Here is a 72,089-nt window from a genome sequence, read left to right as displayed (position 1 = left end):
GACACAGTTGAATCACTTCTTTGCCTCATTAACTTTTCTTTGACAAAGTTTTCTTGACATACCCTGCTCTTTATTGTGCTTTGGATCTCTTGTAAACTTTTATTCCTGACTTGTCAAGGGTTTTATGAGGGAGGGACATTAAAGCAAACACATTTACAGTTGCAGTCGCCTATTCAGAGGCTGCTAGCTTTTGTTTTTACATCTCCCCATGTAATTTCCTTTGCCATATGACATATGACTGGATAATAACTTCTAACAAAGCCATCCTTTTATGAAAAGGGTGAGAGGAAATGATTTAATGGCTTATTCTCACCTTAAAATATATGAAATGATGAGCATCTGTGCACCCACAGAACACTCTTGTTTTGGTTTATGTATCATCACTGTGCCCTATTAATACATAAATAATAGAATGTGAACAACAGCATTTATAACTTTTTTTCCTAGTGAATTCACAGAACTATCTGGTCACTGGCAAAATACAATAGATTCTCCTCAAGGCTGTATGCCAGGATCTACATGGTGAAGACTAACACTTTTCCCCTGCATGCCATATCTATGTAATCCTGAGTTCCATCAGCTATGACAGAATGGTATTGTGAATCACAATTAATTTCCTTTACAATAGTGTGGATAACTTCATGGCTCATTAGACTGATGATTTCATTCTGAATTGTTGGACTTGTGTAATCTTGTTTTCTCTTCAGCTAGCTTCCCAGGGTCTCATTGTCATTTCTGTGAAGCTTCAGTAATTCAATAAAATTCCCTTCATCAATCTGATGGCCATGAATTGCCAAGCCTTGTCTACTCCAATAAGGTACAGAGAGTTTTATTTTAAACAGCGTGCAAAACTGGTCTCTTCTAACATTTAATCTTTGTCCAGTGATGCTGCAAGATGTGTGATTCTGATATTACAATCAAAGTGAGCACTTCAGTAATATTTAAAACTAGCTGGTACCCTGGAGGCAGCCCTGGTGGATGGAACTGAGCCATCAGAAGTTCCTGTCCCTTTTCTCTCCTCACTCCTTGCTGCTGTAGGAGTAGCTCAGTGTTGGGTGACAGAACTGTGACATCAGACATTGTGCAGCATCAAGTGATGGGTAAAGGCCAGATGAGGACAATCATGTTTTGTATGAATATACAGTAGTAACAATTACTGCTAGAATTCCATGGCTTGGCTTAATTACCAGGCCACCACCGATATAATTTATTGAATTACACATAGAATGTGGTGCTTTCATGAATGACATTGTAGGAACATGTAGTCAGACTTCCTTATCATGGAACAATCTAAATGAAAACAAAAAGGCAAAACAGCGAGGGAGAATGGGCATTCACTGCACCTTGCAGGTTTTCAGGAGGGGCTGAAGGCAGCAAGTGAAGAATCTTTATATACAGGAAGAAGACAATTGAAAGTTCTTTTTTAATCGCTGTTATGCAGATATGTAAACAAGGAGATGTGATTGTGTGGTTGTTCTTACCTCGTTTCATTAGCGATATTCACCTATACTCAGGATCTGGGGCACATCATTATACAGCCCTTTGTTTGTACCATCAGGTCCATTATTACATGTAGTCTTTGGAATTAGAAGTTGAGAGGAAAGGCAAAGGCTGCTCCAGTGATTAGTGGTTTTGGGAGTCCCAGGTACAATTCCTTACCCTGTACTACCCTGTGTAGCATAGAGAAATTTAGGTAACCTCTAAGTACCTCATCTCCCCACCTGTAAAATGGGGAGAACAGCATTTTCTTATCTCCTAGGGGATGATGCATCAAAGAATATGAGGTGCTTAGATGCTGTGCTAATGGGAGGTCATATAAATGCCTATGGAGACCTATTTTAAATGCCCAAGGCCCTGATGATACTTGTCAAATAAAATATTCTATGATCATATGCTTCCTTAGATTACATTTCAACCAAATATGATATTTCTTCTATTCACAATAAAAGGGCAGCTTGTTTAGAAACACCACAGACATTATGCAGGTGCTATTTGTTGGTTACTCATCAAATTAGTAAGCTGATTCATTTGCATGTAAAGAACAGTTATCAGGATCAATTTTAATGCTGAATTGCGTTAAACATGATGGAGTTAATTAAATGAAACCATGTGAAGTTCTGATTTTTAAAATATCACTAATATGAAGCTAATATAACAAGCTCTGTCAATAAATGAGAAGTTTTTTTGTGTTAATGGTAATGTACAATACTAAGCACCATAATGATGGTAAAGAAAAAGGGTGAATTATCACGTGTGTAATTTCACATGGCTTTTGGAACCATGTGCTGTGTTTGAAATGTGCTTTCAAAGCCTTTCAGTATTTTCCTCCTCCTCGGGGTATGTGGATTCTGCTGCTGTGACCATTGCACAAGTGACGCATAGACAACTTTTATACACTGCAGTTATTGGCTAGACAGTCTTTCATCACCATCATACTTAAAGGGCCTCTATTGTGTTTTCTTGAATAACTGGCACCTCAGTTTCACAGTCTGAGCATTTAGTGAGAGCATCATGAGGCTTAATCAGTTCATTAACAGTGAGCAGGCTTATGTATTCTTTTATCACTGACTTTATCAAATTATAGTCAAATTACTTCTGCTCTCAAGTACTGGTATATTGCCAGGATGGTTATATTGTCAATATAGATGTACTTGCTATAGAATTAATATAGATTTAAGAGTACAACTTCACTACATATATCAAAAGAAATTCCATCTTTAAAGTAAGCCTCACCAAAAAGTAATTACTCTCAGCCTAGACAAGCAAGAAACACCCTTCTCTTTACATTATTTGAGTAGAATTCCACTGTTCATTTCTGGTTTTCAACTTTATTTAAAGTGAATTATGCATATTATTTTAGCTTGCTTCATTTGGTCATTCCGTGAATTCATATTGTGACATCAAATTTCCTATCATGGTAATAAATGATGATGCCATAGCTAAACACTGCAGAGCAATATAATGACATGAACTAGAAAAACAAACAGTCTAATTAGAAAAGAAAGTTTTTTTGATTATACAGAATTATTTTAGTATCAAGCAACAATGATAAGGAAACATTGTGCTTTGTAACAACTGTAATCATGCTGTAGTTACATTGCTTTTACAGTGTAATTACACTAACTATGGGTAATTCATAGGACTTGAAAATTTACTATGTGACTAGATTACTGATAATGAGCCCTTTCCTTTCATATTTAATTCATGTATTTTTAAAAATCTGACTATATTAATTGTATTTTATTTACATTATAAACCTCCTAGTTCTGAGGATTATTGGATGTTAAATCACATGCTTTAGAAAGCATAATCATAGAATAATTACATTGTCCTACAGTGTAGCTGGAGTACAATTACTGCATTATAAAGTGTAATTGAAATACTTTTTCTGTATATGAGAGCTGAACTGACTTTGATTAAATGTAGTTTTGAATGGAGGCCAGTCTGTGTGCACTGGTCCTTTGGTATGTGGTATTACAAGATGCAAGTGACAGTCCTGAGCCCCAGTATAAATAAAGGAGATTTCTCCTTTGCATGAGGATAAATCATAAAGCTTCTACATGAAGTCTTTCATCACATTTTTCCTTGAACCCAACATAAGGGGCATGATAGGCACTTAAGTAAGCATGGTTGGACTGTGCTATGACAGTAATACTCAGTTGGCACACAGCACTTTGGAGGCTGAAACAGTAAAATTATAGATGGAAGCAGCTTTGGAGTGGCTCTAAACTTCCCGGAATGTAGAGTTGTAAGACGTATAGGTAATATTTGGCCCAACAGCTGTAAGCAGACTGCTTTTCAACTTGATATCAAAGTTTAAAAAGATATCTTCAGTTTTTAGGGAACCTCTCTAGTTAATGATTTGCATATGCTCAATAATTTTCTAAATGCATTTGTTGAGGCCCACTGGAAAATCTGCTCAAGTTAAGTTTACCTTTATTCATTTATTTCATAAAGTGATGTAATATATAAATATGTGGTATATAAATCTGAGAACTCTGAGACAAGAAGACATTTTATTTTATTCCCACAATGTGGGTTTTCTGTATCTTTTAAAGGATTACTATTTTCTACTTCTTACCATTTTGATTCTTGGGAAAAGTAAGAGATGCAGGATTTTATTCCTTTGGGACCTCTTCAGTGGTTTCTTGACTATCCATCATAGTATTAGTAAGTCTAGACAGTTTAACACAAGTTGTATACTGTTTTCTTGTGATCTTAATATCTCAAATTACACTCCCCATGGAGTACAGTCTTTTAATACTATAGCTAAATTGTTATCCACATCAGTAAAAGGGGCCTGCTTTCCCTGTTTGATCTAGGTGAAAGACTGGCCATGGATTGCATTTTGACATTTGGAAATACTGGGGACAATTACCCAGCTGTGCACCAAAAACGGTATGTTTTTCTCCAGTAAATTGCAGGTATTTTACACATAGTTCTCAAAGAAACTCCTAACTGTATGCATTAATTCTGTGACAAATCTATCATAGGCTTTTTTTACAGAGCAGGGAAGAGACTTAGGCTTACTGAGGATTTATAAAGAAAAGCAAGTCTCTGTGCCAAGCTGTCTGTTTCCATTTGGAACTAGCCCTTTTTATAATTACATAGGTTAGGTCTTATGGACATCTCCCTCCAAATAGTACAATGCCTTTACCCCTTGAGATACAAGACTTCACAAGAGTGATATGGTTCACTTGCATTTTTCTCTGTAGTAAGCTGTGTCAAAACCCTCAGTTTGGCATAGCCCTTTCAAGGCAACAACTCCAGATAGATTTCTGGGTAAATTTTAAAGATGATGATTTTGATGTATGACACTCTGAGTGGTTAGTGACATGGTTTTCTCAGAAGTTGCCTTTAGACCCTCATAGTATTACTTATTTCTCCTTGTATATGCTTTCTTATTAAAACCACCACATCCTGAGAGCTACAAATGCTCCCACTGCATGGGCAGCAAAGAGAAGTGATTTCCTGCTCTGCACTCTAGTTCACTTTTTTTTATGAACACCTAAAGTTTCAATCTCCGTAGCCCTCCAGCAACAAACTGAGATTGACCTAAGACTTTTCTGCCAAACTCTTTTTGGACTTTGTCCATTCTGTGCCATTGTTACTACAGCCACGAACAATCCTTTATCTGGTCCCATCCACACACTTAACTCTAGCTGAGATCAATGGCTACTCAGACCCTGTGAAGAGCCAGGCTCTTGGACTCTGCTCTTCTACCCTGTAAGTCATGGAGAATTTTGCTATCAGTTTCAGTGGGTGCTTAATGGCCGTAAGCGACAAGAATGTAAATTGTAGAGAAACTTAAAAAAAAGAAAAGGAAAATGAATTCTGAAAAACTACTTATTAGTCTATAAAACACACACGCTAGGGTTTGGGCCAGGGTGCAAATTAAAGTAACCTCTTAGGAATTTTAAAATACGGTATTTTGTTGGTATTTTTGTGTCAGAAAGATAAGATAGGTAGACATCTCACATAAGAATGAATTGTTTTTAAACTAATTAACCAACATGCAAGTAGGCATCAAGCGTGTATGCATCCTAGTTCTACCTAAGTTAGTCTGAAATATATTTTGTGGGCCATGCCAGGAAATTCTTGAGAAAATGTTAGTTTGGATTGGTGGGGGATAGGGGGTGCACATGCACCCCCTGAAATCGGCTATGCACCCCCTGGAAGCTCCAGCCATGAAGCTGGAAGTACCACTGGGAATGCACTTCAGGTTTTACTGCTGGCTTGGTGATTGGCTGCTGGGGAACCCCCTGCCTGGTCAGCGGTCAGGCACTGGGGGACTCCCCAATCAGCAATCTGTTGCCCACCCAGATTCAGGAGGTACCAGTCACCCATGATTCAGTTTCTCTACAGACTTGAATTTGAAAACGCATTTGTGACCCTTGCAATTTTGTATTTTATTGTTTTCCATATTCATTGTATTTTGACTTTCATAAAGAATCTTGAAACACCCTTTTTTTACTCTTTGTAGTTTGTTCTTGTCTTGTCCTGTTCTTCCAAATGGCATAGACTGAATTTAACCATTTAACATTCTTTTTTTCAGTTCAATATTTTTGGCTGATGTTATTTGATCTTCAAACATTGCCTTAAAAAAAGTGCTATTTAATTAGTAGTGTAAGAGTGATATAGATTTGATGATCCAGAAATTATGCAAGGGGCAAGGATTTCTTAGGGTGATATCTTTTATTGTACCAAGCGTTTAGTAGATCTAGACAAGCTTTTGAACACAAAACATTCTTCCTTAGGTCTGACTAGAAGACTCAGGCACAACATAGTAGAAAACTAGCAGTGGGAGTCAGTGTGAGAAATTCCCAGGGGTAGCAGACAAAATTAGCAGAAGAAAAGAAGCTGATGGCTGGGCAATCAAAATCTATTAAAAGGGAGGAGGGTCATTTTCACCTTTCATGTGTGGAAAGAATTCAAGAGTCAAGTCAAATATAATGTGCCATAAAACTGGCATCAGTGTTTAGACCTTGGTTCTTAGTATCTAGCTAACTTATGAATTTTTCTTCCTAAATTCACCTTTTAAATGGGTTAAGTAGATTTCTCTTGAGCACGGGGATAGTGATGTCAGAGAGAGCATAGTTGCTCCATGAGAAATGCCCTCCTAATGGCATGTGTGTCTGCTCTTTATATTTTTTCTTTGAGTGTAGCAGATATCCAGCCAGACTCAAGGGAAAACAGCAAGCCCATTCTTCCAGAGCAGGCTCTGCTGCATTGCCGGACAGGCAGCCAGCATGTGATAAGCATTCCCTAAGCTCCATGCCTGGGTTGGGACAGGAGGCAGAATCTCATCCCCACATAGGCTCAGACTGCAGCCCAGAGCAGGCAGCTGGTGCATGGAGCACTACTTGGGGCCAGCTGGTGCATGGAGCACTACCTGGGGCCCAGAGGCAACAGCTGCATGGGATACTGAGCCCCTCAGGGGCTCCTAACACCTGTTGGCAGCAGCCAGGCATGTGGAGGTAAGCAAGAGGCCAGACATGCTGGCCTGGAAACCTCTATATAATGATGTACCAATCCCAGGACAAGGGAAACGCATTGACAGATGACAGGGCTTTCACTGTGTTTCCCCATGGATGCAGGGAACAAGGAGCCCAGGACCTGGAGCATCTGAGCTCTCTGAATGGATGTTGGATCACCATGCTGCCAGGAGAAGCCAAGTTCCCTTAGGGCCTGAGCCAGGTTATTTGGTTTTCTATGTGGGTTATGTCCAGCTGACTTTGAACTTTCAGTAAAACCCAGTGACCTACTGACTCTGGACAACCTGGCTGCTCCTTTCTCCACCTGAGCTGCAAGGCAGTCACTCAGGATGGCCAGATGTGACTGTCCAGCACCAACTAGAGCCCCGAGTGGGAAAGGGTGGGGTGAAGGGGAGGAGGAGCCCCATAGAAAGCCCCGATGCTGATCAACGCTAACCTCAGCCAACTCTCTACGAGTAGGTACTACCTCCTTATATCTCTTTTCAACTACAGTAAGTCATGGTGGGTGAGATTTGAAAGCAAGAGAGTGTGACACCCACTTTGCGTGCAGCACATAGGATCCATCTTGATGTAGCTGCTTGGCCTGGGTCCTGCTACAATCAGAGTTCATTCCTTTGTGTAGTTGCTGTTTAGTTTAATCCAAATAGTTGCAACAAGAGTGCATTAAATTATGCCAAATTTTCAAAAGTGCTCATAATCCTAGGTGCAAAGGAATATTCAGGAGAGTTCAGCTTTTATTTAGAGTGGCCCAAATTCTGAAAGAACTAAAACTGTATTTAAAGACTTTTGAAGACCTGGGCACTTTATTTGGGCACCTGAAGGACACCTGAGCTGTTCAAAAAACCTAGAACTATTATTATTTTAAAGCAACAGACTGTTCTACCTTTAGCAGATAGATCCCTTTATGCTTTTTTGTGTGCTTTCCACAAATCTCTCTCTCTCTCACACACACACCATTAGAGATGTAGTAGATATTCCTGTCTGGCACTGAAATGGTTTTAAAGTAAATCAAATATATATTTCTAATGATTTGTCTAACTGTAGCACCTATCCTCCCATTATCATGGACAAAGACTCCACTGTGCTAGATGCTGAAAAAACATAGTGTTCCAACACTTAAGCCCCAGAAACTGGCACAAGAAGGAAGGTGGAGTTCCCACTTTTATACAGAAAATCATAGAAGTTAAGATCACAAGTCAGTGGACCAAAGGGAGGGAACAGGTAAAAGGTAAAGAACATCAACACTGTGGTAACATAGACTCAACACCTTAATTTCCCACCCGGCTACACACACACCTCTAGAGGTGTCCCCAAACAAGCCTTTAGTTTCTAGAGCATGCAAACTGCAGCCTGAAGTTCTCAAACTGAAGCAAGTCTGAGTCTACCCCCTTCAGTTCACAGTCCTGGATAATTGAGCCAATGAAATCTCCAGCTCTAATGTGCACTCCTCTGTGCAGGGCTGACCAGGTTCCATGTGCATGTTACTCTCTCTTTCCTTTACTCCAATCAAAAGCTTTGTTTTCCTTGGGATTTTTTGGGAGTTGCAGTCCAAATTAACAGACATCATAGCTCTGCAGATTGCCTCCTGGCTCCACCTGCTGTTACACATGTTATAGTTACATTAAATAGAAAAAAGGAGTCTGTACCCTAGAAAAGCTTACCATCGAAATATAAGATGTGAGGCATAGGCAGTGGAGGGCTGAGGGTAGTGGGGCTTAGCCCTCACAAATGCAGACAGCCTGGACACTGAAGCAGAGCAGAGGGATGGGTGTGCACAGACAGAGGTGAGCAGCTGGAGCCTGCAGGTGGCCAGGAACTCAGCCCGGCCCAGCCATGTGTGGAACAGTATTCATCAGGTAAATGTGTGGATGGGAAGGGGCATGGGGGAGGGAAGGAGTGTGGGGAGGGCAGAGTGAGGCCCCTGTGGGGGAGGGGAGTAAATAAGGCCCTGGGGTGAGTCATGGGATGCTTGGAGCCCAGGCAGCTTGTCTAGGGGCACGGGGAGATCCTGCCACTGCAGGCTGGGCTCTGCATCCTGCTGCCAGTGCTCAGCCCCCACCTCCCAACCATATTTTTTTCCTTCACCTATGATGAGAGGGAATAGATGGATGCAGACAGAAAGGGCAGTGGCAGGAAACAATGAGGCAATATTGATCAGAATGGTGGTTAGTGAATTCAGCACAATATAATCACTCAACTGTTGTCAAGCTTTTGTTAACATCATAGAAAAGGAAATTTTTAAAGCAAGATTTAAAGAAAGCAGCTTGGTAATGTTTCTGAGGAGTCCCCCTCCCCCAAACGTAAAGGTGCAGCATGGGAGAAAGTATGGAGGTGCTTGTTTGGAAATGTAACATGTGCAAGAGTCGACCTCTTGTTACTAAATGAGACGAGGGTGTATGGTAGAGTTCATGCACAGTGTAAGCTGTCCTGTGGGGGGTTAACACCACCAAAATGTGTGCAAAGCAGCAATTTAAAAGCCAAAAATCTGGCATCAAAAAAGGAGACAAGAGGAACCCTGTGACTATATTGTTGCCTCCTATCACAGCAGCAGCTTCTCCTAGAAGCAAAGAAATTGCCAGTGTAAACATCACAACTGTTGCTCTGCCCTTGCTGCTGGAGCCACTGCTGAGAATGTGCAGCGTGCTGGAGCGGAGGAAGAAACACCCTTGGTCTCCATTGCCCAGAGCTCATGCCCTGGTCACCCACCCATACTTACACTGGGTGTGGTGGGAAAAGGTCAGAAAGGCCTATGAATGTGAAGACAGGAGCTTCTGTATGTTCTGATGCAAAAGGAGCCAGGGAGAGGTGCAGCAAAGGGGATGAAATGGTCAAAGTTACAGACCAGGAAAATGCTCTTTGCAGCAAATTTCTAGACAGATATGGAGTGGAGCGGTGGAGGAGGGTGTCGCTGTAATGTGATACTGTGACTTGGATGAGAGATTGCAGCCTTTGTCAAGAAGAGTTGACAAGAATTGGATGAAAGGCCCATTTCAGGTTGGGCTCAGAGGGGAACTTAAGTGTAATTTAGGTGCAGGTCTTTGCGGCAGACTACAATCTCCAAGGGGGTAGGTGGCTATCATAGGACAGATACCACTCTGCTCTTTCTTCCCACCCTGGATCTCATTTTACACAAAGTTCATGTCCTTTCTAGTACCCACCATGTGATATAAACCCTATTAGGTGTTAATTAAGAAGGGAGGCTTCCTACAGGTCACATGGATGTTCGTGTGGTGCTCCATAGTCTCTCAATTTTGGTTTTCTTGCCCCTGGTTCAGATAACTGGTCTTAAGCCTTTCTGCTCCACTGCCTCCTGCACTCTTGTTTCTCTCAGCAGGACCTTGGCATGTCCTGCACTTCTCTGGGCTCACTCTGGCTCTGTGCTCACTGAGCCCCTTCTCATTGTTGGCATTGGATTTATGACCCAGATACCTTGTTTCAGGTGGACCCAAGCCCTCAGACCGACCATGACTTCTCCATTTGATAATGGGGAAATTTTATTGATACACAGTGATAGTAGATGAGAATAATGCAGGTAAGGCAAACAAAATAACCCTCCCCCCTGCCAATTCTATATCTACCAGTCCTAGGGCTGTAACAGAGGGAAGATATGTCTGGTTGGTACGCGAGCTTCATCCTGTGGTTCTTTCTTGAAGGTCAGATGTTAGCAGCCCGGAGGTCAAGTGCCAAGGCCCACCCCACCATTGGGGTGGGTGAGAGAGACTGGTGGTGTGCCCTCTGTCCTTTGTGGCCTTGGGTTCCCCCCATGGGGACCCCTTGCTGCTCTGAAATCCCTCCTTTTGTATTCTTTCTCTCCTCTGATGACTCTTCATTTCCTGGGTATCCTTGATTGGTCTCCCTGTGGTCATCATGCTGTCCACTTCGGTTCTGTCAGCATATTCCTTTGTTCCAACAAACCCATCACATGTGCATATCTTAATTTGATCATTTACCAACATCTTAATTTGGGCCATCCACCAAAATTGGAAATCATAGGGGCTCTGCAGCTAGTAACTGTGACCTGGCCAACGTGGCAGAGTCACTAATATCTGTTTTGGGGTTTTCAGGGAACACTGTGGCAGGGCTGGCCCATCCTATGCTGCAAAACCTACAGCTGCAGGGGACCCCACAGCTAAGGGGCCTCCTTTATCCAGCCACTTACCACCCCCACCTGTCCTGCTGCCTCTGTCAGCTTCTTTGGGGCAGGGGGCCATAAAACTATTTCTTGCAGGGGGCCCAAAAAAATTGTGGAGCTGCCCTGCACTATGGGACATATCTTCAATTTCCCAGCCTGCATGTCTGCTGGCTTCAGACACAGTGGGTCTTAAAGGAAACTTTGTCAAAAACAGGCTTTTAGAAACCAATTAACCCTTGTCATTGCTCTGGACCATTGTCCTAATGCAAGCGGGAGAAGTACATCCCACTGGCCGACAGCCTGAGGGGCTGCGGCTATGACGTGATGTTCGATGCGCTCATTGTGGGGACGCTTGGAGTCTGGGACCCCAGCAATGAGAGCGTCCTCTGCACCTGCTGCATCTCCCGCCGCTATGCCAAGCTGATGCGCTGCCTCATGGTGTCCGACACCATCCGTTGGTCCCATGACATCTATGTGGAGCACATCATGGGCCACCGCCAGTACACCGACCCCACCAGACTAGCTGCAGCCGGACCGGACCCGGAGGGCACCGCCTGAACCACACCCCCCGATTTGTTTCACTTCGAGAGGATTCTTCCACCATGGATGACCCCGTTCCACCCAAAGACGACCCCCGTGATTGGACTTTATGGACTGAGACACTTCCTCCGAGCCACTTCCTCCACCATTGCGGACCCTTGTAACGGGTTTGTGTGTATCTATCTCCTTTCTCTCTCAGCGTCGCAAACCCCCTCCCTCCCTTTCCCCCTTCCCACATCCTCCCACCCCCTGGCTTAGTTGGCTAACATTGTATCGCCTGTAACCTAGTTGCGTTCCCCTCCTCTCCCCCATCCCTCCATTGTTAGTCCCTCGCCCAGGCGCTTTGTATTTCCACATCAGCTGTTTCATCTTTTTTCTGGATTCCCAATCCTAAACATCTTCTACTTGATCTACAAGCCAGTTCCCAAAAGCAAACCTCTAAATATCATTTTCTATCCATCAGTCTTCTATACTCCTCCATATTCTATTGCTTTTGTTCTTTGTATCTGAGCCTGCTCTGGCTCTTGCAGGGGCCTCGTTTTTACCTCTTTTCTAGTCCCTCCTGGTCCTTCAGGCTAACTAAATCAAATTAGGCTGCCTCAGCTCTCACAACAAATGAAAATATATTCCCCTTCCCCATGGTAACTATGATGCCCTGTCTCTAAGCCCTGTGCTTGGGCTTTACTGTCTGTCTCTTTAAGGCTACAAGTCTTCCTGCTGTTTCACCAGTCCACTGGCTTTGGGACAATGCCTTATACCTCTTCCTGCTCCCCCACCACAGGAGAGACACTCCTCTGATAGTAGTTGTCTCCATTCTGAAGCTTTTCCCTCTCCCCTTCTGGTTCCTGCATCTGCCTTTATGGGACAAGCTGCTCATTACTCTGCCCAGGTGTCCCTCATTATCACTGCTGGCTTCTTGGGCGCCTCCTCCCTTCAGCTGGTTAGTTCCCATAGCAACCTGACCCATAGGCTGACTTTTGGGGCTAAGTTTCAGGGTTCTATCCCTCATTCCCTGCCCCCTGCTACAGTGGTGTTATCATTGGGCTTTAGAGAGATGCTCTCAGGAACCTTTCTGAATTTTACCTGAGGCAATCATTGGTTAAAAAATACAGGAAATAACCCAGCTGTAGGGACCATAACCCAACTGAGACTCATCTCACGGGAGAGGACCATAACTTCTGTATTACAGAGTCAAGCTCCCTAATGATTCTTGGACACTTGACTGCCCAGAGGCTCAACTTCAACAGGAAGACTGGAGAGGTTCTTCACCCAGCCCATTTAAAAGTGTGATGATGATTATGGTTCTCTCTAAGTGGGAGATGTGTATTCAAATCCCTTCAGGCTGGATAAGGCCTAGAATCCAGGTTTCCCTCATCCTGGGTGATTGCTCTCAGTACTAAATTAAAGATGGGCATCAACCTCAGAGGTGTAACTAGGCATAGTAGATTGTTTGTAAATAGATGTAACTAATGTGAACTCTGAAGGTGCAGACATGAATTACATTTGTCATGTAATTTGGAAGTGGCTGCCCGAAGCCATCTCCAAACAGAAGAGCACAGCTGCAGAGCACTCAGATAGCACAACAAATTAACCCTCATTTTATGAGGCTTCAAATGAAGGTGCTTCAAAGTGGAGGGCCTTCATTAACTTGTCTGCTCTGTTGGCTGGACTGAAGCTGTCCACCTGCCCTGCAACTCCAGTGCAAGTGGGCAAACCCTAGGATGGATCTCCCCACCCTGTGTTTTCCCCCTCCTATCCTGAGACAGCACCAGAGATGGTGTGGGAGCAGGGTCAGGGGAAGAAGTTGCACACAGGCAGCCTCTCTCACTGGATCAGCTCCAAATTGGAGCTTGATTCCCCACCCTCCTGATCCAACAGCTAACATCTGTTTTGCGCTGTAGTGCTTCTTACTGGTCACCCCTAAGGCAACTTCGGGCATTCTGAACTTCTCTTGGATGCACCTGCTTATAGCCATTCTCTGTATAGAACACCTGCATAGTCATACCTAAACCTGGTCAAAGCCTGGTCAAATTTTTTAGAGGCACTTAAATCTTCCCATTGACTGAAAAGCAATTGTAGGTGCCTAAATCTGGTAAACTGGATTGCTTTTCCAGGCCACAATGCCTTGATTTTAGGCAATGGAACACCTAAATGTAGGTGCCTCTGGGCAATATTGGATCTGGTCCATAATTTAGATGAATGAGGCCCAAGTCAAAAGTGGTATCCAGGTTTCAGGCTTGAGTTACAGGCAGGATGCTGATGTGACCAAGAAGGTGGTAATGAGGGAAATCAGGTGGGGATATAAAGAGTTTTGTTCATTTTCAGCTTTAGCAAATGGCTTGACATCCACAAGATGTTAGAAAAGCCAAGATTTTAATTAAGATAGAAGGTGGCAGCTGTAGAATTGCACCTTACAATAATTCTAGGCTTTTATTTCTGGGTAATTCACACATTAAGTGCACAATATACCATTGCTGAAGATATTTTAACTCAATTCACTAGACACATTGATGAGGAATGGAAAAGTACTGAAAGGAGTGTGTACTTTCAGGACAAGATGGGGGGATGTGGCTGAAGGCCGAATGAGAACAGAGGTAGGGGGTTTTGAATGTAGGCAGTGTCTCTATGCCGCCACAAAAAGAAGTGGCAGCTATGGGTCCTCTTCCTGTGCCACCATAGACAAGTAGTTGTGGTGACTGGGTCCTAGCACCCACCCAGATACCTGCTTCTGACTCAGGGTGGCTTATTCTGGCCCACATCTAGAAAAGATTACTCACCTCTGCACAATTTCATTTGCTAGTGAACAAATGTCCGCCATGCTATAAACTATATTTGCTGTCAGTATAGGTAGATGATGCAAACTGAACCACCTCTAGGGCTAAATACAAACATTCAAAAAGCCTGAACCTGAATTGATTCAATTTTTGCAGGCTAGTCTAATCTGCATAGATTGCACCAATCTGCTAATGAATAGACATTCACTTTTGATTCCAGAAATGCAGCCACATGCCTGCAGTGGCTCAGGCTAGAAGCTGGGGAGTACTAGAACAAGCCATCCCTTCCCTTTGGCAGCAACCACAAGGCTGGAGGGAAGCTGACCTCCTTAGCAGGCCACAGAGTATAAATGGGGAGTGGTTTAAACCCCTGCCCTGGACTGCAGTGACCCCAGCTGGGGTGTACCTGGAGGGGGAAGGTGGCAGCAGCCCTTCACAGGTCTGTCCCCAAGGGGGGAGCATGGCCAGACACTGGCAAGGGCAATGACTTAGGCAAAGGGGGAGTAGGAAGAGTGATTAAACTCCCTTGTCTCCCCTTTCTTCCATAGGCACAGGAACCCCATCTGGGGTCTTTCCATTCCACTGGCTGCTTGCATGCTGGGGGTGTGACCAGAGCCAGCTAGGGCAGCAGCCTCAGGCAAAGGGTGAGGCAGGGAGGGGGATTAAACTCCCTGTCTCCCCTCTCAGGCATGGGCACAGGGACCCCAGCTGGGGTCTGCCTGGCTTTCCCCCGCTGGCTGCTTGCACAGCAGGGGCATAACCAGAACTGGCTGGTATGGCCCCATCCTCCTCCCACCTCATCTGGGGCTGAGGCTGGGGCTGAGGCGGGGTGGGGCTGAGCCGGGCCAGTCCAAGGGCACTGCTGAGGGTGGGTGCAGGGGAGGTGTCCCAGCCAGCTACGGGAGTTGTGCATACAGATTGCTCCTGGCCCCTCTGCACCTACCTTCAGCAGCACCCACAGCCAGCCTCGCTCAGCCCAGGGTGAGGTAGATGGATAGGAGGGCTAGACTGGGTCAGGCCACAGGGGCAGGGCCCTTCTCAGCCAGCTGTGGTTCTGTGACAGCCCAGCTCAGCATGCATGGATGGCAGCTGGCCAGGCAGTGGAGGCAACATTACTGCAGCTGCAGGAGGGCACCTTGGCAGCTGGACTGGCCATGTGGGACAAGTCCTTTGTGCCTGCTGCTGCCTGGGCTGGTTTGGAGGTGCCAGCAGGCCCAAAGCCCAGCAGCCACCTGCTACAGAGGCTCATGTGCCTGCAGCTACCACCACTGCTGCCACGCCCCCTGCACAGTGCTTGCTTGTCTGTCTCTAGCGGCCGTGTGAGATGGACAAGCAGGCATTGCGCAGGGGGTGCAGTGGTGGTGGCGGCAGCTGGGTTTTGGCACCTCCAAGCCTGCCCAGATAGCCATGGGCATGAAGGAATCATCTGCCAAGACCCCATCCCTGCCACTGGAGCAGCAAGGGGAGATGGGAGGAACCCTAACAGTGGCTGTTCTGCCCCAGCAAGCCAGACTCTGGTTTTAGTTCCCCAGGGGCAGAGAGGAGGGAAAGGGTTTCTCTTCGCTGCCCCTTTGCATTAGGGGGCCATGCAGGCCAGCATCTGGCCACACCCCTCTCCTTGCTCTGGCTTGAGAGTAGAGGGATGGGGCCAGCCTTGCTCTCAGGAGCAGACGGTAAAGCTCAAAAGCATTCTGGGATGCTGGGGGACTCTAATTTAAGTTAAAATCAGGAAGGGGTCTGGGACAGAAGTTCCATAAATTGGTTTGAGCCAAATCATTTAAGTCTGATACTACATTCAACCAGGTTTATATTAAACCAGTTTCAGACATTTTGAAGCTGGTTTATATGCACTGAACTTCTTAGAGAAACTTAGGGTTGGAAGGGACCTCAGGAAGTCATCTAGTCCAAGCCCCTGCTCAAAGCAGGACCATCCCTAACTAGATCATCCTGGCCAAAACTTTGTCTAGCCATGCTTTGAAAACCCCCAAGGTTTTGAAAACCTCCTCTGTTCTGTTACAGGTTTAAACCACTTTCTGATCACTTAAACCAATTTATGTATAATTTCTGTCCCTAGCCTAGTGGTTAAGGTGTTCCTTACAGTTGGCTGAGCCATACAGGCAGTCCTCACACTTACAGCAGGGTTATGTTCCTGGAAAAGGCGCTGCAAGTTGAAACGATGTAAGTCGAATCTGATTTTCCCATAGAAACAATGTTATAATAGGAGGTTATGTTGCTGACCAAGGGCCTGATGTCCAACTTTTTTTTAGGAATGACCATAAACACCATATTTAAATCAACTATTTAATCAACTATAAAGATATACACTGTATAGTACAAAGCTTTCTAAAGTGTACTGTATATAAATTGATTAAACAGGGCAATACAATAACTAATCACATACAATTTTATTTAATCAGAAGGTGAAGGAACACCTTCATCAGGGTCATAGAATTCAGAAGGCCTTCTTTGGGGAGATTCTGGAGAGACTTAGGGACACTTGATGGCTTATTGAGAAACTGATCCAGGGATGTTTGTTTTGCTGCCCTCTTTTTCTCATTGTAAATTTCCCGGTAGTGTTGTAAGTGTGAGGATCCAGCACTGTAAGTAATAACATGGGGGTAAATGGCAGAGCGCCTCAAGTGCAACTCACCAGAAGTCGAAATGCATAAGTCAAGGACCGCCTGTACTTGTTCTGGACTTGATAAAGCACAACTGGTTGCTGCCATCTAAAAGTTTGCTCAAGTAAAGACTCCAGGAGTGGCTTTTGATGGATTCCTATGTATGACCTTTAATGTAACTTAGTAAATTTTATTGAACTAACCAAATAAAATGTAATTCAGTGGAGGAATTAGAGGGGACCCTGAAATTGCAGGGAGTCTAGTTCATGGTCTATAGTAGCTGCAACATAATAGCGCCCCTATTCTTGCTTTAGGGTCTATTCAAACCACCACAATGTATTCAACCAGAAGAAGTCAGTCTGAGTTGCAAAGCGAACTGCAAAGCCTTTTGAGTGGTTTAGAATCACTTACAGTTTTACATTAATAGACTCTATATGCAAATCAAACCTACATGCTTATTTGAAATTGGATCCAGTGTATGAAACCAGATTCCCCCATTTTAGCCTCCAGGTAGTTACACATTAAAACACCATTAAATCCAGTTTGATATGCCTCCAACAAGTTTACAACTGGCTCAGGTTTACAACTACTTATAATAAAACAAAGCTACAAGAGCAACGTCCTTAGTACATTAGTTTAGCAGTTCTAGAACAAAGCTCGCCCCTTCAGAATGAATGAAAAAGTGGGCTCTGTGACCAGCCCTTAAAGTTAGCATCCAGTGGATGTCCATTTTTGGCCTATATGACTATGCAAATATATTTCCCTTGCCATATATGAATATACTATTTCAGTAACCCACTGGTGAGTGTTTTTTATGGGTCCCTCTGTGTCAAACCCAGAAAGTTGTTAGTTGTTACAGCATGTGAGTTCTTACAGCTGCTGTCAACAGTCTTAGCTCTAGCTTAAGCTGCAAGCAGCTTCTGCCTGTGGTTCTCAGCAAAAGAGCAATATTGTGATACCAATGTGATGTTTCCAGCACTGGCAGGATCATCGTCACTTTAATTATACTTGTATACATTTAAGGTGGCACAACTTTTGTGTGTGAGCACAGTCTTGAAGTCTGCTGGACTATATTGGGATACAATTCCAGAGTTGAGGATTGCATGGAAAATGTTCTTCTCTCAACACTAGAGAAGTACTAGCCCTTACTGTCTCATTGGATATTAAATGTTGTGGCAAAACATGGGGAAAGAACTGATCTCTAAGGGCTCCTATACACATGCAGTGAAGCTGCTCCAATGCACTGTAATTCCAGCATATCAGAGCAGGCTTGATTAATTGAGTCTGCTGGAGCATGGAAATTAACTCACTCCAGCAGCCTCTGGCATCACATGTATCAGTATCCCTGTGCTGAAAAAGGCAGCTGGGTGCTTTAAACTGAAACTTGTTCAACAAGCTTTAGTTCAAAGCTCCCCACAACCATTTTTCAGCACTGGGACACTGACACATGTGACACTCTGGGCGCTTTTAATTGGTGCAGCTCTCTGAGCTGGGCTAATTAAAGTGCTCTTCCTCCCCTTCCTCCCCCCCCCCCAATGCCTCCCAGAGGTCATGTATAAATGCCCTAAGGTGCAAGTGAAAGCAAAACTAATGTTAAATTGCACTCTGAAGTGAAACAGAAATGCATGTTATTCCTGGAACACTTAAGTAACATTGTTCTTATGGCCCGTTCTACTAAGCAACTGGGCTACTGCATCCTGCACCAGCTGGAGCTTCCAAGCAACTCTCAAGAGCAGTGTGTTGAGATTGTGGCATAGTAATACAGTCAGCCAAGAAAAAAAGACATGACTGTGTGGGGGAAAAATGAACCCAAGGTCAGTTAAAATGTCGCTGCTGAACTCTCGTTTGTTCCTTTATTTCCATGTGACACAAATGGTTTAAAGTGAAAACCCTATTGCTGACAACGGGAACATTGTGGTAATGTATAACAATTTATCCTGCTTGTGATTTGTACATATGTACAAATACGAGTTGCCAGAACCATAGAAAAAAACATTCATTCCAATTTTTAGATTTTTTTTTTTTGCAAAACATGTTTCCATGCCAGAGAAGCAGCTCCTTATATGCATCTCCTGGTATATTGTTCACCTTGGAAGTCAATATACTGAAATGGAATTTTGCACATTTTAAAACTTGTAATTGCTTTTGCTATTTGTACATCCTAAATAACAATCAAACAGCCCAAGCAGAACACTGATCCTTTATTTTGTGGAATGGCAACCAAATTACACAGTATTCCAGCTTTGCTGGACAGTTTAATTGGTTTTGATATAGGAACTTCTGATGACTATTATGTAGTAACACAACTATTAAGTAGTATGACACTATAGGGCATGTTTGCACAAGATGCTATGTTGCCAGCAATGAGCTACTGCACTATAGCTCATTGCTATGGCAACACAGCGTTGATAGGCACGAATTGTGATGCTGACACTACTGCACAGTAGCTCATTGCTACTGTACAGTAGCAGCTAAAAATAACAATGTGTTGCAATGGGACTGTGCAGTCATGCTGGTTACTGTGCAGTCATTTAGTACTTGCAAGTACTAAATGACTGCACAATAATAACTGTGCAGTCCACCATACATGTAGACACACCCTGTAACATGTAGTTTGAAATGTATATATATATTTTACGGCCTGATCCTGCAGCAATTATTTGGGCAACAGTGAAGTCAATGGGTGAAGTCAACAGTGAAATTTAGTTTAAATAAATGAGAATAAGTTCAGGCCTTTAGAGTCTCTTCTTTCCTTTAACCTTTAGGGTCTAACAAAAGAATAGAGCAGGCCTAATCTAGAGCCTTCTTCACGCAAGAAGACCAACTGTCTTCTGTGTCTTCCCTTGTCCTTTCTTTGAATAAACAAAGTTTATTTGCTGCATTTGCCTATTTTTAATATGGTCTGTATTATTCTGTGGTCATTTACAACAAATCAATGGTATCTCCTTTAATCGTGTTGGACTTCTAAATACTCCACTGTAAGCTTGAATAACCACCTTGAAATTAATAGGGTTACACTGTTATAACACGGTGGAACTGGTCTTTTGGCAGCAGCTGAGATTTCACAGTTCCTGGTACTGTACTGCAAACTTCTAAGTTATACTACAGATGCTCAGTAGAATTTAGGAATTGTCATAGCTATGAACCAGACCCATTGTCCAACAAGTTTAGTTTTGTTTCTGACAACAGCCAGTATCAGCAACTAAAGAGAAAGGTATAAGAAAGTTCTTGAAGGCAGTTGTAGAATAACCTGCCCACAAAGACTGGAATATAGGGTATAGCTAGGGAAAAGGTACATATGAAAGCAAGGAGGACTTTGTAAGACAGGCTTGAAAAGAGATTCTCACTCTTTTTTCTAAAGATATGTGTAAATGAGTTCCACAGTATTTAAAGCACCCAAGAGTCATCCCTTTTTTTAAATATTTAGAGTAAATTCTATTTAAAAAATGCTGGATACTTCTTTTGCATCCAATGAATATTCATTGGGAAGCTCATTGGTAAGTGCCTATTCAAAACTGAAAGATCAAAAGGGAACTGTGTCAATTTTGTCCTTTTCTGGGTTGACTGCTATTTTTTGATGTAATAAATTGCCAATTTTGGAGGGGTAAAGAACAGAAATGGAAACGAGTATGCCTTTCAGCAGACTTTTGACTGTGCCATTATGAATAGTCTCCAAACAAACAGCTTGTAGCAGGCCATTCAAATAGTAGATAGACATCCAATTGTTAACCATGCAAATAGCCATATCCAATGGTCAGACAGCTGTTAGCTGGCTTTTAGAATGATTGGTAACCAGATTTCAGTAGAACTTACGCATGCCTACAGGGTAAATTCTACTGGGTCTCATCTTTTCCTGGAAATCTTATTAATACATTTACCATGTTTTTTGCAATCACAAATGTTGAGAAAAACTCATAAGAGTTTATTAGTAGGCATGACATATGCTTCTTTAAGAAAAGGAATGAAAACCATATTTATATGTTATCTTGATCATCAGCATTTATTCCCTGCAGGAATTTTATATATAAAATTAAACATACTTTGTATGACTATTGTACAGCCTTTGTACTTCTGAGTGTATGTATGTGTTATATATACATACACACACAATGTTTATATGCTTATATATACACAGTTCTTAGGGACATAAGCACAGAGCTACACCCTGAAAATGCACACAAGTGGAGCATATAGTAGTCTTGAAAATTTAGCTATTGATGGGCCCAACCACATTGTCTATGAGAGTCTTTTATGTGCATTTCTTTAGAGCACTGGAGTTGGGCACTCACATCATTAAACTGAAAGTTCTGTGTAGTCTTCTCATCACTGTGAGAATCATTTCCATGTTGCAATGATGTATTTTATCTGTTGCAGTACATTGCAAAAAGAATTTGTCTTATGTCACCACAAATAGAAACAGTTGTTTTTTTATATCTAAATTTAAATATATAAATGGAAAAAAATCAAGTGCAATTTGATCATTTCATGTAATCACAACAAACATCTGGACTCAGATTTGGCAATCAGATAAGCAAACCATCCAACAGACATATGTGCAATTAAATAAAAGAACACCAGCAGAGGTAATGAAAACTGATTGGGACTCTGCAACTTTATGTGCATAGAAGGATCATGTAAAGGCAAAATATATTTTTACATAGCATGCACTGTAAATTTAATTTTTAGTATAGCTACAGGTCAAAGAGCATTCCCTATAAATAATTTTTGTGTGTCACAAAAGGGATGGTGGTCTAGGCATTCAGATACTAGCCTGTAATTTGGAAGAGCAGGCTTCCAATCTTTGTTCTACCAAAGACTTCTTATGTGAACTGTACCTAGCCACTTAGGAGTAAATCATTGGCTGACTTGACCACCAGAGTCTAAAACTAATTCTTTAGCTGCTACCTTTTTTAAAGCAGCATACCCTACACATTCATTTCTGGACATGCTGAGGATTGCCTGTCTTGAGCAGCTAGGCACCTGCTGGGATCCAGCAACTGTCTCAGAGGTGGACAATTATTTTGGCTGGAGAGCAGCTTTTGGTGAGCTGTGGAGGGCAAGGGTAGCCCTGCCCCTTGACAGGTGCCCCGCCCCCGGTCACTGGAAGTCTCACTCCCTAACCCCCAAACCTTTCCCACTGTAAGTCCCTCCCCTTATCCCTGGAAATACTCCTCTGGGGAGTGGGGGTTGCCATCTTGGAAGTGTGCTTGTGTAGTGTATATAGAGGAGATTGCATTATAATACAAAATAAAGTCTTATATTGTGTGTAGGGGGTATGTGGGATGTGTGTGGGGTATGGTTGGGGTGTGGGGTGAGGTGTAGGGTGTGTGTGGGGAGGAGGTGTGTGTGTGGGTATGGAATCTGTGAGTTTGTGTGAGGTTTGTGGGGGTTGTGGGTGTGTTGGGGGGTAGGGGTGCAGGGGAATATGTGTGGGGGCCCTCCCCACATGCTCCTCCCATGGCGCACATCCCTATTACCAGGAGTAGCAGCAGGCAGGCCGTCAGGGTGTGCATGACTGAAACAGGCAGAGTCCCCTGGCAGTGTGTGGCACATGGCTCTGGCCAAGTCCTGGGAGCTGCATTTGGTGGCAGGGAGTGGGGCCAGGCTGGCCTGGCTTCATCTCATCGGGCTCCCTGTGGCTCATGTGCAGCTCCCAGGAGTTGGCTAGAGCCATGGGCCACCTGAGGGGAGCCCCACATGATGGAGCCAGCAACCTGGCCCTGCTCCATGCTGCCACGTGCAGCTTCTAGGACTTGGTCAGGGCAGCAAGAAGAGAGGCTAAGCCAGCCTGGCTCCATTGCATGGGGCTCCCTGTCACTCGCAGCAGAATCTCTGGAGTTGTATGTGGTGACAGGAAGTGGGGAAGGCCATCGGCTCTACTGTGTGGGTCTTCCCCTGGCATCCGGCTTCTGCTGAGTCCTGGGAGCTGCATGTGAGCTGTGGGGAGCACTGCATGATGAAAATGAGCTTGCCCTACACTCGTGCCAGCCTGGGCCCCATGCTCCCACTGACCTGGGCTCCATACTCCCACTGCCCTGCCTGGCATAGGCCCCACACTCCATGCTCCTGGTGGCTCCAGCCCTGCACTCTGGGCTCCTGCCAGCCCTGGCCTGGTGGTCCAGGCTCTCACCCAGCTACAGTTTCCCCACATCTACCACCACTTCCCTACCTTCAACCCAGAGTGCTGCAGCAGGGACAGGAAGACAAGCCACTGCAGACTGGGGGAGCAAAGCAGATCCCTGGGTGGCTGCAGCAGTGGCAGCAGGAGCCTCACCCAGAAACTGTGAGCACTGACTGGAGCCAGGGCCCTCCTGCAGGTGAGGATGGGAGCATAGCACACTGCTCTGTTAGGAGTGGGCAGGGCTCAGCCCCATGTGGAGTACAGCAGGGGCAGCTGTGCGCCAGGATATAATTAATTGGTGGGTGCCCTCTCACACGTTGGATGAAATTGCCTAGCAGGCTGGATTCATCCTGCAGGCTGTATTTTGTCTGCCCCTAAACTATTGGCTCACTGTGCTTGGGTTGATCAGACTTGAACAGATCACACTAACTAGAATAGGTCCTGCATAGAAAACCATGTGGGAGACCCAGGTTCAATTCTTGTCTTACGACTTCCATCACCCAGGTGAATGCTCTAATCACCAGGCTGTGGGTTGTTCTGGAACACGGGCATTTTCTCAGTCCTGCCTTCTGAAGTTTACATTTTGCATCTAATAATGAAATGAAATATTTGTTGTGTTAAAGAGAGACTGAACATAATTCTACAGCCTCCTTGTTAGTGCAATTGTTTTGGACAGGGGACACCAGGATTTTAGGATTTACACCAATGAATACCAATGTATTTTACTTTCTTATTTATTCCAGCAGGGTCTGGAACCTAGATCTCTCCTCCCAGTGAACGGCTTAACTGGTAACTAAAGGGTTAATAGGCTGCAGTATCTCTTTTTCTAGACTAATGATTTTAACTATGCCATGGAAAGTGGAATAGTTTCCACAGGACACAAAGACCCTCACAATACCATATAGGCTAGTGGTTAAAGTGTTAAAAAGGTGGGATATGCAGATTCTCATAAAGGAGGGATTCAACCCAGATGGCTCATATTCTAGGTGAATATTCTATCCCCCGAGGTGATTAATAAAAAAGAGGCAATGGTACATGCATAATTAGCAGCCCTGTTTTGTGAGAAGGGCTGGAGTAGGCATCCAACATCAGTGTATGGGAGACAAATCTAGGGTAAATCCACATAGCTCTATGAAATTCAGTAGACTTACCCTGATTTATAGCAGCTGAAGATCTGTCTGACTATGCCTGGTTTGCCTCTTGCTTTGCTAGGATATGGCATATTTAATTTAATATATATTTGATTCCTCATAATAATTTTGTGGGCTTGATCTGGGTCACATTAACTGAAATATCAAAGTTACACTTAGTGACTAACTTAACTGCTTTCAAATGAGAGAATATATGAGCTAATGCTATACTTCTCCAAATATAATAAGTTGCAAAAGACCCTGGCAGCACACACTGGTCATCTGTTTAACTCCACTTTTTATCAATAGGTTCTTCATATTCACCTAGACCATATATCTGTAAAATATGTTGTAGTGCCCCCAGATTATGGCTTTGCTCTTTTCATTTCAATCAGAATGCAGTAGCTAATAACTGACAACTCCCTTAGAAGAGCTAGTTAAAAATGGAAATGCTGGTTGATCCTTAGCAACAGTGGTGCTAAGAGGCGCTGCTTTGATAGTCCAGAAGTTGAAAATTGCAATCCAACCTCCAGCAAACTTCCTGAGACTTCTAAACACAATATGACACAGTCAAATTGGGAAGGGAAAGTAAGCTATTTATCTGCTTTATTTTAAATAGACCTCTCTTTTTTAAGTAGAACCATTAGTTTTTATTGATGGGACTAATGCTTTGCATTTTGCCCAAATTACAATAGGAAAGGAGATGCTTAAGGGTAACTGGGTGATGAAAGGACTACATTAGTGTACAAGTCCAAAGGCTGCTGTTTCCTATTTGTAATGCTGAATCCACATGCAAGTCATATTTAAGCTATAAATGGTGGCGCCTAGGGAGTATACACTTAGATTGCCTTGAGAAACGACATACTTTTATCAAATCACCAGATGGCCCAGTATTGAAAAACCATTTTCCTGAACAACATAGTTTTTAATATACCCATGTTTAGTTAAATACATGGGCATTTCAGTGGCTCAGATGCCTTAGTTAGCATACTTCTCCTTACCTTTCATATTATTTTATTTAGGCCTTTGATAGTTAATTATATTTAGTCTGCACAGATATAATACACTTAAAATAGTCAGTGATCTTACGTAGTTCAAATAGCATCAGATTTTTCACCACAAAACAACTTTGATAAGACTCATTTCCCCATATCTCAGAAAAAATATTTTTTCAGGGGAGTGATTTTAGTCAGCTGATACTATAAGGTTTTGGCTTAATAAAGAAGCTTAGAATATTACTTGGGTGACATGGGGCAAGGTAGCAGAATAAGGAGAAGGATGTAAGCTATAAAAAAGCAATGTCCTAGATTGTAATTTTAATTATGCTACTGTAGACTGGAAGACTTGGCTTCATTATATTTGAATGGCTTCTGCAATCATACGATCACAGGAAAGCAGGGTTGGAAGGGAACTCACAAGTCCAACACCCTGCATAAGGCAGGATCATCCCTGAATAAACCAACCTGCCAAGCATCTGTCTGAACTGCTCTTGACAATTTCTGAGCATAGAGAACTCACACCTTCTCTAGGGAACCTATCCCAATGCCTGACCACTCTCAAATTAGCCTCTTTTGATGGTCTTTACTTTAAGCAACAGTATTAACCTCCAACTTCCAAAACCTGAAATTTTATTAATTATGGTTTAAATTAGTAGGAAAATAGTGGGCAAGGAAAGGTTTTGTTAAGTCAACTTACTTCAAGGTAAAGTGTCAGAAAGGGTTGTTCTGACACAAAATAATGAAGGAGAATAAGAAAAGCATATATTTTTTATATGTGTATATGTACATCTTGCAAACCAAGCAAAGCCAACTAAAGAATAGCTTAAATCTCAGGATTTTTAAGTGGAATGTCAGTATAGCTATCTGGAAGAGATCCTAAAGTTAGACGATCACTCTGTATCATAAGCATGCATGTACAATGCTAGCAGCTTGAGTGGGTGGTAGGGTTACAAAACACTCTGGTGTTCAGAGGTGTTGAGCTCCATGTGCTACCATAAACACAGGGGTAGCTGCAGAAGCTCAGGACTGTTTAAGGTTGGGCAGCTCTTCTTCCTATATAGCTACTGAGATATTTTTAATGCATCAGTCACTGTAGTAGCTTGGGCGCCCAAGTTGTCTGATATATGTGACACCATTGTTAAATAGCTAGGTAGCAGCTGGATGTCAAACCTGCATTAAGGTGCAGGCATATGGTCTGAGCCACCATAGGTACTGTGTGTCTATGATTCCTATGAAAATAAAAAATGAAAGGAATAAGGAGTAATTGGGTCTTTTTGTTAAGAATACAGAAGAAGAAATTGATAGCAACCAAACAAGGATAACTAAGGTCAATTAAAGTTTGTAGGGATGTAGAAAATCATGGTGAATTTTCTGCTTGTCAGCAGGGAGTAAATAAGGTGTTTAAAATATGTGAACACTAAAAAAAAGAAGGGTTGTCATAAATGAGAAGCAGGATGGAAACTAGCAATATTTTTTTTAGTGGCTGAGATAGTGTCTTTAAATCTGACTTTAATAAGAAAAATACTGAGAATGAATGTCATGTAAACCTAAATCAATTCCTAGTAAAATAGCAAAGCAAACGTGTAAAGAAATTTTACCAAATCACTTGGCTGTCTATTGTGGATTTTCTAAAGCGCTCCATGACAGCCTAACTTTGGTCCCATTCAGACCAATGGTAAATGGTAAAGCTCCCACTGACTACAATGGGAGTAGAATTAGACCAGCCCTGAGTGCCTTTGAAAACCCTGCCCTTAAAGGCTAACTGAACCATCAACAATAAAGCTCTGTAATGAGTAAACCTTGCCAGGCAGCTTGTTTATTTGTTTTTTCTTTTCTTTTATGGGAAAGTATTACAATGTTGTTAGATGATGAAAATAGTCTGGGAAGATATTTGAATTCTAGTAAAAGCTTGATATTGTTTCTCATGAAATCTTATACCTTAAAGTTCATTTAGTTTGGCTTTCTTGTAGAAAGCAATACTGTTGTATGGACTGAAAATTAGTTGAATGGCTGTGGATAAAGGAGAAAATAAAGGTTGAGTGGGACAGAGGTGTCTAAAGGAATGGCAAAGGCAATAGTTTGAAGTCTTAGTTAACATTTTTATTAAGTGCCTGTAGGAAGAAATTTACTGAAATCGAAATGGGTAAATTCTTCAGGACAAGATTTTTCCTCTTGACAATATTTTATACAGCACCAAACATACCACCAGCAGTTACCCCCCAACCCTCCCCACCAGAGGAAAAAAATATGACACTGGGCGCATCTACGTGAAATGCTATGTCACCGTAGTGATGAGCTACAGTGATGTAGGTCATTATTATGGCAACATAGTGCCAGCGGGCACTAACTGTGATGCCACTGCTACTGCACAGCAGTTTGTTGCTACTGAACAACAGGGCTGAAAATGACCCGTGTGCTGCCGGGACTGCGCAGTCAGAGGCACATGCAGACATGCCCACTGCGATCTTGAGGCTAGAAACACAGGGAAAATATGATGTTAGACTTCAGTGGGGAAGAATCCAAGATCATCATGGTGGAAAAAATAATTCATAGTACTGATCTTCGTTGGGAGTGATTCACTTCTAATAACTAACAGTTACTTTGAAAGGAGTAGTGCCAGCAAAGGAAGAGACAAGCTGTGGGTTGGGGACAATGCTCAATAAATTAGATATAACATGCAAGCTTGTAATGCAATATGTCAGCAAAAAATCAGTTTCCACAGAGGTGTCACTGGGCAGGAAAATAATGGAATATATATTAAGGAACAGAATAACAAAAATCTGTAGGGCTCTGGCAGGACTGCCTTGAACATATATTACAGTCTATAAACTACACTGCCAGAAAGATGTACAGTTTGGGCAAAGCCCATATAAGAACAGCAAGGATGAGAATCCAAATAATAGTTACCTAGACTGGCTTTTGCTGAGTATTAAATTAAATGCGTTAGGCAGACCACTTCTATTAAGCCGACTTTTGTCTATATATATTTAATCTCATTTTACTACAACTCACCATGATGTGAAAATCTTATACAGACCACCCTGAAGAAATGAAATATCTTCAGCCTCTAAGCCTGTGCTTCACTTTTTGAAGAACTCTTTTAATATAACAATGCATCTTTTTTTGCAATAAAGAAGTTGTACTGAAGATAGGGTTTCCAGAAAGCACCACACTCAAGGTCCTGGTTAAAAAGGAAGGACTAAAGAACAGGAATTATGTTAAGGAAAAACAGCTCTCCTAGTGAAGTTAGAGAGGGAATGCCCTTTCATTTGTCTTTCTTGTGCTTGAGGGAGTGCGTGTCTGCTAGGGCAGCAGTTGGCAGCCAACAGCCCATGGGCTAGATCCAGCCCACCAAGCAATTTTTATCTGATCTGCATATGTTGGCAACAGTTTGATGGCAGGGAGCTTCTGCAGCGAAGATATTTGCACACGTTGTAGCTGGGTAGTGGAGCAAAACTGTGGTGGCTGGGTCAGAAGCACCACACATACCACACTAGCACTTCATGTCTAAGTACAGACAGTTAAAAAGTGCAAGGCTGAAATTGATTCAGTTTTTGCAGGTTAGTTTAAGCTGCAGATATTAAACTGAGAAACAACTGGAGAGACATTCACTTTTGATTCAGGAAATGCATCCACCTACCTGTAGTGCTCAGGCCAGAAGCTGCAGGGTGCTAAAGCACAACTCTCTAGCACGTAGCCAGCATAGGCTGCATTCACTTCCTCTTCCTGCTGCCCCTAAGGTCTCTGGGATTTGCATTCCAGAATCACAGAAGTAGGACTCTGCAGGGTTGCTCATCATTACCTCTTCCAACTTCTAGGTGCCTCTGGGATTTGTAGTCCAGAGTCACAGCCAGCAGTAAGTTTTTACCAGGGTAGCTCTGTACTCAGGGAAAGAGGAGTTTAACCCCCCTTCCCTGGGAATTAATTTAACTCCCCCAGCTGGGCATTGCCTGGGGAGCAGTCCCTGCCCACCTCCCACCCCCCACAACCCTTCTCTGCTGGACAGGCAGCCTAGCCCAGCTCAGCTCAGCTGGCCCAGGACTGGAAAGCATGCTGGGATGCTGGGGGACTCTGATTTAAGTTGAACTGGAAAGGGGTCTGGGACAGAAGTTTCATAAACTGCTTTGACCAAAATCAGTTAAGTCTGACACTACATTCAGCCAGGTTTATCTTAAACCAGTTTTAGCCATTTTGAAACTGGTTTATGTGCACTGAACTTCTGTTCTGTTTCAGGTTTAAACCAGTTTCTGATCAATTAAATTGGTTTATGTGTACCTTCTGTCCCTACCCCATGTGCTTTCAGACCAGAAGTAGTTAAGTTGCCTTAGTGAGGTTGTGTGTGTGCTAGTAGGCTCTGCCTCTCAGCCTCCTATTGGCACATGCACTGTGCCTCATTAAGGTGATTGCACTACTTAAGGTTTGAGACCTAGAATGTGGAGCCTGCACAGTGTGCCTCAGTACAGCATTCAGAAATGCTGCAATAGGGTGCTGTAGAGATACTCTTTGGATGAATGTATCAGTGGCAGGGGTGTGGGAGGGAGGTGGCAGGGGTAGGGAATCATGCAGGAGGACCCATTGTGAGAACAGCATTAAGCACTGTGTAACTAGAAATGTACTGCATGTCAAGTCTTTCTCAGTTATAGGTAGAGCATAGACCTTGACAAAACTAGCCAGTTAGAAGCACTGGGCCAATCATCTCAAAGAAATCTGTGCTCTGGTGTCAATGCAACAGCCAGCTAGAGATGAGGAGTCAATACCTCGTGCGACTGGTATCTTGAGAACATGAGTGCTTATGGCACGTTGCTAATACGATACAAAATGCAGCCAGAATAACAGTTTTCTTTTATCAATTCACCAGTATGCTTCATCTAAGAAAGGATGCATCTGGCAAAAGCAAGAAGGCTGTTCATTCACACCCAGTCCCATCACCAACCATGAATTAAAAGTGTGATATGTTTTTGTGATCTTTTTTTCATGATCATGATATTTGGTACTTCTCTTCAAAGTCCCAGCTTCTGGAGTAATTATGTGGCAATCTCCAATTTCATTTACAAAAGTTTCTAGGCCTTATGGCTATAGAAAAAGAGTTTTGAAAAGGTGACATATGAAGGCTAAAATACAAGATGACAAATACAGGCATAGAAGGTATGTTTAAAAATCTCATCATCTCAAAGTGATCTCATGATATTTGAAGGCTAGATCATGATTCTTTTCTCTCTTTTTAACATGTAGGGCTGGTACTATTAAATTGGTACCAAGTATCATTTTTTTTTAAATAAATAGGTTGTATTAAATATAAAATAAGTTTTGGTACCCACCAACCAATGTCTGACTTGAATCAAAGGCATCTATCTCATTTATTTTACCTTTCTACATGATCTGTCCCTCCCTCTTCCTGAAAGTATTTTTAAACATCAAGAGTTAAAATCCTTTTGTTTCTTGTTACCAGTCTTTAGAGCCATTCAATCCCATTAGTATTATTTTCCATGTAAAGAAAAGGACATTTTTGACACAGAAGGGCTGTGGTAGGAGAACGGTTTGAAATATTTTATGGTGAGAAATATTTGGAACTTTCCTTGTTGGCCAGAGATGTATAATGTCTAAGCCAAGTGTCCATCTAGGATTATGCAGTAAAACTTTCACTGGTGTAAGAAAAATGAAGACTTTCATTTTGTTTTATATGGCCTGTCATGCTGCTTTCCAAACTGATTGTCTTTCTGTATGGTTACACAATTACTTTTCGTGAATCACCTTTTTAATGAGAGCAGAAGGGAAACAGAAAAGCAAACATTTCTCTACAATGTTTTCAGAAAGGCCCACTGGAATTTTAAATGGGTCTTATTTGGTGTACTTTGCATAATTTGTTACACTAAATATGAAACAGATTTCAACTGCAGCTGTAGCGCATGTGTTATTCAGCACAGCTCGAGTCTTACTGAATGCAATGTCTAGCTAATTTGCAGTCTGTTAAAATGATAATCTTTGGACAGAGTGACACTGTCTAGAAATGCCGTCCAGCACCAAAACAAAACAAGCTGTTGGGGGCAGGAGAGATCCAGCTGAGGAATGACACAACATTTGTTGCTTGTCACCTTTTTGGTAAACTTCATTATTACTTCATGTTATATAGGCTGAAGGAAAGAGCAGCAAGTCTCCCAGCACTCTGTCTGTCAGTGGTGTTATCCCCACTAGGGAACACAAGCAACAATAGGCCTGTCTGTGCTGGGAGTTTTCCAAAGTGCATCCATCAAGAGCTAGCCACCAGCATAGTTACACTATTGCAAGCCCTAGGTGTAGGTAGTCAAAACTGGATGAACTGTAATTTGTACCAGTCCAGCAGTTTGAAGGAAGGACAAGGTGTTCTGGATTAGAACTGGAGCAGACAGAACAGACTGGGTGAAACTCCTAGGAGAGAGGCTGTTCAAAAGTGGTTATGGGGACAAGTTAGGCAAGAAGATAGCAATACAAGTCCTATGGACAGGGCCAATCATGTAATTAAACACCCTGTTACAATTCACATGCACAAAAAGTCTGAATTAAGGCTTCTCAGACATCTTTGTATCTGGCATTTCCTAACTCTGATTCTTTAACTTTGTATGCTTTTATGTTCCTTTAAAGCAGTTTTTGTGCAGTCTATGTGCTCTATGGCTTCCATACACATGTCCATTCCTAACATCCAGCTTTGTGCATAAAATGTAAGCCCATTCAAAACTCATAGACCTCAAAGGTAGGAGACTCAAAATGACTGACTTCAGCATTTAGAAGTGATTTGGTAAATGTTTCTGCCATAACTGCAATATTTCTTAGTTAAAATATAGTAAAATCCCTCTCCTGAAAAGGAGAGGCTTACTCTGCACTAAATACATTCCTTTATGAAGCCTATAAACAGTGAAGGTTGGACTGTCAGCAGAATTTGAACATGTGACCTTCAGCATGAAAATTGAGGCTCATCTGTTGGAGCTAAAGGGCTACATTCTTTAGCTAACAGCTATAATATACTCATTAACTTCCAATATGGCTCAGCCAATAGGAAAGGACAGAGACTTACATTCTTTCAGACAATCTTCCACTTAAAGATCATCTGCTGACAACAGACTTGGCAATGTTGTAAGGCTTTAATTGTAAGCTGTTGAGAAAACCTTACTGAATCTTCCAGGGGAGAGTTCGGGGGCTGCCTAGACCCCCTAAAAATCAGAAAAGCATTTGCAAAGGGCCTGCTCTTGCTTCAATAGAAATCAGCACCACAATTCCTGACTTCATGGAGATCAAAATCACACTCTTCATTTTCAAAGAGGGCATTTTCCCCAGCTTTGTTTTTACCCCTTCTCCTTGCTGCAGAAGCTCCTTTTCTTCTCCTTCCTTTGTGTCAAATCAATTATGAAGAGTTTTGGTTGACAGGACAGAACTGTTTTAAAGTGTCGTTTATTCACATTTGGTGTTAAGTAGACATTGCGGTAAGTAGAAATGATCCAGATAATACAAATACAAATCCTGATGCTTTAAAGATAAACTAAGCTTGACTCAGTCTACAGCCTTCTGCCAGGAACCGGTGACACACTAACCAGTTATCCTGGCCTTCAGGTATGGGAAATATCAAAGGAAGGAATTTTAAATGCTAGGTGTGCAAAAAGGAGACAGCAAATATTTCCAGACTGGGACAAAGGACAAGAAGATGATGATGCTAGAAGGCAAAAGAGGCAGCAGCTACTGTTTAAAGAACAGAGACTCTCTTTCACCCCGATGACACACTTTGCTAAGTATGGGAGAGTGTTTCAAATATATGTTAGGTATTCATTTCCCCTTAAGTCAACAGGAGTCAGATGACTCTTGTTGCTTGCATCTTTCCAATTCTTCCAGTGTTGCTTCGGTGCTGACTGATATAACCTCATTCAGGATATCTGATTGGGGAATGGATGCCTCAAAGATGGTGCTAGACTAGTCTGAACCAAGGTGCAAAGGGGCAGAAGGAAAACACATTTTTGAAATAGCTGACTCTAGAGGCTGTCTCTTGGACCTGCCTGTCCAAATGTGGAGAGAAAACAGGGAGACAGAGCTAACAGCTAAGTGGCGCTTGTGTAGGCAAGTAGCTACATGCTTGGCACTTAGCACACAGATGAATTACACATAGCTATGCTTGCCCTGCATCTCCTTTCGGAGCATGCCCAGTAGGCTGCACTATGGCTATGTAAGTCCTCAGAAGGAATAGGGTCACCTGGGCACCTGCATGCTGCCATCTTAGTCCCAAAACTTGAGTTACAGAAAAACCAGGACTAGCGGATGTTTTTGGTGGTGGGAGAGCGGCCCTCAGCGGCCCTCCTACTTAACTTAATTACTCATACACCATATGTACCTTCCTCCCAAAAATCAGCCCTCCAAAATTGGGGTGTGAATCTTAAGTGAGGAAGCTGATTTTTGCACTGGAATTAAACATTGGAGCACTGTGATATTGCTGTTGTGGTCTGTGCTTCTCTCCCAGCCCAAAAGGGAGGGGCAGAGTGCATCCTTCAGTGTCACAGCTAATTTTAACCCTGTGATAGTCACTGCCAAACTGGCAGTAGTTTTTGGTTGAGCAGCCAAACCCTGATGCTAATTTGGCAGAGGCTATGACAGTGTTAAAACTGTAGCTCTGAAGTTACAGATAGAAATTGAATGATGCTGCTGAGTCAACTCTTTCCCTCCTGCACAGCCAGCACTTAGTCGTGTTGAAATGATGCTGTGAAAATTTTCTGAAAAAATCTTTTTTTTCCCTTCATTCTGACTTCCCCAAACAAAATGTGTCATATTTAGGGGCATGTGATATGTGAGGAAATATAGTATTAGCCCACTTGCCAAAAGAGTAGGAGAAACTCAGGCTCTAGGCCCTTCTTGCCTACCAGAGATTTGAGCCTATATCTTCCCAGTCAAGTTGCCTAGCCACTAGGCCATGTTGGACATTATCCAAAACATTCACCAGCTTTCCTCTTGAAGCTGGCCTACTGGGCAAACAAGGGGGGAAGATATGTAGGGCCAAGAGGAGGTGAATAAACCAGGAGGGGTATGGCTTAGTGAGATGTTGATGCCCTGGAAGAGTAGGGGCTCTGGGTTTCTAACTTAAGTCCCTTCTGCCAGTGGGACTCTCATATCTGTTTATCCAGTGGATTTTAAATATTGCATGGCAGGGCCCTCCTCTTTCTCTACCTCTTTATCTGCTCCACTTCTGACAGACATACAATCTATTCATCCAGATATACAATCTATTCAACAACGGGTGTAAATAGACTCTAAACTGCTCATAAATGCTAAAAAATGCTGCTATGCCAGTAGGTAAGTGTTACTTAGGCATCTAAAGGTGAAACAGAATTTAGCCCACAGGATTTGAGGGGAAATGTTACCATCTAACTTGGCTGGATGAGTTTTGTAGACTTCCAGACTCATTTTGTCCTGCATTAATGTGTTCTCTCTTTATTAGACCTCTGAACCTTCAGGAATGCTGTGAATATTATCCCACAACCACCTTCAGCCTCCCAGAAGTAGTGAAGTAATAGGACCTGGAGCCCACCTTATTCAGGCTTCTCAGTCAAAAAAGTACAAATGGAGGACTTCTTTTTTTTATCAGTTCAAGAATTATTTAGAGGAGATAGATGCTTTCAAGTCAGTAGGGCCAGATGAGAAGTACCTTTTGGTACTGAAGTAATTGGCTAAGGTAGTTTCAGAGCCATTAGCTGTCATCTTTCAGAATTTATGGAGGTCCTGAGTGTTTGGAAAAGGGCAAATATATGGCCTATCTTTAAGAAAGGGAAGAAGGAGGATCCGAGAGTTACAGACCAGTCAATCTCACTTTGATACATGGAAAGATCATGAAGCAGGTCAAGGAATCTATTGTGAAGCACCTAGATGTGTTCAAAGTGATCAGGATTCACCAACAGTGAGTCATGCCTGACCAACCTGATTTCCTTTTATGATAAGGTGACATTGTGGATGGGGGTAGAGCAGGGGGTGTAATATAGGCTTTTGACACCATCTCACAACATTATCATTAACTAGCTAAGGAAATATAGACTAGATGAAAGTACTGTACTAACTTACTGGATAATCATGCTTAATGTGAGCAGTCATCAGTAGCTCAATGTCTAGTTGGGAGGACATTCTTTAGGAGTCTGTCCTGAGACTGGTACAGTGTAACATCTTCATTAATGATTTGGACAATGGGATTGAGTGGAAACTTAGCAAATTTGCATTGACACTAAATTGGGTAGAGTTACAGACACTGGTGGGTAGGGCTAGGATCCAGAATGATTTGGATAGTCTGGAAAAATGATCCATAGTCAATCAGATGAAATTCAAAAAGGGCAAATGTGAAGCTCTGCACTTGGGGAAAAAATAATTATGGACACAAATATGGACTGGGGAATAATTGGCTAGGCTTCAGTATGGCAGAGAAAGACCTGGGGGTTACAGCAAACCATAAGCTTAATATGAGCCAGCAGCATGCTCGTGTTGCAAGAAAAAAAAAAAAAAAAGCCAACAACATCCTGTTGTATTAAGTTAGAGGTAGAGTAGACGATGAGCACAGTAGGAATAATCACCTTCCTACTATTGCTATATGTATTGGTGTATGACTAATCAAAAAATTAGATGTACAAGTCAGGGGGGCAAATGATTTTCACCCGAAACTGCTGAAGGAGCTGGCTGAAGTCATTGTGGAACCTCTGGCAAAACTCTTCCACAACTTGTAGTGCTCTGGAGAAATACCTGAGGACTAGAAGAGGGCCAATGCTGTGCCCATCCACAAGAAGGGCAGGAGGGAGGACCTGGGAAACTATAGGCCACTTAACCTAACTTCCATCCTAGGGAAAATCCTAGAAAAGTTCATGAAGTGTATCTGTGATAAGCTTGCAGAAGGTAAGATTCTGAGTGACAGCCAGCAAGGCTTCATCGGAGGCAGGTCTTGCCTTACCAACCTCATTTCCTTCCTATGACCAGGTAACTCACCACCTGGACATGAGAGAGCAAGTTGACATTGTATACCTTGACTCTGAAGAGGCCTCTGATCTAATATCCCACAATGTCCTCACAAGAAAATTGGATGGTTATGGGCTTAACTCCAAGACAGCCAGGTGGGTGAGAAACTGGCTGCAGGACAAAACCCAGAAAGTCATAGTGAACGGATCTGTGTCACTCTGGGGAGAAGAGGGCAGCAGTGTCCCACAGGGGTCAGTGCTCAGTCCAGTATTTTTCAACGTCTTTGTTAACTATTTGGATGTGGGGGTAAAGAGCTAACTGGCCCAGTTCATGGAGGACACCAAGTTATGGGGGAGCGTGGTCATGCTTGAAGATAGACTACAGATACAGGCTAGACAGGCTAGCAAGTTGGGCAGATCAGAACCTCATAAAGTTCAATGATGAGAAATGTAAAGTGCTGTGCCTTGGAATGAGCAACCCAAACAAACTCATGGAAGATCAATTCAGGCTCAACATTAGGAAAAAAGTCTTCACAGTCAGAGTGTCCAGACTGCGGAATAAGCTTCCTGCAGAAGTAGTGAGATCACCTTCCCTGGAAATCTTTAAGAGGATACAAGACAGTCACCTTGCTGGGATTACCTGACCCCCAGTTATCTTCCCTGCTTGGTGCAGGGGGCTGGACCCTATGATCTTCCAAGGTCCCTTCCTGCCCCTTACAATCTATGAATTTATGATTAAAAATCAAGGGAAGTGATTCTTCTGCTGCATTCAGCATCGGTGAGGCCTGTGTCCAGTTTTGGCCCCTATGCTTAAAAAAGGATGTGGACAGCCTGGAAAGAGTCCAGTGGAAAGCAATAAAATAATTAGAAGCCTGGGAAACATGACTTATGAGGAAAGTCTGAAAGAACTAGTTATTTAGTTTGGAGAATAGAAGACTGAGGTGGGAGAGGGATTTGGTAACAGTTTTCAAATACTTGAAGGGCAGCTAGAGAGAGAATAGAGATGGAGTTTTGTCTAAGGCCAGAGTGGACAGGACTACCAGTGGTGTCCTCAAGCTGCAGCAGAGGAAATTTAGGTTGGAGGTTTAGATTGGAGACTTTCTGACTATGGGGGTGGTCAGGCATTGTAACAGGCTACCTACAGAAGTTGTGGGATTTCCATATCTGGAAATTTTCAGGAGCAAATTGGACAGCCACTTGACTGGGATGGTTGAGTCAGGGATGATCCTGTCTTGAGCAGAGGGCTGAATTAAATGACTTTATGAAGTCCCTTGCATCTCTACTTTCCTATGATCCTTTGATTATGGTAGAAGTCCCAATGAACATGGGAAATGTATGCTGAGCACAGATGACAGGGACTAAGATAGCCCACCATCTGCAACCACAGGGAGCCAATGGACAGAGAGAGCCTCTGTTGGTGTAAAAAGACAAGAGCTTTATTGAAGCTAGTAAATTCAATGTAGTCTCTGGTGTCAATGAAGGCGTGTTCCTTCTGATTTTATTCTTAAGCATTTGTAATTCAGAATGGGATGATCACAGTAGTCAGAATACCAGTGTGAGAGAGATGGGGCTTGCTTCTCCTCTTGGTTACATTGGTGTAAATCAGGAGCAATTATACCAAATCTCTCTGGAGATACATGTGTAGAGCTAAGTGCAAGTTAGAAAAGAATCAGGAACTGTAGTCTGATCTGAATTCTTTGGAATCAACGGGAGTTTTTGCATTGACTTTACTGCACTTTGGATCAAGCTCTTAGTTCCTTAGATTACAGCAGCTACAGCAGCAGGGCTTTACAGAGTTGCCAACATTTCTACAGTAGTCAGCCATGCTCTGCTTCACTGAATCTAGGAGGGCCTTGGGGGCATGCTCCAATGAACATATTTCTACAAAACAAAACCAAGTTCTTGTGTGCATTCTCTCCTTGTTTGCCATGTAAATAACCTCTTAGACTGCATGTCAGGGATGCCACAGCTGTGCCATCCCATTTCATCTGTGCCAAGCATCCTGAAAGCTTATGATGCCAAGTATAAATGCTAAATCAGGCTACTTTACCAATTTAAATGGTGAAGATATATATCTTCCTTGAGTTTCCAAGATCTGGCTATCTGAGTGTCTCTGGAGCTATTAAGAGACACTTTAAAAACTAAAAGAAATGACTGACTGGTTTATGAGTCAAAGTCCTGGCATTTGCTTTCAGACTGATTTTCCCCATCCTCTTTTCCAATTATCATTGCTTTCTTTATAACTTTATTATGAAGCTGGCAGTACAGTTAACCATAATCAGATTAAACATTGCCAATTTTTTTTATCAATGCTGCTCTAGTCTGATTTTAATGAACAAGCTAAAATATGCAGTAATGTAAAATGCTGGCAACGCTTCTAGGAGCAAATGCAGATTTTCTTTCTTTCTTTTTCTTTTGAGTAAGAGAAGAGCAAGGGAAAGGAATTTGAAATTTCAGTAGTTTAATGTTGCCTAAACACTGAGTTTCAGCATAAAAGAACCTCTGAGGCTGTTCAAGATGTGTCAACAGGTCAAAATACTTCCCAGTTCTTCTGGCTACTTAATAAAGTACCAACTGTTTGAGGATTGGACAAGTCCTATGGGTCAGGAAACTCATTAAACAGTGTTAAAGCATTTTCTTCCTTCAGTATTGAACCAATGTTGTATGACGTAAAAGGAAATTCTCCCTTCTCTTACTCTTGCCATACAGGGTAAAAACCCTTCAATCTCTTCTTTTGAGGGCTAGCATGGAAGACCTTTCCTTTCTCAATGTACATCCACATGTACATCCTGAAAAATGAAGATACTGAATATGAAGGGGATAAAGGGAAGTACAAGGAGTGGGAGACAGGACCTTAAAGGACTTGAGGTAAGGAAAAGAAGCACCCTTCTTCCCCATTTATTCCTGTATTCTGTCTTAACTCTTTTTCCCTCATTCACCTCTTGTTGCACATCTTCACCTTTTTTTCCAAACCAGTCTCTTTTCTCTTTCCTATTTCACCAAATTATTTTTTATTTTTTCCACAGAACCATAGAAAATAGGGCTGAAAAGGGACCTTAGAAGGTCATTGACTCCTTAGACCTTAGAAGGTCATTGGCCTAAGGCAGGATTAGCCCTTCTTAAACCATCCCAGCAAAGAGTGTGTGTAGATGAGAATCAACAAGGACAAGTGCAAAGTCCTGCATTTGGGACAGAAAAATTGCATGCACAAATACAGACTGGAGAATGACTGGCTTGGCTGCCATACCAGAGAAGGACCTGGGAGTTACAATGAACCATAAACTGTAATATGAGCCAAGAGTTTACTTTTGTTTAAACAACAAAGCCAGCAGTACACCGGGTTGTATCAACAAGAGCCTCACTTGCAAATCATGGGGAATGGTTCTTCCATTCTACTCAGCACTGGTGAGGCCTCACTTGGAGTACTGTGCCAGTGCTGGGCCCCGCACTTCTAGAAGGATGTGGACAGATTGGAAAGAGGCCAGTGCAGAGCAACAAAAATGATTAGGGACCTGAGCAGCAAGACTTAAAAGGAAAATCTGAAAGAGGTGGGATGATTTAGCTTGGCGAAGAAAAGGGAATACTGAGGTAGGATTTTGTCTCCAAATACCTGAAGGAAAATTAGAGCGAGTATAGAGATGGGCTTATCTCTGGGGCTGTAGGGGACAGGATTAGGAGCAATAGCCTCAAGCTGCAACCAAGGAAATTTTGGTTGGAGATTAGAAGGAACCCACTATGTGGGTGGTTAAGCCTTGGCACAGGCTACCTAGGGAAGTTGCAGAATTTCCATCCCTGGAAATTTTCAAGAGCACACTGGATAAATGCTTGGGTGGGATGGTTTAGTCAGGGATGTTCCTGTCTTGAGCAGGGAGCTGGACTAGAATGCTTTATGAAGTCCCTTCCAGCCATACTTTCCCATTATCCTATGAACCTGAACTTAATCCATCCTTAAAATGATTAATGAAGCTACTGACCTGCTGCAGACCCAGGAGAAACTTCCCAGGAGTCCTACTTGATACTTCCAGTTAGATATAGGGCCATCTCTGAACGTGACGATTGACTCAGCTATGCGCTGACCTTACAGTAATTTCATCTAACTTGCTTTCATCTAACTTATGAAAATGTAATATTGAAGGCCTTGCTAAAGTTAATGTGTATTACATCTAGTCATCTCTCCCATCCACAAAGCCCATCATCTTGACATAGAAGGAAATCAGGCTTGCTCTTAATAAATCCCAAGTCGACTGTTCTTTATTCCTTTGTTATCATCTAGGTGCTTTGAAATGGATTCCTTGATGAATGACATACTCTGGTATTCTTCAAAGTATTGAGGTTAGACTAATGAGTCTGTTATTCTCTGGGTCTTCTTTGTTTCTTTTGTTTAAAGATGGGTTCTAGATCTGCCTTTTTCCAGTCATTTGAGACCTCATCTCACCTGATTTCCATGAGTTTTCATATAACCATCAATGGTTCTTGCAATGTCCCCAGCCAATTCTTTAAGCATTCCTAGGATGAATCCCATCTGGCCCTGCTGACTTAAAAACATCTGGCTTCTCAAAATAATTTCTAACTTGTTCTTTCCCTGCTATATGCTATTTAAGTATTTATCTCCTCCTCTGTCCTTACTACTTGCTGTGCTTATTCCCTAATACATGACTTTTTTGTTAAGGCTGAGGTAAAAAAGGCATTAAATGTAAGCTTTCTCTGAATTGTCCATTCTTGGATTCTACTCCTCATTCAGTAAGGAACTTATATTTTCCTTTATCTTCCTCTTACTTTTAACATATTTATAGAAGGCTTTCTATTTTCTTTGATGCCCTTGCTAATGCTATATACATTTGGACCTTCATTATTTATGTACATATGTTAAAACTAATCTATCCAGAACTCTAAACACATGTTCCTGAATTCCAAAGCTACCATCACAGGCAGATATACATTTTTTGAAGGAAACCTGCCTCCCTGTGGATTTCACTAGCCAGGAAGAATATGACCAATTCACAGGCTATAATCCAAAGGAGTCCCAAAATATTTCCAAGACCACATTAATAGATATCATCCAAATCTTTCTCTAGTCACAGTTTTAGCCACTGTGGAAGAGATGAGCCTGACCCAAAGCCAAGTTACCTTATCCACAAGTATATTGAAGACACATACCTGAGGAAAACTGACTCTGCAATCAAATGGACAGACACTCCTATTCACCTCATGCTTACCATTTGTAATGGATAGATGTTAAATGTTTTAAAGCTTTTTCTTTTTTTTTCAGCTTGTCCTTTATTCTCTGTCCCAGGACATCTAATTATTAATATGTCTGTTAAAAAGAAAAAAATCCCAACCTCTTTCCAAAACTAGTAGAATTGCTACTGTTAAGGAAGAATTTCTGTTGCTTTGTAGCTCTCAAGGCAATAAATACCTTTTGAGATTGATAGAAGGCTTAAGCAAAGATGAAGCATTTTCTGAAGATTTTCCAAATCTGTTAATTGTGAGCATACTAAGAATCAATGGGAATGGTTATAGTTGCACAATAAGCCACAGTTTGAAATAGCATGTCTTTCTTTCCGTTAGGTTCTCAATATTTTGTTCAACTTCTGCTTCATAGGCCAGCAACAAATCTAGGAAGCTTGGGGCATGGAGACTAATAATAATTCCGCTTGGGTGATATTAGACCTGACTGACACCGTCAAATACACTAAGTGAATTTTGAAGTGAACAACTTATGTCTGTTTCTTCCATGAAATAATTTTGTGACCAGGTTCATTTTGCATGAATCAGTGTTTACAGTGCACTTGTGAAAATTGCAGATCCAAGGGCCATGTTGCACATTGAACTTAGACATGTTAACTGAACTGAAAACACTGGCATCCACGTATTCAAGCAGTAAACCAAGTCCCAAGTGCCAGACATTATACGAGTTCAGGATTCCAAGATGGTGAGGACTCAGGGACATGCAATGAGCTGATTATCTGTCATAGCCCTGGCACTGCACTAGAACCAGTTCAAGACTACCAGTGGCAAGTACAAATCCACTGGCAAGAGTAGCACCCTTTCTGGAGCTTGGGTCCCCATGCATCCTATCACCACCAGCAGAGAGCTGGCTTGCCCCAGCGTGCCAGGGCCAGGTACTTCCAGGCTGGTCAGTGCTTGGGCATACAGTAGGGAGGGCGTGTACGTTGTCATAAAAAAACATGCAAGCTGTGATTGCCCAGTTTTGAGGTGAGGGTGGAAGGAGGGGGAAGGGAGACAACCAACTCTAGCCCTGTTCAGGGCAGGCTGAGATCATAGTAAACATTACTGTATGACTGCTCAGAACATGTTGTAACTTTTAATATGACACTGTAATGTTTCCTACGATCTAAATAAAACATGTGCTACAAGGCCTTAGTATCTCTTTCTGTCCTTCTGGCAGGCACACTCTTTGCTGTGGTCTACTTGAAGAATATGAAACATTGGTGTAAATGCCAACACATTACATCAGTGCTGCATAACACTGTTCTTCAAGAACAGGGGCTTTCTAGTGGTGAGGGTTCAATCTTACAATACTTTGACAAAAGGAAAAGAAAAAGAAGAGCAAAGAAATCACATTGACTTCAAGTGATGTATTGCCTGTATAAAAATGTGCAAGTTTCAGCCCTAGTTTAGTAATTACCAGAGTATTTATACAGGACACCTTCAAAGGGTCATTTTGTTGATGTCCTTTTTTTAACGAAACAGCAAATAATAAGTAACAAGTTAACAATCACATTGCCTTTAATTGGCATCTCATATGTTTACTGACAGGAAATCAGCCTATCAAAGAACAAGAGGCATAGCATGGAAAAAATGTGCCGGATGTAGTCACCTCTTATATCCCCTCCCTTCATGTTCTCTTCTGGCTTACAGGCATTGAAGTGGCAGAAAGCAGATGGCTGGGCAGTGTCATGGAGTGCATTGCATTCTGGGAATCTTAGCTTTTTAGCATGGCAGTGGAGTTTGCTGCTGAAGTTCATATTCAGAGATCAGAAGACATGTTTGGGGGCAAAAAATGGGGTCAGTTCTCTCCCCAGCAGCAGTGAATGCCACTGCCATTCTATAGATCCATGATTCCCAGAATGCCTTGCACTATATGACACCCATTGTCTGTGTTGATGGCTTCCTGTAGCCAGAAAGTGCAGGCAGCAGCAAGGAAGGCAGTAGCCTCAGGGTGAGGGCCCCTCCTTCCACATCCTTCTGGTGCCTCTTCCCTTAGGCAGTGCCTGGGGCACATGGCCCACTCACCAACCCCATGTTATAATATTACTAAGACAGTCTCATTTACAGCATGACTATCAGCTGATATGATATAGAGCAGTGGCTTTCAACCATTTTAGTACCAAGACAGCCTTCCATACCGTTTGTGAATTGAGTGGCACCCAATTTCAAAAACTAATTTATATATTACAGTGCTTACCTCTCTGCAGAGGGGTTGGGCAATTGAGGTTGGGGGACAGTCCAAGAAATGACAAGCCTAAGCCTGACTTACTTATCTTTTTAGCTGATGTGCTTATTTCTTCATACCTTGCTTATCTCTACATACTTTGTCGCACCCTTCAAAGGATCTGGTGGCACCCGAGGGGGCCCCAGCACCCTGGTTGAGAATTACTGCTATAAAGGAACCAGTTTTGTAAAAGAGAAGCACATGAAAGGCCAGAGTGACTTTTCCTTTTGATGTGTAGTGCTATACTGCAGCTATTTAGCTTAATCTTACTAATACCCAACCCTGCAGTAGCATGTTGAAACCACATTAAACTTTAACAAATGCTATAAAACTTTAATGTTAAACTATTTTGTTGATTTTTAACTACATTTATTTTACAGTTATGAATAAAAACCATTTAGCAAAATATCAACATTAAAATTTGTAATTCATTATAGTACCCAAACACCAAAAGCATTTGTACCACAGAGCTGTCACGGTATAATTTAACTGTTATCTGTCTTTCTTAAAACAAAATCAATATCCTATTCTGGTTTGCACTATATCTTTCAATGCCATAAACAATAACTTCTTCACACTTTTCTGCAACTGACTCCCTCTTTCAGTCCCACACTTCTCCCCTCCCCCCAAAAATCCTCTGCAAATACAATTCCGGGAAGCTATATTTTATTTTGATCTGTTCCTCTTTTGCGAAAAAAATCCCTAAACCATAGACAAGCAAGTGTAATATATTACCTCTGTTGGCTTAGCTGGACAGCAGCAGGGGCTTGTAATAAGGATGTGGTAATACACCGCAAGGAATCTGTAGACTCATAAAACTTGACCTTATAAATCTCTACGTTTATCAATTCCATGCAGCAGCCACTCCCCATGGTGGAAGTCTCAGACCAATAAACCTGCAGTTGATAATCATACAATTTATCCTTGATTTTTACCCTCCTTCCCTCCTCTCCCTCCCCAGACCAGCTAATCATACTACATTAATAATGCCAGAAAAAAATGGGAATGTCATTTAAAAATACAGATACTACCTCATTGTGCTCATTACTCTGCATATAATTAAGATGGTAAGCAAACTAATCTACATTGATAGGAAGGAGTCCTAGAAATGCTTAGTCCATATTTGTTTATTTCCCTTGCTTAAAGGACCCTCTCACATAAATTGCTGATCTTTCTTTTTTTGCTTTATTTAGCTTCCTGAAACAGGTCAGCTTAATAATGCTTCTTTGAATTATTACAATTTAAGAAATAAGAACATAAGTGTGAGCTGCAGGTATAACTATAGGACTTGTCCTCTTTTTTAAGGTTTCCAGTTCCTCACTGTGCACCCTTACAATGTGAAGATACATGCAAGTCCTGGCATAGGGGAAACTCTACGAGGGGTTGAAATAGTGTCAAGCATCAGAGTTTCAGAGGCTGCCGTGAAGCCTTCATCCTGGCTGCTCATTCCTCCCTTCTCTGTGGTGATGGGGGAGAAGCTGGAAGATGTGGATAACCCTGCTTATCTGCCTATTTAGTATTTATATTTTTATAGAGACCCAGGCCAGAGCCCATAGTATTAAGTACAGAACAAGCTGGTTGACCCTTTCTTCAGGACTTGCAGAGCTGTGCTCTCCTGAGGTACGCAGGATGTACCCATCTTATCTTAGTACCTTGCTTCCTACATAGAATATGGCAGGATTTTCTGCTGAAGACCTGATTCTATACTTCTTGTATACCCAAATCTGGATGCCAAGGGTTGCTGGCATAGGTCTTAGCTTTGCCTGTACACAATGACTAAACATGCATTATTGGATTCCCAAGCCCATGTCCTCCTACACAAAGTTTCCAGTTTCACCTATACAAAACTGCCAGGCTAATTACAATATGTAGTCAGAAATTCAATGATCTAGGTAGTGCTTGGCCAGCGAGTATGAGAATGAAATTGGACTTATTCACTTGATGTCACGCTCCTTTTCAATGCGATTCTATGGTATACAGAACTTGCATAGTGGAATTTTTTAGTTTCATCCATGATAACCTGCAAAATTAGACTCAGTATGAGCTGCATAAGACCTTGTGATTGCTTTACAGGCAAATCTTTCTTGCTTCAGAAGAGGAAAAGAATATCATCTCAAGATTAAGATCATATTGAATAACTGACCATTTGGATGTATTTTCATGATCCTATGAATGAAATTGGTAGTTTTAAGTTTAAAGGGTACAATTTTTGTCTCCACTTCAGCTTTTACTTTCAGATGAGACCCTGAAACAGTCAAAGTTCGAGCTGCTGTCTATGGTTACTAAAGGTTCTGTGGCATTTCTCCTCAGAGCTGGGATTTTTTCCGAGTCCTCAGCCAAGAAAATACCCTTTATTCCTGTTACCATGCATCACTCTACTTCAGTGGCTTTTTTTGTAGTGTTTCAAAACAGAACTGGCTTTTTTTTAGTCTATACTATATAGAGTTTGAGAGGTGCAGGGAGATAAGAAAAGTTATAAATATTTAAAATATTACAAATTAATATATATCTGCCTTACTTTTAAGGCTTTAAAGCAAATAAGCTTTTTTGTGTAGGGAAATAGTCAGCAGCCATCTTCAGGAAATCAGTTCAACCTATTAAATCACAAGTGAGAATAAGCAAAGTAATAGCAATGGCAGGCCAAAATGGGAGTTCTCTTTCCAGTATTAGTTTTTCCCCAAAGGCAATCTTGAAAAGCAAAAGCAGACAGTTCTCATTTTCCTGGAGTGGAGAGACTCAATATATATATTGTTTTTAGGATTTTTTTCTTTACTGTAATGTAAATTTGTAGCTAGGCCTGACTTGTATGCTAAGCTTCTAATCAAGTGATCATTTTCTTGATTGTTTTAAGGCTATATTTATACTTGTTAAAATTGTGGTGTGATATGCTGGCCTATAGAACTCAATGGTTTCTTGACATTCATTTATATAGGGCCAGAAATTCTACATGTAATTTGATTAGTCTGTACAGCAATTCTGTATTTAACTAGCATGTCTCATGAATTATATCCAAATGGAACAAATATTGTGTTTTCAACAGAATATAATGTCTGCCAAAAAGTATTTTTAAAATTATATTAATATTTGTTTCTATTCTTTATCAAGTCCAGCAGAAAAGGAGACTATTTAAAATGTGTATCTAAATTTCTGGTAATTGCCCCTGCAAGGATTCAATATAAGATGGTAAACTGTAAATGGTGGGGCTTATTTTGCAATCACTGCATATTTGTAATGCCCATCAACCACAAGAATTGTATCCCTGTAAAAAGAAAACAGCTGATACACTTCTTATGAGGACAGTCTTTAATCATAAACCCAGTCCTATCCAAGACAGTCATATAAAATATTTGGGATTAATCGGATGATCTATGTCAGGTCAAACTGCTAGTCATTTCTGTATTATTTCTTGCCTTATTGGCTCCCTAAGGCCTGATGCTGCAAATACTTATGGAGACTCTTAGCTGTCCAAGTGAGATGTGAGCAATCCTGCTGAGTACCTGAACACTGTCCAAGGCAAGGTACCTCAGGTAAAAATGTACTGTAGCCACACTCTTAGCCACATGAGTTTCAAGGAAGTATAAACTATTACTGTTTTAGAAGTTGCCGAATGCTTCCTGCAACTTTACATTAAGCTCTTAGAAGTGATCAATGGGAGCTGCAACTACTAACATATGGCAGATTAGGGTCTCCATGGCCCTGGCTACATGTTATACTTAAGGTGTGATTAACCCGGTAATCATGTCTTAAGTTGTGACCCAGCTACACATTCAACCAATTAACAGTGTGATAAAACAAGCAATAAGGTACAAAGTTATTCCACAAAAGTGTGGAATAATTTTGCAGCTTGTTCTAATCATGCCATTAAAGCTAATGCTCCCATGTGGCTGGGAGCCCCATCAACTGAGGGGCTCCCAGCCACTGGGGCGCACCACTCACTGCCAGCTCCGCAGTGGGAAGAACGCTCCTGCTGCGAGCCTTGTGAGGTGTGGGGCTTGCACCAGCAGCAGCTTTCTCTGCGCTGCCTCCGCTGTGAGTCCCAAGCTGATGGTGACTGTGGGCCCCCAGCTGGGGCAATGAGGAGAAAACTGCCCCTGCTGCAAGCAAGCCTTGTGAGGTGCAGGGCTTGCGGAGGGGGTAGCAGGGAGAATGTTGCCCCCACTGCAAGCCCAGTAGCCAACAAAGCTCACAGTGGGGGCAGCATTCCTAGTATTGGCCCGACTGTGCACCTTGCAGCCAGTGATGACTCAGGACTCACACCAGGGGCAGGACAGGGAATGCTGCCCCAGCTGCAAGCCCTGCTGAGACCTGTTAGCTGCAGGGCTTGCAGCGTGGGAGCCAGTGCTAGGGGAGCCCAAATTGTGACCCCAAACTCCCTCTGCACCAATTAAAAGGCACAATGGGATCTCATGTGCAATCCCACAATTGTACCTCCTGCCACATATGTGTGGATCATGCATTATATCTCATTGTGCCTTTACCTGCACATGTAGAGGGGCCCCAAGAGTGAGAACAGGTGTTGCAAGTAGGGCCTGCTCCTGATCCAATCTATGCAATTTAGAGAAACCTGAATAGATTGGATTGATTCTGCCTTGGGCTTTTTGAATGTCTGTACTGAGCCTGGGACTCCATCTGGTGTGAGGACTATCCTGAGCTCAGTCTGGCAAAGGGTTTTATGTCCAAAAGCTTGCTAAGAAGAATTTTTCCAACTATTTGAGTTGGTCTAATAAAAGATATCAGATTTACCCCAATAATTTTGTCTGCCTATCTCCTTAGACCAATACAGCTACAGCCTACACCCCTGTATTGAAATCCATGGAATTTAAGCACATATTTAAACACATAATAAGAGTTTTGCTGAATTTGGAACTAAGGAAAATCAAGTTAACTAAATATCTGTCCCAGTGATCGGGCTCCTAATTTTATGCTGATTCTGGGTGGGATCATTGGACTGCTATCTAGCCTGTAACAAGGGGCAGCAGCACATTGTTGAGCTGAAGCTGGTTTGGGAATGACTTTTGAAGTAAAAAATCTCACTCCTGGTCTGCTCACTTCTTTACTTGAGCAGCAAGAAATGACAGATCTGTACCTTTTGCAGCATACTTGCCTTGATACGCAGGCATAACTATGCCACTGGTTTTGCTGGAGGGCAGAATCAAGGCTCTTTTTGCTTCCCTCCACAAGGATGGCGTGCAGTAGTTCTGCTAAGCCTTCAAAGTAGTAGTACAGTGCAAGGCAGTAATGGGGCTATTTTCATCCCCTGCATTTGGTGAAGATGGTATATAGTATGGGACATGATCTGGCTTTCAACACCTCTGTGGCATCCTCTAATCAAACTGTCTCCTGCTTTGTGTGCAAAATCTGTGTGTTTTCTAAAAACCTAACTGTGTTAATACCTTTTCTATCCTGCAAAAGGGCTCCCAACGTAATTTTTGAGGCCAAACATCTATGCAAGGTTTTGGGGTTTTTTTGAGGGGTGGAGGGGGTTAGTGCTAAATTAAAGGAAACTGTTGTGTCAAAAGAAAAGAGGTTAGGCCCAATTCAATCAAGAAAGCTTTCAGTTTAGATGACTGTAAGGTACTAATTTATTCAGCATATTTTTTTTCTGGGACTTGCATTTATCCTTTTTTAATTAAATCATTTCTAAGCTTTAAAACTTGGACAAAAATATTTTATTGGAATTTCATTACCATTGTTTTCCTTGGGAAGGCAGCCTATAATCTTCATGATATTATTGTAAAGCCATCACTAAGCAACATGCTTTGGCATTTGTATAAGCTTTTGTCCTCCTCCTTCCTTCCACCCAAACGCACACATTTGCATTTACTGTTAAAATATTATGGATGCTGACACCAGTTTAGCCACAAGACCCAGTGTTAGACTGCCTCTAATTGATTTAATTATTCATAATTGCTCAGCTGGGGCTTATGCGTACTTCAGCATGATTAAGGGAGAACATACAAGTCTGCAGCTAATGATGTGTTCCATCATAATTTACAACCGTGAAGCCTCCAGAGCTAAATTGTATAGGCATAGTACACTTCTAATCCTGTTTAGAATGCTATTTCAGAACTAGCCCCAACAAACAATTGTGAGGCACTACATAGCTGAAGTTTCAAGGACTGATTGGAACAGTTTTGAAACTTTTTGTTCATTGGTCTGCTTGTTAAAATAAAAAAAAAATCAAGAGAATCACAAGGTAAACTGATGTATGTCTGCAGTGTACATGGTTTCATTCTAATGCTTTTCCTTTCATTGCCACCTCCTTCCTATATCTGCTGCTAATCTAGTGCAAAAAACAAAGTAGTGATATTGTACTTGGAAAATAGCATGGCATCTATGGTCACACACACATAAAAGTTACTTCTGTTGACAAGATGCCTCACAATGATCACACTGTGGTTTTCTTAATTGTCACCAAACATGTTTTCTTAATTAGTTCAAGACAAGCAATTCAGACAATGCTGGCTATGTTTTATGAGACAACATCTTTAAAAATTAATTATGAAGGACACTGTCTGCCTTGTCTTTGGACAACACTTTGCACCTTGTGAATGCTATTGGAAACAGATAATAATAATAATACTATAAATGAAACATTATTTCCAGCCATTTTCAGTAACTAGATTTTTTTAAAAAAAAGAATTTCTCATGAACGAAAGAATATCTTGTTTTCTGGAAGGATATGTTTGCAAAGAACAAAACGGAGTGGCTCATTGTGAATGATGAATATTGTTCAGAGATTTTATATAATCATGACATTTTTCAGTATTAAGTTCAGCGTTTCTGAATAGTGAATTTATTTAACCCAAGGCTGAATTGGTTGGGGGAGGGGGGAAGAGAGAACAACCAATTTTTAGGATTCAGTTCAAGTTAATATTCGGCAGAAGGAGAAATGATGCAAACTAGAAAGAGTACTTTTCTCATTCTAATATTAAAGGCAGACTGGCTTCATCCAGAATAAAACCCTAAATGTTGCTAACTTGGTGTTAACTTGATATAGTGCTTTATATTTTGAATGTCTCTGAACAACCCAAAAAGAGGCTTATTCTTCCATTCTTGATTCATTGCACTGAATTGTTTTTGGACCCTTGGACAGACACAACATGCAGCATTTAGAACTGAAATGTATTATCAGAAGGATGTAATTACAATTATTTATTTAAGCTGGTTCTGAACTAGAGAATCCTGATATGAAGCTGGAGCCAGTAAAGGCTTGAAAAACTACTGACAATAAGCAATTCTTCATGGAACAAAACTATTACAATAGAGAGCCTTTGATCTTGCCTGTCTCCTGTTGCCAATTGAACGTTGTCACCATGCACTGTCATCCACAAGGGAGCACTTTTGAATTAAGCAGTCTACAGCAATTTAGTCTGTTCCAGCTTTGAAGTGCCAACATCAGTCAGGCCAGTACTAACTTTTTTCATTAAAAATTTTTTTGAGTTCTCTTAGGAGTTTTGCAGTCCTGGCATTTAGATAACTAAAGTCAAGAAACCAAGGCACTAAGACATCAAAAGCCAGAGGGGCCTCTAAAATACAAATGTGAACAATCATTAGGCTCTAATGGTGCACTTCATTAATGTCCACTTCAAAGCAAAAGTTTACTGACTTTGGGATTGACTAATTTACACATTGTGGGAAATTGCTGCCAGCCATGCATGTAACCACTAAATGTTTCTGGAATAAATAGAAACGCCCTCTTCCTTCAGAAATCAGGAACTGCAAACTGAGCCTTTAATTGCAAGATGGCCTTTCATTTGACTTGGAATAGAAAACCTGTCTGGTACATAAATCACTAAAGCTGTGTGTAGTTATCACACAGACATGCGGATGCCAATCAGCATCTTTTTGCAAATTCCTCTCTCTCCTCCATGCTTAACCCTAGAAAACAGAATATTTTTACAGATAGTTTTCTTCTGGAAATGTTCCTCTTTTTGGAATATTCTCTGGAATCAAATGAAGTGATTAAAAGGACTTCAGGGAATTAGGAACCATAAGCTCATTTTCAAAAGTGATCTTTGGCACTTGAGAGCCAAAATCTTATTGAAAACCAATGGGACAGTCTCCTTAATTACTTGTTACTATGGTTCTTAGGTACCCAAGGCACTCTATAAGCATAAGAGTTGCAGTGCTTTAACTAGATACTTAGACACAGTCACATCAGTATAAATTGCACTTTTGTGCAGATACACCCACATCCATCCTAAAAGATGCACTTGTATATCAGCAAAAAACCCTTCAGCACTCCCCACTTTCACCTACTTCTACGCATCACAGTTTTGCTTGTACAAAGATGCACACCAATTAGATCTAAGTCATTTATGCACTTTTGATATTCATCAAATTCTCTCAATCAAAAGCAATAGTGTTAACAAGCAAAGTTATGCAATGCATGGTTCAAGCTATGCACTTGTGTAGGGAAATTTGAGATATTGTGGCCTGATTGGCAAAAGGGCTGAACACACACACAACTTACCACTTTGTTAAGGGGAGCTTGCAGACATCCCAACAAGTGATTTGTGTTCAAAAACAATTCTGTTCAGCTGAGTTAGTTGACATGATGCCAACCATGACTTGGAGGTCAACACAGCCCAGAAAGGATTGTGTTCAGCTGACAATATGATGAATATAATTTGTCCTGGTCTAAACTAACTACTAAGTGACAGTAGCATCCTGCCACCTATCTTGGTTGTTCCCAATCTTGTTCAAACATAATTTACTTTCATAACATATACAAGCCCCACTGCAGCTATAAGATCTCTGCACCTCTGAAAATCAGATTAATGGCTCTTAATTATGAAAAGAAATTTGAAAATACTCTACCAAAAGTGCACTAGACAAGTTTTGCCAGATAGCCACACTTTATCATGCATTCTTGGAAAAGAAAATCTCTTAAATTTGTATTGGCCAAAATTTGGGGAAATAGTTGCCAATGAATATGATAAAAAAAAAGAATAGGTAAAAACATACAATTCTGCTGCTTTACGTTTCAACTAACTTTCTTAATTACAGAAAATGTTTAGCAATTTCCCTCTCCTTGCAACATTTTAATAAAAATGCTGCCTTCATGCCTGGCAGGGAATCTGACTTGCCGTGGGCAAGAATGGCAAAAAAAAAAAAAAAAAAAAAAAGGAAAAAAAGAGGAAAAAAAACCACTTAGCAAACCACAAATTTCAGAGACCTAGTCACATCTGCGTTTTATCAGCTTTTTCCGGATAGTATTACACCAAACAATTGTCTGCAGATCGGTAGACAGCTGAGACTTTAAAGTGCTGAATTACTGAGAAAATGCTAGAGATAAAAAACAGCACATGTATCCTATCAGTGTAATGAAACCAACCTGCTGCTAGCGCCATAGTGCCTTAGTTCTAAGTACCCTGTAGAGGAACGGAAGGCTTTCATTTTAACTCTTAAGAGGAAAGTAAGGGAAAGAAGAGTAAAGGTCATCTAATACCAGCCTTAATCACAGAACAGAAATACTTTTATATATATGAAGAGAGGAATGCTTGGTGTTCAAAATAAAACACCAACTGCAGACAACAAGAGTGTGTCTGATCATATTGGGGCTAGCATTTCCTGCTGGAAATTCCCAAGCTTTACCCTGTGTCAACTGGAGTTAGAGATCTATGGAACACAGCAAAGGATGAAATGAAAAACAAAACACTAGTCACTAAGCTCTTCCACATAAAGATGAATTCAATCTACTAGTAAATTCGCAAACAGAAGGTAAATTCAGTATATCAGCCAGAAGGTACATTGGAAATGAATAATGGATATTTCCTGAATTGAACATGGTTATTATGCATCAGGGCTACTACTCAATGACAGATGTAAAGGTAGAAGTTCTGTTTAGAACTCCAAATAGCATTGTGAAAAGGCTGAGTATTTATTAGATGTAATTTCAAACTGATGTAAAGCACTCCAATTAATGAAAGGAAAAACTAAAAATGGAGTGGATTCAAATAAGTTCCTTTAGTTGTGTTAAAAGTGTTTATTTTAAGTGAATGCTTCACTTGTCATTATTTAGCTTTACATAAGGATTTCAGTGTAGATAATGTCTGAGATTTGATTGCTAATCCTCTCTCACCATGATATTTAGACAGATATCAAAAGTGGATTTACTCATAAAGGCCTAACCCTTGCCTCTTCCCTTCTCCACCAAGTTAAGGGTAAAACTCCTGGAATGAAACCCTGGTCTTACCAAAGTCAATGAAAATCTTGTCAAGAAACCAGGCTTTCACCCTATTGCCTTCCATTGGAATAGGATCTGGCCTGAAGTGACTGCATGGTAGAATAGAGGAGATTTACTTCTAATTGCTATCTGGCATTTTTAATATTGCAGCACCCAAAACTCTAATTACCTCTTTTTTTCTAGGTGTTGTACAAATACAGAAATAAATATGGTGCCTTGCCCAAAGAGATTAAAGGACACCAATTTACAAGGTAATCCAATATTAACAATATTGTATTTGTACACATTTTTATTAACTTTGTACTTTAAAGCATCTGCCCCAACTCACCCTCAGTGAACATATTCAAAGTTGGCTAATTTCTTGTATTGTGGCAGAAGCATGTAAAAGAGTTGAAGGGGAGATTAGCTTTCAGGCAAGGCTTCATTCCATGAATAAAGAGTAGCACAGAGGAAAGCACAGAGACATTTACTGGGGAATGGAGAAGATGGCAGCTGAAGCAGGCACCACGGGCAGTGTGACAGAGGCAAATGAAGATTGGTAGGAAAGGGTGACTAAAATCTGTTAGGCCAAAACAGCTACACACCCTGTTAAAACTGTCCATCCTTTTAATGCTTGCTGCTTTTTATTTAGTGGGTGTTTTCAAATGTGTCATCTTGCAGTGCCTCACATTTTATTTAACTGTATAAGAGGAAATCATTGTTGGGGAGGGGGGGTGACATCTTTTATTGGACCAACTGCATGGTTGAAATAAAGTAAGCCAAATTTTTGAATGCAAGACATTCTTCATCAAGTCAAAACAAATCAGACATTCAAATGATTCAAAGACATCCAAAGATATCACTCCCCCAGAATGATTGCCTCTTGCATAATATCCTGAATTATTATGGCATTAATGTCACTCTAATATAACTATATGAAATTCCTGGAATTGGACACACTACAGATGCATAATTAAAGTGTATTTGGATATGTGGAAGTAAATAAAATCATGAAGGGAAAAAACACTCCATGCATTTCAAATAAAAGCCATTTTTAATGTACTGCATTATGCAACTAAGTGTGAAACTGAGGGAAAACTTGTGCGTAAGAATTTAAATTTAACTTCACTTATGCATTTGTTTATTGGCATTCTTAGTGACACATAGCGTAAAACTGTGTAGTTCACAAGGTGTTTTGTTGTGGTTGCTGCTTTAAAAGAACTGTTCCAACACAGGCTTCTTAATAGGTTGTCTGAATCCCTCAAAGTGGATATAGGCATGTAAGTGGGCTTTTATGCACCTAATTACTCATCTGAAGATCCAAATACGAGATCTAGAAATCTTCTATATATCCCTTCTAATAGAAAATTGGTCTCTGTACATCTTGAACACTTCGGGAAACCTACCGGCAGATATCCTTTGCACTACTTCATACCTTACTAGCTACTAATGGCAGAGTAGGTTGCTTATAAATTGCATATTTTATAAGCAATATAAAATATTGTATAAATTGGATATTCTGTGTTGAAGGAAGCAAATATTTAGCTGTTTTGAGATTCACAGAATGTTGAAAGATGGGATTATGTTTCAAACAGCTTCATGGAGCAGTATAAGTATATGACTGGACTCACCCTATCTAGTATGGTTTCAGGGAATTTGAGTGATGAAATTAGTCCCATCAATATACAAATATAAAATATTTTCATGTTGTTTACAGAGCTAGGATTTCAAAAGTTTCCAAGCAATAGTGCATGTCATTCACTTATTGTTCCAATTCCTTTCTTCTTTAATGTTGATTGATTTGAAAAGATTGTCTTTAATTCAAAAGCTGTTTCCATTTTAGTTTTCATCTTTCTGTCATGTTCCAAATGAGATGAAATTGAATTACCCACAAGGATAAACAAAAGAGTTTTGGTTTCCTATTTGGTTTATCCCCCAAGGATTACAAAGATTGCAAATAAGCATCTTTCATTTCTCCCACCTCCACTCCTGAGAACACTCATCAGGCTGGTGTGGTCACTGATGGTGTAAATTCTTTAGTACAGCTTAAAGTTTGCACACCAAGATATTAGGATTAATTATGCCATCTTTCATGGAACTTTGTTTGCAGTCCCACTCTGTGCCCACAGATCATGTCTTCACTGAAGTGCAGTAGTTCAGCTTCTAGAGGTGAAGTAGCTTATAAAGATTAATGTCAGTTACTAGGCCAGAAAGTTTACATACATTTTCACAGCCTAGTCTAGATGGTTGACCTTTCAGAACCTTACAGCTATACATGGGATATACTTATTTTTAAAATTGATCTTTGTTAAATAGGAAAATCAAACAACAATTCAATGTTTTGATTTTTTTTTGTAGGGCTAAGTGAAAATACTTGATAAAACTGTTTACCTCCAGACATACAATTTTCTTTTCAGGGAGAATATAGTAGGAGGTGAGAATATAGTGGGAGGTGCTCTATGCAAAGCAATGTGGAAGTAGAAAGTACCACAGTAGCAAAAAAACACCAAGGGAATTCCATTGTTATAAAAGGCATGTTGTGTCCAATATATGCCCCTCTAAAGGAAATGCAATTGCAACGTATGTGCTGTGGCATATTAGATGCATAGCTAAATGGAATGGGAAAGCAGGTCATGCAGAAGCAAACAGAAGCCCATACTTCAGTGCCATGCCTTAGTTTGATGCAACTCATACCCATTGAGAACTATGATGCGCACAGAAAGAGAAAGAGAGAGAGAGAACCATGAGAAGTAGTTTATGCAGTATTAAGCACAGTGTTTATCTACCTTGTTTTTCTGGGACTGTACAATGGCTCGCTATACTCATGCTCTCTCTGTCTTTTTTAAAATCATTTTACTATTTCCCCAATTTCTTTCATTTTTAATACAGTTCATGCTGTGCAACTTTCCTTTGAGCAATATTGTGCTTAGCACCGTGTTGTACCAGTTAGCCACATTTGTGTACCATAGCCAATGGTATTTTAATTTTCATAGTATTTTCTTACGTAAGGCCTGCTGGGTGAACTCGGGATCAATCTGACTTTCCTATACAGGAGAATATACATGAAGCTGCTGGTTCATTGCTCACCAGACAAAGTCAAACATTGATGTGTGTGTATTAAATTTCCAATTTGGCATGAAAAAAAATCTGAAATAAAATCCCTTAAAATAAAATAAACACTTTAGGAGTCCAAAAGGTCAGGGCAGTCCCCTCTGAACTAATGTCAAGATGCTGTAGGTCAATATTTTTGGCTTTATAGGCTTGAAAATATCCTTTAATATGACTAAGGCAACTCAGATCTCGTCCCTGCTTAAGGGCAACCTATGAAAATATAGCTCTGGTAACAGCCTATGAAAAGTGGGACGATGGAACTTATCCTGAAAATGTTTTGTGAATAAAAGGACTACAGACCTGCCTTTGCTTAGCACTTTTGACTTGTATACGCAGTGGTTAGAGCACTGCAGTGATTTACTGGGATTTGCTGAAGTGGCACCCTGGCTTCTTTTATGGTTTGTTGTTTTAGCCAATCATGTAGCAAATTGTTTTCCTTCCAAGACAGTTAATCTAGGCTTGCAATTGAATAGCATATACTCAACATGCTACTGAGTGTCAGCAGTATTTTCTGTATCAATATTAGTTTGTGGGATTTTGGATGTATATAGATGCAAAGCTTAAGCACCTTTTATAACATAAAGTCTCTTTGACAAGCTGTTGGCTTAGTTTCTGGGTAGGGCTTAACTATACTTTTTTGAAGAGCAAAAGACCAAATCTTATTGGTGCTCTGTTTTTAGGTGACTATATGAGTAATTTAGATTGGGGATATACTATGCAGCAGAGAAATAATAAAATAGATTAAGTAGATTATAAAGTGAAAATATACATTTTACAGGTATATTCACATTTAGGCCAGTCTCATCTCATACTCCATTAAAAAAGATTCTCTGTGGATTGAGTTGGAAAAAGAATTGGTGGGGAATGTAGCAGTAGATGGCAACTTGGGCAGCAATGACCATGAGATGACTGAGTTCAGGATCCTGAGGAAAGGAAGGATGGAGAGCAGCTGAGTAAGGACCCTGGACTTCAGAAAAGCAGACTTCGACTTGCTCAGAGAACTGATAAGCAGGATCCCTGGGAAGCCATCTGAGGGAGAGAAGAGTCCAGGACAGCTGGCTGTACTATAAAGAAGCCTTACTGAGAGTGCAGGAACAAACCACCCTGATGCGCAGAAACTTTTTAATAAACTAAATCACAAAAAGGAAACTTATAAGAAGTGGAAACTTGGATAAATAACTAGGGAAGACTATAAGAGTGTTGCTCAGGCATGCAGGGATAAAGTCAGGAAGGCCAAAGCGCAAGTGGAGTTGCAGCTAGCAAGGGATGTGAAGGGTAACAAAAAGGGTTTCTACAAGTATGTCGGTAGCAAGAGGAGGACGAGGGAAAGTGTGGGTCCCTTACTGAATGGGGGAGGCAACCTTGTGACAGAGGATGTAGAAAAGGCTAGAGTGCTCAATGCCTTTTTTGCCTCCCTCTTCACAGGCAAGGTCAGCTCTCAGACTACTGTACCAGGCAGCACAGTTTGGGGAAGAGGTAAGCAGCCTTCAGTGCTGAAAGAACAGGTTAGGGACTGCTTAGAAAAGATGGACATGTACAAGTCCATGGGCCAGATGGGATGCATCCAAGGGTGCTGAGGATGTTGGCTGATGTAATTTCAAAGATGATGGTCAATGGCCCTGCAAAGTCATGGAGATCAGAAGAGGTCCCAGGTGATTGGAAAAGGGCAAACATAGTGTCCGTATTTAAGAAAGAGAAGAAGGAGGATCCAGGGAACTGTAGACTAGTCAGCTTTACCTCAGTCCCTGGAAAAATCATGGAGCAGGTCCTCAAGGAATCCATTTTACAGCACTTGGAGGAGAAAAAGGTGATTAGGAACAGTCAACATGGATTTATCAGGGGCAAGTCATGCCTGACCAACCTGATTACCTTCTGACTGGCTCCATGGATATGGGAAGACCAGTGTATGTGATTGTAACATGTGGGCCTTCCTGGGGCTGGTCAGACGTTGGCCCGCCCACTTGTTCCTAGGCTAACTGCCAGCCTCTCTCATCTGCCACACCTTGTTGGAAAATGATTAAGATATTACACCCACAGGAGGCTGCCCATTTTCCCACCCCACTGCCAGGGGTTGCTATCTGTGGCTCTGTTCCTCCCCTACACCGCAGCCCAAGCCTCACAGATGTTCCCTCCAGCTAGCTAGCCCTGGGACCTGAGCTTCACTCCCCGCAGGATCTCCTGTTCCCAGCACCCTCACACTGGGTTTACTTGGTACACACACAAAGCAACATACACCATGTCTCGTGCCCACATACTGGACTCCAAGCCCGCACATACACTCCAACCCCTTCCACACTCTCAGGGCTCCAAGCCCTGCCCCCAGGCTCTCCTTGGGCAATTCCCTTTTTCCTGGCCCCAGGAGCTTCCTTAATAGTTCTCCAAGGCTCAGGGCCCTGCTCCCCTGGAGCTTTACACTGGCTTCTATATGCAGCTTCAGGCCTCCGCCGCAGAGTCTGGGGGGTGCTGCAGATCCCTCCACTGACCTTGGCCCCCCTACCAACCTTGGCCCTCCCTCAGTGCTCCACAGTGAGCCGGGGCCCCACTGCTCGATCTTGGGTTGGGGCACCTTTCACCAGGGTGGTAACTGGCTTGGTATTTTCTGGGGGTTCCTGCACCACTGGGAGCCCCACCATACCAGCCAGGAGCAAGAGCCTCCTAGCCATCCCCATCAGCTCTTGCCCTTACCTCCTGGGTTGTTCCTGCTGCAGTTGTGCGGTGTGTGCAGCTGCACAGGTGCATCTGGCAGTGCAGCATGAGCGTGCCTGTGTGGCCATGCATACCATGTGGCTTAGAGGGAACATTGACAAGTTGTCTGGGATGGTTTAGGTAAGGATGATCCTGCTTCATGCAGGAATTTTGACTAGATGACCTCCAGAGGTCCCTTCCAGCCCTGCTTTTCTATGACTCTATGATCTTAACTGGCATTTTTAAAAGATTTATTTCTTTAGACAATGTGATTCAAATATATGAGCTGATTAAGATCAATTCATCACTAGATTCTGTCTTGTCATAATTTAGAATAATTTTATTTTTCATTAAATATTTGATATTCTGTCTTTTTAATGATGTAGAGCTATAGTGCATTTACAAGTTTATGTTGTCTGAACTAGGTGTTCAGATATAGTTCTGTTCTTTTGGTTCTCCAGCCATTTTACAATTCAAGATGAGAGCCAGTTATATGAATGATCTCAAATAGTAATTATGCAATCAAGTATGTGTTTTAAAATAATGTTAATTATTGTTTTAAACATTTATCTGGACATCTAGTCAGCTGTACATGAAGAACAAAAGGTATTATAAATATTTTCCTGTTTTTTTTATGTTTTCCTTTTTTCTATTCTTGATTACTTCCAATAAGGTTATTGTCTCTGATTCCTTTACTCTACTGTTACTTTTTTCACATGTGTTCTCGTGCCCAACCTTTCCCTGATCTATTTGTTTATATCTTGATGCGATTATGCAGTGGTGGACCTGAAGCAAAATAATAGCTTAGACTTCCTGTTAAAACAGAGTTGGGGAAATTTCAGAATTTGGGTCCAAATCTGAATTTGGCAAGTGATGGCCAAGGCTTCAAACCAAAAGCCTTGCCTGAATTGCAGGGGTCAAATTCTATGCCCTGAATTGCAGGTTGGACCCATCCATAACTTTACCCAGATTGAACCCTAAATTTCACTCAAAATGAACATTGTCCCTGGGATGGTTCATTAAAGCTTAAGAACCCTCAGGAAAGTAATGCATTCAAGTACCTCCCTCTACAAGGCAATAAATATGAATTGATTCATTAACAACTCTTAAGCCAATACTGTATTATAAATTTAGTGGCATTAGTGGAGGAAAAATAAGATTTTATTTTGTTTAGTATATATTAATTGTGAATAGAAACAGTGAAGATAAGCATTTACCAACTCCACTAACTTTAATAGTCAATTCTCTATGACAAAGTTAAACACAGAGGAAGGAAAAATACTCTTGGGGAAGCTGGGAAGTGCAAAGAAAAGGCAAAAAAGAAAAAAAGTGGGATGTCATGTTTGTTTTTGTTAGCTGAATGCTACTGTTTGAAGTCTATTCTTGTTGTTAGATTACTTTATCTGCTTCTCCTCAGGTAACAGACACTATGCTATCATTTTGTATACACTCTACTGATAGTGCTATTGCACTGGGGCATTGAAATGCATGCCTTTATTTATTAGAGTGCTTTATTTTCCCCAGATCTGAAGACAAAACCAGCCCATGAGATGGAAAACAGCCTTGCTTTAATTTTGCAAGTTTAGGGCAAAAATGTTAGAGTTGGGGGGAGGGGCAGTAAGAGGAAAACCAACCAAAGAATACTGAAGGAACAAAGATGTTTTCTAAGTAACTGATAAATATAAGGAGAGAAACTGGCCTTAAGAGAATCCATAGTAACCAGGTCAGCTGTGAGCAACATTTTTGGAAGCACTGAAGTGACTTATGAGTCCTAAGATGGTTCTTTGGGATTTGGGCTCCTAAATCACTGAGATACTCCTGAAAACTTTACCCCACTACTAGAATAATGACTGTTTTCCATTTATATAACAACTTATTCTGAAGGATCTTAGAGCATTTTAAAGGGCTCTTTCTCTCATTATACATATATATATAGCCACAAAGAGAGGTACTATTTCACCTGCTGCTGAAATGTACCCACTTCTTTTGTGGAACAGGGAAGTTTTCTCACCACACACAATAATGTAGTTCAAGAAAAGGGGCAAATTAGATTGGGGCACCCCTGCCTAATTATTCTTTCACTGAAATCAAAGGCTGAAAAGGTATTGGTTCCAAAGGCAGCAGGAGGAGGATCCAAATTAGAAAGTTGTCCGGGACATGGAGTGAATGCCTTTATATCCACATGAGATGCCCTGGGAACCTTTGTGATGAGTAGAGATTAGAAATTCAGCTTTGTGTTAGAAAGACCATCTTTCCAGCAGCACAGACCTAAGCACATTCTGAGACCAGCCCCAGAAGACATACCTGTGCTAGCTTTACTCACGCTAATGTTCACAACACCAGCAAAGACGTGATGGCACAGGCCAGCAAACCTATTATATGGCCAGTGACCTTGCCAGGTGTGTTCAGGTCATGCTGTGTGTCTTCGCTGTTGTTGCTATATGAGCCAGCTCAATTAAAGTTACCAGAGCAATGTCTACCCATGCAGACACACCTCTGATTGTATGATTGATGTTGCCTTCATCAGGAGTGCAGGGGGAAGGACTGTCCATTGCAGAACTAAGAATATCATCAATGGTTTAATTGGAAAGAAAATTTCTGGATAATTTTGAAAGTGAGAAAAAGGCAGTGCAAATAACTCTAAAACAGTAAAAGCTCTGTTATCCAGCATCCCCCGGGAATGGGGGATGCCCGATAACAAAATATGCTGGTTAATTGAGTGGCCCCAGCCACCGCTTCTCCTGCAGCATCTGGGGTGTCCCTCTGTCCCGCCTGCCGCATTGCCGCCCATCCCGTGGGCTCTGCAGGCCAGGGAGGCTGGCCCCACTTAGCCCCGCACAGCCTGTTATGCCCCTGGCCATTGGGGCTTGGAGAAACTGGAAGTGCTGCAGTGAGTGCTTCTGGTTTCACTTTATCTTACAAGCTGGCGTGCTGGTTAGTAGAGCATGCCGGCTTGTAAAATGCTGGATAGTGCAGCTTTTACTATATATGCATAAGTCTGCTGCTGGGTCAGACAGGAACAGGAACACAAAGGGACCTTCTACCTTGTTATCTGAAAACACAGACATATATGAATGAGAAGAACTAAACAATTAACCTTATTGTGGAACAGTAGGTAACCTCTTCAGACCCTTGGTCTCTCCCTAAATAATTAACTACATAACTGAGGGAGCATCTTCCATTACCAACTTCCTTAGCCTCTTCAGTTAAAGAACATCTTTAAATTTCAACTTATATCACTACAGGGAGGACCCCAGTGATGGGAACCTTGACACTGACTGTGGCAGCGAGAAGCCAACTGCCACCAAAGAGGCCTACCAAAAATGCATGGAAAGCTCCAGTGGAGGGATGAACCAATGTGTTTGATACCAATGTTGAGAAAAGAAACCCTGGAACCAGCACCAGCATGCTTTGTCAGTGTGTGCCAGCTCTGATTGGCTGGGTGGAACCCAGATGGCAAGATAAAAGCCTCCTGAGGCACAGAAGTTGAGGGACCAGAAGTAGATGCCCGGAGCTGTGGTAAACAGTGTCCAGACATGAATTGCCCTAGGAGGGGTGAATGGTGGGAGCCAAGGCTGTGTCCCACATATAGAGGCTTGGAGGAACCTATTGACTTACCAAGAAGATCCTCGTGGAAGGTCCAGAGTGACCAGTGGTCTTCCAGTAGCAATAATCCTGCAGAAGGAGAATGAGAAAAGTGTCAAGTCGTGAGTAGAAGGAGACAGTGAGAGGTTGGTATTTCCTCACTTTCTCAATCCCTTTACTGAAGAAATTAGTGATTAGTATCTGTAATAGACTGTTGAGATCCAATAGAAACTATTTATTGATTTAAGGACAGAATACTTGCACTGTGAGGTTTTGAGTTTTATTTGGAGTTGTTTTCACCTTTAAAAAGGTTTTGAGAAGATACCAGTGGTATTGGACATTTAGAAAGGCACCACAGAGAGCCAGGTGGACCTTACTTACCTGGTTGGTACTTTAACATCAGGTTGGTGTCAGGTGGGGTGTAGGGGAAGCAGAGCTCCAGGATAGATCACCTGATCTGGCCAAGTGATGATATGAGGAGATAGATGACCTTCCTCCCATTCTTTATAACTCTAAACATCAAGATGTGGCAGGTGAGAACATCGGGCACTATAATACTCAAGTCAGCAGGCCAAACTGTCTGCCTATAGGGGTGACAAAGTAGGGTGGCATGCCAAGCTGAGTAGATGCCCTGCCAGAGAGTTGCATAGGCCTCTATACTGACATACATGTTTCATATAAAAACCGCTTAAGAAAACTAGCAAGTGGTACAGATTAGAGTCAGTAGGAATAGCTTGTTTCTTGGAAGCACATATCTGATATTTGTAATTCACTAAATATCATAAAGAAGCATAAAGTTTTTATGTGAGAAATGGTAGTATAAAAGGACAAGTCCAGCTTACCCACCACCTCAGCTGGTTTCATTCACTTCTTATATATACTCTGAGCAGAATTAAGTGCTTGCCTACCAACCCATATACTTCTGTTTGATGAAAGAGTCTTTGGAGTGAAATTAGACAGTTTGCAGCATGTCTACATATAATAATACTCTCTGGGCATATTTATACATGCATATTTACTAGTCAGTAACTGAAATTATTGCACAGTAACCAAAAATTACTGCGCACTGTGAGCAGTGTCTACATGTGTCTGCGTGTACTATGTAGTAAATATGGCGACTTACTCTGAGTTGGGTGTAAATTTGATACCTACATCATGCAGGTATCAAATTTATGCCCGATTAGTTACTGCATAGTAACACACGTGTAGTCGCCTTACTGCACAGTAACACTATGTGTGTGGACTGACTTGGGACTAGTTTTAGTTCCAAATTGGTCCACATGCAGTGTTGCTGTGCTTTAATGCTGCACATGTAGACACGAGCCTAAACACACTTACAGCTCAGTAAGTTACTGCACAGTAAATTTAATGCACAGTAAATGCATGTCTAGACATGCCCTCTACATATAATACATATATCATCTCTACATATAATAATAATGTCATTTTCCTTGTCCTTGGTTTCCTTTTCATACTGTGCCACTGTATGCAGGTAATAACTGGCTTTTTTTATCAGTAGATCTCAAAGCACTTCACAAAGGAGGCCAATATCATTATTCCTATTTTGTGGATAGGAGGCAAATAGTTTTGGGTTGTCCCGCAAATCAGCCTGTATGCTTTACATCTGTAATGCTATTACAAGGGAAAGTAGAGGACCCCACTTCTTTCTTAACTTCCAATGCAGCTTCATTTTCCTTATTACATGTAATGTTAGAGGTGAAGAGCCGAGATCCTAAGCTGCTGAAATTCAAATCAAATGAAGGTTTCTTTAATCATGGGTTTTTAGGTTTTTTTTGAGCAGGTGTGATTGTTTTAACGAGGATTCATTTTTATTACAAGGCTTCTCAGGCTGGAATAAAGCAAGCATGGGTAAAGCAAGTATCATAATACTTGAAAATTTGCTCCCCAAAATATACTACTTAATTGGCAGTGGGTTTTGCTTTATTAGCACATTTCTTTTTCAGTTTAATTGAGCCACAATCATTTCAGTCTTGCTCTTTATGTAGAGTAGGGGCCCTTTATCTACATCACAAAGTGAGTGTGGAATATTTTCTGACAACCAGGTTATCAGTGTTCAAACAGTGAGTTGAACATTGAACTTCTTAAAGGACTGGGTTTTCTGGGAAATCCCCTTAATCCTCTAATACAGGGGTTGCCAACCTATGGCCCACAGTGTGGATCTGGCCTGTGAAGGGGATTGTATCCAGCCCATGGAGACAGGATGGCAGGGGGCATGATTCAGTGGCATTCAGCAGTTGGGGAATTGGTAGCAGCTGGGTTGCAGGCCTTAAAATGTGCTTTGTTAATTTGGCCTGCCACTGCTCAAAAGTTGTTACCCCCTTCTCTAATAGGAAGATTTTCTTCTCTGGTGGTACTGAAATAAAGAAGAAATGGGAGCACGATAATACATTCAGATGATGTCGGAGAGGAAAGCCAAATCAGCACTCTGAGGTTTAGAAAAGAGGGGTGTTGTTATGTGTAATAGAACCCTAAAACTATTTTGAATGGGATTTGAAATGCCGTCAAGGACAGCGGGAGCACCATGCCCCACAAGTTCCTACACAGACAGCTTACAGCTGTAGTCAAGGAACCAAATTGTTCCCTCAGTTACATCTGTCCAAGCACATTAACTTCACTGGGATTGGAGTACTATCAGTGAGGATCAAATTTGTAGGTCAGTCACACAGTGTAACCTAATATATGGAAATAATCAGGCCCATATTATACAGGGCGCTTCACATCTTTCATAACAGACTTCCTTTCAAGGCCATGCCCATTAATGATGAGAATTTTATTTTCTACCCAATTTACATCCTTCAGTCACTAGGCATATGCATATCTTAAGATGTTAAGGCAATAAAGAAATTAATAATAATCACATTTCCTATAATTTGGCTACAAGTCCAGTTTTGTAGGTGTACTGGAACTTACTCCAGATTTATTACTATGTAACTAAAAACTGAATTCAGTCCTGTATTTTTTTTTCTTTGAGCACTACCTAGAATAGACTGGAAATATGTGCTTTGTTCTTTGCTTATGGTAATCTACTGTAACAGAAACTTGTAGGTCTGAATTTACTTTCATTGTTTTCATAATGAATTGTAGAAACACCAGTATGCAAATGATTGTCAAAAAAATGTTGGGGAGAGGGGTGTTTACCTCCCCTTTAAAAATAAAGATTTGTATGCTCTTGATACCTAAAGGAATCAGGTATTCCATCTGACTATGTACACAGCCCAAATATTTTTTTCTGAAGCTGGATTAAAACAGAGTTTTTAAAAAAATCCCACTGAATTCTGTATCAAGGACCCCAAGCAATTGTGACTCCATCTCCTCCCCTCCTGAGCTAAAGTATAACATATATAAAATATAAGATGTGTTAAACAGCCAACCTGATATTCATGATCTTCATGAATTGCTGGCTGTTCTTTTCTTATAGGGGTTGATAACTAGTTATCTAATCAAAATGCATAAGCAGTGTCTGCCCCTTCCACTCCCAGACCCATTCATTTTCTACACAGGATCTCTGCTTGGGGTAGTATAATTGCTTTAGACATAATTTACTGCTTACTTGGTAATGCAGCATTTCAGTCTCTGATAAAAACCATATCAAATCACAACACTGGTCCTGAGCTTGAAAGGGAGTTAGTATAATCGTTTTCTTACCCTAATGCATTGCCATTTCATTTTTGCAAAGTAATGATTGTTAAATGCTGGCTCCAAAGACGGGCTTCCGCTTCCCAGCCTGCCCATTCCTCTCTGTCTGGCTCCTTTGTTGTACATGGAGGCAGCAAAGAAACTTTTCATGGTTTTGAAATTCATGTGAGTCGAGTCACTGACCAATAAGACATCAGACACCTGTCCTAGCGCAGGACAGAAATATAATTATCCCAGAACTGCCAGAGAGGAGAATAATAGTCTGTGATGGTCTAGGAAAGTAAAAGATTACATCTTGGAATTTTTGTGTTACGGGCTTCTGTTCCTTCCCCTAACTCTTAAATGGTTCTGTTTATTAACTCAATTGCTGGGAATATTTCATAATAAAAGTTACATAATCACTCATGTGTAACATGAGTTTCAAAGGGACTCTCCAGAAGAGGGCTGCTATAAAGTTGTTAATGTTTTTTCAGGGAATTGGAATCCCCAAATAAGGATGCTGTACAGCAGAAGTAGAAAATCAGGCTAATTCTAATGAATGTGGGTTTTGCTATTTACTGCAATGGGATCCACTTTGGAACTGAAGTTGCTTATGTGCAGAATCGTTTCTGTATATGTGAAAGGGAGATTGAGATGCCTTTCTAGAAACGTTTTCCTTAGCCCCAGGATCTGCCAAGAGCCCCCTATAGGTAGGGTGAAGCAGTAGCTTAACTAGAGCGGGGTGACTGGAGTAGCTGTCCCAGGCTCTGACTTGCGGAAAGGGGGAATTGCTTCCACTGCAGCTGCACAGTCACGCTGATGACATGGCCACAACTGGATGTCACTGCTGCCCTTGTGTGTGGCAGTTGCCCCTAGCTGAGTCATTATGCCTTTGCCAACAGAGCTATTGCAGGAGGCAAACAGATCTCTTCCCCTCCCCTTACTCTTTTTTCCTTGTAATATCTAGCTGGAAACAGGGAGGAAGATCCTGCAGCTGTAGCCACCATCCAAGTCTGGGAGGAAGATGAGATGACCTCAAGAGAAGCAGAAGTGAAAGCCTGAGGGAACTGATGTAGGGGGTTGAATTGATAGAAGGGGTCACAGAAATCAGATATGATGGGGTCAAAATAAATAATGGGATGGGACTGATTTGTAGATTAATAGACAGAATGAGGAGGATGGCCAGATGTGGGGGTGATGTTAGGCCACCCTTTAAAAAAAAAAATCTACTTCAATCCTGACAAAAATCAAGGTGAGCTGGGTAACAGAAGGGAGAGTAAAGCTGGAGATGTCACCTCCCCAGCTATCTCTTTGGAGCTTGGTAGAAAGGCTTGCTCTGTGTTGGGCAAATGGGATAATTCTACTTTCCAGAGCCAGGTGCTTTCTGGCCTCTGCCGAGATTTGCCAAGGTGGCCAGTTGGTGTAAATTGTGGTTTGTGCAAAATTTACATAAGCTTCCAAACCTACTTCCAATTATAGAAGTGCGACCCCTTTGTCTTCAGTGGACATCTATAGAAAAGGAGAGCAGAACCTGGACCAAGTCTCCTAGGAGCTGGGCTGAGATAATCCATTCATTTCCCTTGGGTCACTGAACAATCATCAGATGTGTCTGACTATCGGTCACTACTGACAAGTGACTATTGATGTTTCAGCAGAACTTCCCAGTCCTATTTCTACTTTGCTTTCACCTTTTCCACTAACACAGAACTTTCTTGGAGCACTTACTTCCCTCATGCTGTGTGCCTGCATTTTGAAAGAAGGTGAATGGAAGGTATGCTGTTTGCACATTGTTATGGAAAGCTCAGTTAGGCTTTAATAGAAAAGCAGAAACTTTTTAAGAAAAGGGGAGGTAGCCCTATTTTGCTTTCTTTTGTAATAGTTTACAGTTCACAAGCCATCAAATATACTCTGCTTCATATTGGGACAATGAGCTATAAATTCACAGTATGAATTATTCAGAATTAAAAATATAGTCTGTGAATCACACAGTGAAATTCTGCCCCCAGTGGCATCCACCTAGTCCTGCTAAAGTCAGATTGTTTGGTTCTGATAATCTGTTTTATCCTTATTGGAAAGGAAAAGCAATAACTCTCATTTAATCTGTTGGAGTGGTCTTGACCCAGTGAAGTTAGTGGGTGTTCTCCCCTCTTTCAGAACCAGATCCATAGACATGACTGTATTTCCATAGTGGGATATCCATGCTGTAGTTAAGAAAGGAGTTAGAGGTTACTGAAGACAGGTAAGCATTCACTGCCAGCTGGCTTTTATATGTTGATAAATCTAGTGCAAACTAAGTTTGTTCTTTGAAGCTGTAAAATGTTCTACTTTTTCTTTGGCAACAAAGTAAAGGTCAGTATTTAGCACAAGGCACTATGGTATAGAAAGAGACAACAAGCATGAAAACAGGGTTTACAGTGTATGAAAAGGTAAAATAATAGGTACTCTACAGTAGATAATCTCCTTTTTTCAAAGAAGAGAAAGAAAAAAAGATTTGTTACAGCTGGGAGTCAAGAAGCCAAAGAACTTTACAACAAAAAGTCTTTTCTGGTGTCTACTGAAAGTTAAACTGTCAGATCTATGCTGGCATCACTACTCTTAACACATAACTCAAGACTCTTTACAATCAATACTGATGCATGTAGAAGACTTGTCTATTTAAATAAAAAAAGAGATAGTAAACAGCTTTCTGGGCTTCAAACAGTGCCATGTTCTATTCACATGTGAAAAAGCTGTTAAAATATTGTCAGGGCCATAGAAATCAGGAAATTAAGTTAAGATTGAAACTCTGCCCTTGGTTTCCCCCTTGTTGTGTTAGCACTGTAGCTCTCATGTTATATAACATCACCTAGTATATTCCACCTACTTGGAAGCATGCATCAAATGCATTCCAAGGAACAATGGGGTGAGTTCAGGATCAGGTTTTAACCTTGGATTGGGGACCTTAAAAGCTAAAGATTTCAGTGGGAATTTTGCCTGAATGTGGGTGATAGGGTTGGGCACTAATATTATTTCTGTGGATTTACAGTTCCCCTAAAATGTTGCTAATACTGCATGTTTACTATCTTGATTTCTGATTCCTTAAATGTTGTTTTTTTCCAAACTTAAAAGCTCTTTGAGATTTTAAAAAATAATCTTATATTTGCCCTGTAGACTGTTTTCAGGTGTGCATTTTTTACTTGACCAACTATAAGCATTCTAACTGATTGTAAGAAAGCTGGTAAAATTGGAAAGTTCTTTCTTAATTTTGTTTTGTTTCCTGCTTTCTCTTCTTAAAGGTGATTTACATACTGAAATAAAAGGCTGCTCATCAAAAAGTAGGTAAGAGCTCATTGAACAGATTCTACCCCTGATCCCATAAAGAATCACCCATGCCATGTATTTAAATACAAACCTGGTATTTGTATGCTTGAAGTGAAGTACATAAATAAGCCTTTGCAAGGCTGGGATTTGTGACTGCCATGTTGGAATACGTTTCTATACCAGAATCTGCTACCTTCTGTATACTAGTAGTAGTCCCAATGAAATCAGCAAGATGCTTGTCAGATTAACAGTGGGGCAACTGGGCCTACAGTAACTCTTTCTGGGAATTTTAATATATCAAACTTTAGTGAGCAATAAGTCACATTTTAGGTGCATTAATGTAGTTATTAGTTAACTTCTAAAATAGTTAAGGTTATCAGTCCAAGGTATAAACTAAGGACATAGGAAAAAAAATCAGATCAGAATACACCTATTTTGAATACAAATACTATTTTCAATTTATGTATCGCTATTTATTTATGTAAGGACAATTCCTGTAAGAGCTCACCAGTGAGAATAAAGGGTTTGAAAATAATTATATACTTATTGGTACTCTTACTAAAAATGTAGATATCACCCCTGGATTGTTTTAATTGCTTTAAATCCAGATTGCATCCTAACTCAAATTAGGAGCTGAAGCAGGAGATTATTACAGAAGGAGAATAAAGATTCCTAACTATATCTCTGCCATTACAGCTGCTCTCATTTAACTGATAACGTTCTGGTAATTTAAAAAGACTTTACCATGAGCTTAAGCATACTTGTCAACTTTGTACTGAGACTGAAGTGTATTTTCTGGTGTTTGAACTACATGCTCAGGTAATTTTAACCTTCTGGTTTAAATCCAAATGTTTCAATTGCAGGAAGCACTATGTTCTCTTTACACGTCCATTACCTCTAGTGAATTCAGTGTGTCATTTCCATCAGAATAATATTTGTAGTAGCTGCGTTTGCATTGCTTTCCTGGGACAGAAATTTAGAGGTTTTAGTTTTATGAACTGAAGAACTAGCTGGAGTTTGAAGCGTAATAGGTAGAGGAGGTGGCCTCAGTTTTTTGAGACACATTTCTCCACATTTCCAAGTATCATTCACCGAGCATAAAACATCAGTTAATAATAAATAATAACTTATTCATAAATGACAAGTAGGGCTGATATGGACCTCTGGCAGTCATCTAGTCCTACCCTCTGTGTGAGGCAGGATCACCCCAATCCAAAACTTCCCATACAAATCTTTATTTAACCCATTGCTAAAACTATACAATCAACCCTGTCATACTACTGCAAGGCATAGCAGCCTAACCTGCTAAAGGAAAAGGAGGCAGACAAAAACAGTCAGTGATCTGCTGCTACAAAGATTTTTAAACCATGCTTGAGAGATCCAAGGAAGAGCCTTCTTCACCCCCTTCTGCACCCCCACCCCCCACTGCTGAGAGAAAGGCAAAAGCAACCCCCTGACATGTGTAGCAACAAAGGGAGAAGAAAAGCCCTTCCCAGCTCCATGTGGCAACCAGCAAGTTCAGAAGCATGGGAAATACCCAGAGCATAGCTTGGGCATAGGTTCTTACCCTAGATCATCCCTGATCAATGCTTATTCAACCTCTTCTTGAACACCCGAGTGATGGAAATTCCCCAACTTCCCTAGGCAGTCTTTTCCATTGCCTCACTGTTTAAACAGTGAAGAATTTTTTCCTGATACCCAATCTAAACCTACTTTGCTACATCTTCAAACCATTGATCCATGTTCCGCTTTCTGCAGCAAGAGAGAAAAAGTGGTCTCCCTCTTTTTTGTGGCATCTCTGGCATGAATGTGTAATGGACTTACCCAGAGCCTTCCTCTCTCACCCAGAGCCTTTCTCTTTCACCCTCACACTAGCACACACTCTCTCAAACACATA

The 72,089-nt window shown here is 41.4% G+C and overlaps 1 long non-coding RNA gene across 1 annotated transcript; it reads right to left on the bottom strand.

Moving 5' to 3' along the window:
- Positions 1-16,831: 16,831 nt before the first annotated feature.
- On the bottom strand, positions 16,832-67,014 carry LOC149870090 (uncharacterized). Its single transcript, XR_016440421.1, has 3 exons — positions 66,923-67,014; positions 63,290-63,346; positions 16,832-17,039 (listed from the first exon to the last, which is right to left on the bottom strand). It is a non-coding gene; the product is annotated as an uncharacterized LOC149870090 (long non-coding RNA).
- Positions 67,015-72,089: the final 5,075 nt, after the last annotated feature.

This window comes from Crocodylus siamensis, chromosome 2, assembly GCF_052110815.1.
Source record: "Crocodylus siamensis isolate JL-2025a chromosome 2, ASM5211081v1, whole genome shotgun sequence".
NCBI lineage: Eukaryota > Metazoa > Chordata > Crocodylia > Crocodylidae > Crocodylus > Crocodylus siamensis.
Note: the sequence above shows the minus strand (reverse complement) of the source record. Positions and strands in the feature narration are given on the sequence as shown.